Source organism: Borostomias antarcticus, assembly GCF_949987555.1.
Source record: "Borostomias antarcticus genome assembly, chromosome: 23".
NCBI classification, from domain to species: Eukaryota; Metazoa; Chordata; class Actinopteri; order Stomiiformes; family Stomiidae; genus Borostomias; species Borostomias antarcticus.
The window spans coordinates 12,132,039-12,189,538 of NC_140256.1; the positions used below are offsets into that span (position 1 = coordinate 12,132,039).

The 57,500-nt window shown below is 45.0% G+C and overlaps 1 protein-coding gene across 1 annotated transcript; it reads right to left on the reverse strand.

Annotated features, from left to right (window-relative positions):
* Positions 1-22,627: 22,627 nt before the first annotated feature.
* On the reverse strand, positions 22,628-30,379 carry nr2f1a (nuclear receptor subfamily 2, group F, member 1a). The gene is made up of 3 exons (XM_084457226.1): positions 29,287-30,379; positions 27,414-27,941; positions 22,628-23,802 (listed from the first exon to the last, which is right to left on the reverse strand). Exons 1-3 carry the CDS (start codon positions 29,717-29,719, stop codon positions 23,528-23,530), a joined length of 1,236 nt encoding a protein of 411 aa, XP_084313352.1. The 5' UTR covers positions 29,720-30,379; the 3' UTR covers positions 22,628-23,527.
* Between the last annotated feature and the right edge of the window lie 27,121 nt (positions 30,380-57,500).

Below are 57,500 nucleotides of genomic sequence, written 5' to 3' on the forward strand. Positions count from 1 at the left end.
AAGCTTCAACTCCATCTTCAAGTTCTTCAGCGAGGCTCTGGAGGCGGAGGTGTATGAGGAGGAGGGGCCGGCCAACACGGTCACCACGCGCAGCTCGCACAGAATCAAACACGACGACCTGTAGACTCACGCCGAGGCGCACGGGGAACAGAGGTCCAGAGATGGACGGTGCCAGATCCTCTCTACCCTTCCTTACTCCATCTAACCTTCCTTCCTTCCTTCCTTCCTTCCTTCCTTCCTTCCTTCCTTCCTTCCTTCCTTCCTTCCTTCCTTCCTTCCTTCCTTCCTTCCTTCCTTCCTTCCTTCCTTCCTTCCTTCCTTCCTTCCTCCTTCTCCACGCCATTTCCCCTTACCGGCTGGACCCTGTCTCTCCTGTATTGTTTTTGCACAGGTGAAGCGTTGTGTTGTACAGTGCGCATCACAACAGCGTTTTGCATTATTTCTAGATGAGCGCAACTGTCAAAGCAATAGGGGCTGAGTGTAATGGCGTCCCCTGGGCTGCGTACGGGGCTGGGCTGGGCTGGGCTGGGCTGGGCTGGGCTGGGCTGGGCTGGGCTGGGCTGGGCTGGGCTGGGCTGGGCTGCGTACGGGGCTGGGCTGGGCTGGGCTGGGCTGGGCTGGGCTGGGCTGGGCTGGGCTGGGCTGGGCTGGGCTGCGTACGGGGCTGCGGCTGCAGAGATTAGAGCTGACAGGCACCGTGCACAGAGAAGCCCGGGCGCACCTCTAATTGTCCTGACATCGCCCTGAACTGAGCTAATGCCCCGGCAGGGCCGCCCGCCACTCCTCTACCCCTGGGTCCTAAAGCCCGCCCTGTGGCTTATCCAGATCCTCCACACATACTCGTATCAAACTTGTTTTTAACAAGAGTGAACACACCTAATTGACAACATTTTAAGGTAAAGCAAGTGTTATTTTTATGGATACCTTTCTACTCTTACAATCCGTCCCCACTTCAAAAAGCAGCTCTCCTGTTCATTTTGCTGTAAGATGTGGTCTTATGAATCTGACCATCCAGCTCTGGGTTTGTACTTCTTTTTATGACAGCTGAGATATAGTTGGCCATTTGTCTTGTTTTCTCAATCTTTCTCTCTCTCAATCTACACTTTTTCTCTAATATCATAGATTTGATTTCAATGTAGGTCTCAGTGCTAAAGATGTTGACGGTAGGTAGCCTGAGATTTTTAATTTGTAACTGTGTGGAGGGATTCCATCACAGTGTTTTTTATTTTTATTTGATATCCCTGAAATTGATGTCCCCAGATGATTGAATATGATGAAACAAATAAAACACCCACATTCTGTGCTATAGATATGAAGAATTCAGAACACAAATATTTTAAATCACATAAAGCCACAGATCAGAATGAGTTTTAGGCAGTTCAACATTCATAAAACTTCAATATATCGCCTTACACATGTCAGGAAATGCAGGGTTTCAATATTATCCTAAGCCTAGATGATATGTCCTGAGTGTCCCTGCTTTTTTCCAAAGCCTCTCCTCGGCAGGCCTGCTCTGCCTCAGCCTCACACAGTCATCTCACTCAATGACACAAACAAGATTTAAGAAAATAATATTTCCACTGTGTGATGGTAAGTTATAAACCACTAGAGGCTTAATGTGTCATGGTCTCGAACAACACACTCAATCCTGATACACTTCAGACACCTACTAAACTGTTGCATTTTACCCATGTTTACCTTTTGACAGTTTGATATATGAAGGTACTTTAAAGAGTCAGTCCAACAGTTTTCATCTTAAACATTTTAAAGTCGTTGTGATTAACAGGCATTGCTAATGGTTTTCAAGCTTTTGTTGGTTATCTTTTGTTTTTAACGAGAGACTAATTATTGTTGTTGTTGTTATTGTTGTTGTTTTTGTCATAAATGTATTTTATGTCTCTCTGGGTGTCATCCATGAAGTTCATTTAATTTGATCTGTCTGTTTTCCAAGACAGCCTACTGTTTCTAACTCATCTGTTATTCAAACTGCTCTGAGGCTGTCCAGCAAACAAAAAGAAAAAAGTTTACTATTTCACTTCATCGTTTGTGTATTGTTGCCTTAGGAATAAATAAGACAATATTTACAGCTTTTTTAAAATATCAAGTCCAACAAGCCATATGTGAATGGATCTAAAGTTGTGAGAGCAGCCTTAAACCAAATCTAAAGCACACTCAACATGTAAATTGTGAGTAAATTTAACAACTGCTCTTGGAGATATTATTTTTGCAGATGGTTGATTAAATAGTCACATTCAGTATCAGAATGCATTCGTGCATAGTGTCTCCATGAAATCGCAGACTAAATCTGTTCTAACTCTGTTTGGACTGCTGTTAGGCTACCTCTTTTCTTGATTCATGTTCAGATTTTTTTAAATTCAGTTATTCAACTTGTATCATTTTTCCAACTACTCCATCCATGGTTGATTGAAACTTTTTCTAATTCTATAAGTGGTTAAAACTGAATAAAGAAAATGAAGTTTTTCAGTGTGCATTGTGATGTTTTGCCTATAACTTTTTTGAGGCCGTAACTTAGTTGCACATTTCGATGTAATATTTAACATTATGTTCATATTGTCGATATCGTACTATAAATCAAGGTATAGGCCCTAGTAAAGTAGGCTAGCGTCGTAAATATTATTGTTTCAACAATGTACTGCATCACTGAACCTGAGGCCCATGGACTTCCGAAGAAATGGACAGAGCAAATATTAATATACATGACAATAATCGGGGATATATAGGCACACAAACGTAAGGAGGAGGGAGAAGGATGAGAGGGAAAGAAAGTGAAATGTTCGGAGAGTATGAGGAGAAGGACTTTGAGACCGTGCTCGAGCCTGCTGTGTGCAGGGAAGCTGAGCTCCGAGAAAAGGGATCCGAGTCATCATCTTGCATAAGAGCTATAAAACCACCGAGCAAGACGATCTGTCGCGATGCATGGGGCCCAGTCTCCAACAAATGAACCACCACAGCAAATACCCTTTAAAATACTGTAACGACGTTTAACTATCAAAGTTTGGTTTTCTTTATCATGTGCCGCTGCATGGTGTTCAAAGAGCGTCTGTACCACGGTTATAACATGCTTTGATGAAGTTAAGTTGAGCTTTGTTAGTGTCAAGTTTTTTGCTTTTTTTTTTTTTTTTTACACCGAAATAGGATGATACTTTTAAACTACACATATCCAATTACCACAGGTTGTACGTGTCAAGGGGAGGGTGGCAGTAAACATCAATTAAAACTCTCAGAAATGGCGATTCATTTTCCCTAAGAGAGTCCCATCCCAGCGAGGTTTACTGCATCATTTGTTTTCACACGGTGAAAACCGATAAGGTCATTAAACGCCCCCTCAATAAATCTTTAGAAATCATTCCATTAACCTCCGAACAACAAGTGTGAGCGAGTGGAACCGAGCGAGATCTCTCATCCCGTGTCAGGGCGCTGGTCTCTCATCCCGTGTCAGGGCGCTGGTCTCTCATTCCGTGTCAGGGCGCTGGTCTCTCATCCCGTGTCAGGGCGCTGGTCTCTCATTCCGTGTCAGGGCGCTGGTCTCTCATTCCGTGTCAGGGCGCTGGTCTCTCATTCCGTGTCAGGGCGCTGGTCTCTCATTTCGTGTCAGGACGCTGGTCTCTCATCCCGTGTCAGGGCGCTGGTCTCTCATTTCGTGTCAGGACGCTGGTCTCTCATCCCGTGTCAGGGCGCTGGTCTCTCATCCCGTGTCAGGGCGCTGGTCTCTCATACCGTGTCAGGGCGCTGGTCTCTCATACCGTGTCAGGGCGCTGGTAAAAGCAACCATCCAGGCACACGTCAGCACAGAGTTGGTCTCACCGCTATAGGCTACTGATAGGTAAACAGCCTTTGCATTGGAATGTGGTAAAGTGTCAAACTGTTTATAACAACATTCCAGATATCAAGATTGTCCCATGTCACACGGAGAGGACAGAATTATAGCCCATAACTTGGAAGTTATGTTCCAAAATAACATCATTAGCTGGAATAAGAAATGTGGGCCTGTATATTTCAATTGTCACAGATGATAACTAATTAGAAATCAAATTTCCACTTTGTTGATTAGCCTAGGCTATATAAAGTCATGTAGACCAATGCATCGCCACATGATCATTCCCACACTTGCAGTGTAGTTTCTTAAAATGTAGCCTAAATCTGGTGTGGTCTCTAAGTCAATTGGATTCTAAAAGGATATTTAATTTTTCCTGAAGACTCGCGTTGTCCCGCATGCTCTCATCCACTCTTAGCACACCGATAGTGCTAAATATGAACTCATTCCAAAGGAGGAGGCATTAAGCAAAGTTGGAATGTCACCCATGCGAGCCCCCATGTTCTCCTACACTCCACCAGATCACTGTCAGATCTTTATTTGCATAATTATATGCTGAGTTCTGAAGAGAAAACTAACCCTCAAATTTTACGGGTCAACAAACTGCAACAATCGATGTTTTATCGCGTATACTGAAAAAAAACTACCTTACACAATCATTCAAGAGGAACTCTCTCTCTCCCTCCCTCTCGCTCGTCTAAGTAGGAGAGCAAATACTTTTTCATCCATTGACTGAGTAAGAATGTAGGCTATAGCTTAATCTTGAGGTGTATTCATGTGTTCCCTTCCCACCCCCTCTTTGCGCGCGCTCTCTCTCTCCCCAATAAATACTGTGTATTTTTTATGCTGAATAGGTCTCGTATATAGGCCTACAAGACTGCACTGCCCAGTAGCGAGTAACGGCTTCATTACATATTCATTGACCGGCAAAAGCATTAATGCAACCTTACTTCAATCACTCTGTCCACATCAAGTTCTATGAAACCAAACCAGCCGACCTATAACGGTTATGGAGGAGGGACTTGAGAGCCCAGGATGCAATATTGATGTAAGGAACTGCATGACAGGTCCCTTGCCTTCAAAGACGATGCAAATCTTCAGCTAAGGTAGGCTATAGGCCTACAGCAACAACAGAACACGAACACAGAAAACAGCAGGCAGACAGACAGACAGACAGACAGACAGACAGACAGACAGACAGACAGACAGACAGACAGACAGACAGACAGACAGACAGACAGACAGACAGACACGTACACGCACCTGCCTCGCCTCTCATCTCTTTTACTTTGGGCCTCACCTGTCTGATAATGTGACTCGGCCGCTCTCGGCAGGGTCGTGTGTGGTGTTTGGTTGATGATCTTGGCATAAAACCCACCGATTGTGGACAGCTGTTGGCAAAGCCGTTTTACAGCGTTCACTCCATTTGGCATTAATAGTAGCTTTCAGGCGGCCGCTACTCTATACCCTCAACGCCCCCTCAATTACACCCTGCCTGATACTCTCAGGTCGTAAAGACAGCAGTAGTAAAAGCCGGGCTCTGAAATGGAATACATTTGAAGAATAGGCTCCGACTTTTAAGATTGTGGGCTACTTTCTAACAATTTAAGTGAAGGTAGCCTATATTACTCAGGCAGCGATCACGTGAAGAAAAGAGAGATGGTAAAATAGCTCACTGGCCTACTTAACAGGCCACCGACGGTTTATTGGAGCAAATTGGTCATTTTACTTTGATGAATGGCAGTCAAGAGTTGGGGTAGGCTACATGATTGGGGATACCCTATTAGGCTGTAAATTATGAGTTCATAGTCTTTGAAATTATACTGAATCCGTGTATCTCTTGGGGACTTTTCTGCATAATGTAGCCTACATGTTCAATGTAAATATATGGGTTGTGCGCTAGCAAACAGTTCTTAACACAGTTCAAAGTTTATTACGTTTATTCAGAATTAAGCCAATCGAAGAGAACAGCGGAAATGTTTGGAGCCAGCAACAAATTGAGAGAATCAGTCTCATATAAGTGGTTCAGAAATGAGCCCTTGCAGCAAGCTGCCCAAGCCAAATCCGGGAGTGCTGGGTTATTAGGCTATCATTTCTGATTAAATTATTTTGGCAAATGTAGGGAACCTATGGATTTAGTAATATTCTAGTATCTATCTATAAGTATCTGTAGACGACTCTTCGGTAAGGCATCTAAAACATTATGGAATAAAAATGGATCATTGTGTTAAACAAAATCGATAGGCTATATGAAAAGAAAACTAGGCCTACCACTTAACAATGTAGTTTTCAATAAGACAAATACATATCAAGGCCAAAACAGACTGAAAATAAATTAATAAACAAATGTGTCACCTGTGAAAATAGTTTGTATCCCGTAAAAGTAACCCACAAATTCAACTTACTAGACTACAGGAGATGAAGAATGTACATAATTTTGCCCTAAAACAAATTATATTAATAAGAGCAATACAACATATTATTAGCATTAATGTTACTATAAGTATTATCAGTCTGCTATTATTTAGCCTACTTTATGCCTACTGTCATCATTATTATTATCATTATCATTATTCGTAATATTATCAACAGTAGCCTATGATTATTGTCATAATTGTTGCCAAATGTAAAGATATTTAGGGTTTTAATTGTTAACATGTAAAACAAATAGGCTTTACAGAAAATAGGCTATAAGTTAATTGGCCATCAAATTATTACAAAACATACAGTATAGGTCTATAAATACTGCTAGCCTGTTATTATTAAGTATGGCCCTATTTTGAGTAGCCTATAGTGATCATTGATCAAGTTTTAAAAAATATATATTTTTAAGGTAATTTGGCAAAGAAAGATCACTCACTACGACTAAGCACCTTATAGCAAAGGTGGAGTTATCGTTTATCAGAATTGTGCTATGCATTGTATCAATAGACCCCGTTGTCATTGCCTTTCGTGTAACTCCTAATATTAGGTCTAATCAGATGAATCAGACCACTAGGCCCAGAAAAACTATCCAATGCAGCAGGTATAGTTTCCAAACCTCTCACCCAATTAGCTATGGTTTTTAGGGGACGACGTGGTGATGTGCCCTAATAGGCAACACAATGATATAACCCTCCAAACGAAACTTAATCTCAGGTAGTTCTGCAAGTTTGTGTGCGGATCAGATGGTAGATCGATACGTGTGAGAAAGCGATCTACACACAACCCACCAGCCCGTGTTCATCTTTTGGGATTGGCGAGTGCAATGTGATATTAAATCACACATTATAAACGAGTTTCATCAGTTGGACGCGCCCCTCCGAGGCTAAACACACCGGAGCGTGGGGTGGCCCCGTCCCCCCTAGAATACAACCGCTTTATTCCTGCTGCAGCAGCCATCGTCGGCTCCAGCTCACATCCTCATTACCAATGCCCCAAAAGATGAAGCTCTAAATTAAGTTATTGCCATCCAATGAACTCAAATTAGCTATAGGCCACAGAGGTGCCAGTCTGACGGGCCTCGGTTAAAAACACCCTGACAGGCAATAAGGTACAGGGAGAGTATTGGAGAAATGAGTGGAGAGATTGGCAGGTGTGTTTTATGTACATTTCATGGTTTCGGGCCCCTTAAGTATGGTCCAGTTTGAATATGTTCTGTATATTTACACGCGTAGCCTAGGCTACCATTTCAGGATCTGCAGGCACCTTCTCTCGTTGGCTTTGATGCTGCTCCTTTTTCGATAGCTACTTTGTTCCCTTCCCATGTCATTATCAGCCATTCAAATGAAACAGGACGTCTCTCTCTCTCTCTCCCTCTCTCTTCTTTTCTCTGACAAGCGTCTCTCTTCCACTGTCCATAATCTCTCCATCCAGTTGTCTTTTTCTTCCTGTCGGCCGTCAAGTCCTTATTGTGTTCGCTACCTGAGTCAGCAGCGAGGATGAAAGCGGGGTTTGACGGAATATGGAAGCATGGCGGATGGGTTGACAAGGAGAGAGCAGCGATGACGGGCGGGGATGTGTGGGCTTCTGAGTTGTGAATGTAGCCTACCTGTTCGCCAGTGGTGGGCTGTGTTCGGATATTCTGTGTGAAGTCAACAACAGAGCTACTAACTGCACTTTATTGCTGTTTACCCCTAAAGCAAACCTGTCACACAGTGACAGATCGTCAGTATCCTTAAGCAAACCCACCCCCATAGACCCACACCTTCTCCTTACCTGAAATCCCTAGGCTACTCAATTCAACACCATTGATCCGTTGCAAATGTATTCAAATGAATGTCTTAGAAACGAAGGCTAGTTATTTATCGAACCTATCATTATTATTTTTTATTCCAAAGTAGGCCTAGTATAACCTAATTCAACTTTAAATAACAAACTTTCAACAAATGAAGTAAAACATAAATTGTTAGTTTAACATTGCTTATTTATTGAGTCCCCTCTAATGGATAACATCTGATATCCAATATTCTACTTAACTTAACTATGCTAATAGAGACAATAAAAACACAGGAAAATGATGAGTGAGTTCCAAATGTAGGCCTATGTTTTTCATGTTATTATTACAGCAATTTCATGTCGATTATTCAGTCTTTTAAAGAGATAAGTTACAAGGAGTTACACACTAAATTACATGCAAATAAATAATAAAACTAGTAGGCCTTTTTTTTCTTTTTTACAAAACAGTCTCAAGTGATATAAAACATAGGCTATTAAACTACAAGTCACACGTATAAATCCAATGGATATGTATTTAGACATCGAATTAACTAGTTGAAATTACTTCAAAGAATCTTTGCATCATATTGCAACTGAATATCAGGCCTAATTTATATAATACAAGAAGAAGAAGAATATAAAAAAAGTAGCCTATTTGATCTTATCATCGTGAAAGGTTTTGTGTTTGTAGGCTATCTCCATTAGGCCTGCTAAAAGCTGTTGGGCAAGATTGTTTCGATCTTTTGGTAAATAAACGATAATATTTTATCCTGAAGGTTTATAAACACGTGTTTATTTTTTTTTGTTTCCTCGAGCATGGTTTAATATGCCTGTGTTTTGTCCTTTTTGTCAGTCTCGTGTTTAGCATCTGTAAAAACATATCAATATTTCAAAATGATCACCGATACTAATTGGATAAATAAAAGGTGTGAGAAAATGAACACATCAGCACCAAAGTACCATACAACCCAATAAAATACCGTTCGACCTATATTTCGCTCACAGTGGGATTGGCTTATCTAGCAGACCCGGTGGTGACCCAGAGGCCACATCAGAGGTGTGTATTTGTACTGAGACGTTGACCTGTCAAGGGGGACTTGTTACGAGTTTAACTCGAACTGTTGGCGGTCTCCAGACGTCCACGGTGGCATCGATTTGAAACTTGTCCTGTCTAATTTGATGATAACATCCAGCTACCCTCGCGTAGCACCATGGACAGCGCTCTTTCTTGACCTTGCCTTGCTATCAAATTACCCCCGTCTGGGCGACGGTGGGAGACCGACACCAAGTTTGCTACAACGAGCACAGAGAGGGGGAAGAGAGAGAGAGAGAGAGGGGGGGGGGGGGGTTCTCACTTCCCACTGTTCCTCTCTCATCATGATCTGCTTGACTGTCAGCCTTATATAGCTCTGTGTCCTGAAAGGTGTTCTGTGACAGCGAGTTAGTGAAGAACCTAAAATCACTAAAGTGGCCTATCATATGAATTCGTGTCAAATAGGGAACGTAATCATATCAGTATATAAGTCATCGACTGTCAAATGCAATGCAGCGAATACAGACATAGACTACATGCAGACATACAGGGCTTAGACTACTACAACATTTACTCCACGCAAAGAAACTGCAACATTTAAACACGTAGCCTATGTCAGCACAGGCATGCAAGTGAGGGAAAGTTCAGGTGAGAGCCGGAGTGGCTCGTGTCTGAAGTTTGAGAGAAAGCTGAAGGCGCCGACGACAAGGGGATTTGCTGGTGGGAAGAGATGCTGTTTGATGGAGCTCTACAGCTTTGAGACAGCTTGTTAATTAAAACCCCCAGAGATGAGCCTCTAGAGCCACCGTCCATATCAGAACACTGCTAACTGTATACTGACAGCAAGTTACTTAACAAGCCGGCGCGCGGGCAGCTTTGTACTCTTGCCTCAATCATATAGGCTACCTTTTTATCACACGCTAGCAGTGAGATAATTTAATTCGTTAAACCCCAACTGTGGCGGTGAAATGTCGTTTTTTTCTACTTAAGAAACTATGACAAATCAACGTAGCCTATTCACTATCTCATTTCATTAAAATCGTCCAAATGACTGCCTTTGCGCTCTAAAATCCACACATATCAGGTTTAAAATGTGTTTAATTTGATTAGGGGAACAATTGAAAAAAAAAATATATATAGGCTATATATATATATATATATAGCCTATATATATATATATATATATATATATATATATAGGCTATATAATTAGCCTATAAGCCTACAGGTCGGGATAAGATATTATTCTCATTAAAAGGTCTTCCCAAATTCACAGCATCTTCATGGCTATTTGGGAGTAAACATTGTAAAAGAAAGAGTTATAAAGTAAAAACAAATCGTATGTAATATTTGTATCTCAATCTGTGTGGGTAGAAATGGGTATCCTCTGATCATTTTCACTTGATGACATTAGATGACATTAGACGCTTTGCTCTATGCATTATTCCACCTTAATTGAACTCGCAACCGCGCTTTGCCTGCGGGATCTCGGAGCTATTTCATTTTATATGCATATGTGAGATGATGGCTTGTTAAGTCGAGAAAAACAAATACCAAGAGAGCCTTATTTAAACACTCTAATACATAGCGGATCCATGGCCATTGTGAAAAAAAAAAGTATATTGAAATGCGTTTTCTTGCTTAATGTGTTGGCCAAGTGCAGGTCTACTAATGTAAATACTAAGGGTAGCCTACCACAGAAGACATGGTCTTGGCGGACACGCGCACTTGATTCCTAGGAATGAAATCAAGCCGGAATGGTCGTGGTCTTTGAAGCTGCTCGTTTGGTCCGTGCAGGTGGAGGGGCCCGGGTACACGCGCACCTGCGGTGAGATACCACCCAAGATCCAATAGAGGGTGACGTGAACTTGCGGACAATACAGCTCTATTCCTGCTGAAAGATTCTTTCACTATAAAGGACTGTCATCCTTTGTATGGGCTTCACAGTATGGCTTCATGGATTGTACGTGTTGCATTATGCGCCATGCCTCGACAGTGGGTAAAAACAAAAGAGTCTTTTCCAAACTGAACTCAGATGAGTATCTCCAGTCCCACGATAATAGTGAACTTGTGGGCTAATCTACATAATGAAATAATAACATTTATATTTCACCCGAAGCACTATTTAGGAGTAGACAGACACATCAAAAACACTGTAGGCCTGATCAGAAAATGCACCTTATGTCGAATGATATGAAATTACATCTATTAAACCACACTCCGCTTTAGCATATGCTGTAGGAACAGCTTTGACCTACTATCACCTCACTGGTACAGCTGTATTTCATGTGAACAGTCTTAAGCACACAAGGGAGCATATTGCTGTTTTCTAGGTTTCTCTATGTGTATGGACGTGTTTCTTTGTCATCTACTGCGGTAGGCCCCTGCACCTGATCGTCTGTGGCTTGTCTGGGGGGTAGAGCGCTTTAGACAGCTGTAAAAGGTTCTCCACGTCTCCAGCGCATTCATCAACGTCAGACATGGACAAGCCGCTATTTAGTGAAAGTGTAACTGCAGCAGTATATCTTCAAAGAGAGTGGGCCACTCAGCAAAACAAAACACTTTTTCAGACGTTGTACTCAAAACTGCCGATGCCTTAGACGTTTCTCGAATTTACATATTCGAAATTCTCCAAAATATTAATCATAGCCTAAATAAACGGGCATTTATTTATGAGTATGTTACGAATATGGTTACGAACATGTTATGAGCTGGCACACAAAAGGCCAGTTTTAGTGTTCGAAAGAATATTGTTCAAAATATTATTATTTTAGGCTATTATTGTAACAAAATCATGTTTGTTTATGTTTAATGTTAATGTTTTATGTTTTTATGTTTATAAATTACTGTTGGCGTGTCATCAATTGTCATCTAGCCTCTACAGAGCTGTTAAATCCACATCCCATTTGAAATAATGCTTAGGCTATTATTTGATTAAGATGATTCAAATTTGTATTAAAGTATCAAATTATGTTGATACTATTCCCTACACTTGACAAATATAATACCTACTGCATATAGCCTACAAACAGCCACAATAATGAATACTACAATTATATTATCAGTTTACTTGAAAACATGTATTGGTAATCTTATTTTATTGCTTTGCGTTTAATTATTGTAATCAGATTTGATAACGTAAAATCCCCTCCAAGTCATATGACAATTAAAAACTATACCCTCTCATAGTACACAACCATGACATTGAATTAAAATAGTTGAACAGATGTTAAACTATTGTAAAAGCGCCTGAGAAAAGCCCAGTGCGGTGGACTGTAGTCGAGCATGATGAGAGGGGTAGTGTTTGTTCCTCTGTCTCAGGGACCCAGTACGCAGAGCGCCATCTAGCAAACAAAAGTAGCAACAAACAGCGCGAGGCAGCCTCCATGCACTGCACGAGCACGAGAGCGAGAGAGCACGAGAGCGAGAGCACGAGAGCACCACAACCAAGCCGCTGCAGAGCGCGCCCGAACAGGACCAACTTTCTACACCCCTGTCTTTCTGAGAGACTAAGAGTTCTGTTTTTGCCATCAGTGATAGACACAAATTAGGTGCGGCTATACAGGTGTGTTTTCATGCATTAATGATTTATAAATTAACTAATCGATTAAATAGAATGGGATATGACGTTTCTTTTTCAGTAGCCTAGATCGAATTCTAATGAACCTGAAAGGGTCAAGATGCCGACCGATCCAGTCACCAGCTATCCCACAAAATGTATAGGAACTTTTAATGTCAAACTGGGTGCGGGGGGAAGGTGACCATCTACTTGACAAAATCGATACTATCATCCTCAAGCCCCTAACAGCGTTTTATTCCACCATGTGTGTACCACAAGCAAACAATAGCCTACATCTTATGTCGAGTGTAGTTTCAAACCAACAGTGTGTCTCGTATGCCTACTCGCTTAGTGTTATGGATAGGCATTATGGCTGGTGTTGTCATGCGCTCTTCCAAAGCTTCGGGAGGCGAGGGATCAAAGCACTAGCAGCCTGGCCCAGAGTGTAAATGACCAAGCTTGTAAGTCAATAATATGGCCTCTCAGACGTCATCCCTCCTCATCCTGACTATTTCATCCTCGCCTTGTCTCATAGTCACCCTCACCAACACACCCATTACCTGAAACAACAACGATAACCAATAGGACGTCTGTACAAGGTCGTCCTCCATTATATAACAGTAATAATGATAGTTGGTGTAATAGCACTGCATTAACTATTGTGATAGGCGTGTAAACGTGTAATGAAGATCATCCTAATAATAATTACAAGGTAATGGCTTGGTGTGGTGTGGAGAGTAGGACTATAGCGCCTTAGTTCATCAAACAGTTAATAGATGCAGATAATCAACTTATCATACCTCAAGCCAAACACTTCCACCATTAAGCCCGGACTATAAACGAAACACTGATTCGGGACGCATAGAATAGCCCATACTCAAACATTAATATAATAATCTCTTAATATCTCCATTTGCGAAACTGTATTATGCAAAGTTGGGCGTTTTAATTGAATTAATTCTGATGAGTGATTATTTGTTAGCGTATACACACTAAGATTAGGTTATGACTTTATGACTGTGCGGTTCTCTCATGGACAACCCACAATTAATCAAATCTTTGAAAGTCAGTACTTTTTTCAGGACGGGATAAGGTTGGGACATGGTTTGAAGTAGGTCTAGAGTAGCTTGTCCAGTTAGTACGAAACACTCATTTGTGTTATAACTGGGACATAACCTACATTGTCCTAGAAATAATCCTAATGCTAATTTAAATAAATAGAATATTATTTTTTCAAGAAGTAGGCTAGCACACCTAAATTAATGACAACATTCTCAATATTAAAGTGTGTGTGTGTGTGGCCTCTATGTGTAATTGATGAGAGTATGCCTAGTAAAACAGGTCAGTGCTTAATTAATTCATTTTTTTTATTTGTCTAAGAATGACATATTCCACATAGTAGGCTATGTCCCCCCATCTATCAATAGTGTTGTAACTATCGTGATGATCTTTCTGAATTATTGATTTTTAAAAATGTTGAAACGGTTTATTTTTTCATTCTCATACCTCATACAGTCATCAAATTCTCCCTAAACACACAACTTGGGTGAACCTGTTGTTAGACAGGCGCGCGCGTGCACGTGGTTGGAGCCTGTCTCTCCAGTGACATAAAGGAGATGACTTGTGGTTGTGGCAAAAAAAAGAAAAAAACGGGGGGGGGGGGGGACTATTATTTATTTCAGGATAAATCCAATGTCCTGTCCAAGCCCCACTACTCCCTGCTTTCGGCCACATCTTTATTTTCTGTCGAATAGCCTACTATGTGGTTAGAGAGATACCCCCTCCCTTTTTTTGCTGCTTATGCCTAGAGTGGAAAGAGTGAAGATGTGACGGGGCGTATTTGAAGTATGACGAGCTTTGTGGTCCGCTCCTTTTCATTCCCCTGCCTCAAATACGACCGCTTTCAAATAAGCCTCTCTGGCAATCCCAGCCCCACCGCCCCCCCGCCTCCACGACATGAATGGGCGGCTGACCTTTCGGGCCGTGTCCACTCTCCGTCCAGTATATCCAAATAAGCCTCCTTCCCCCACCCTGCCTCATCTAGGATGCCAGCTATTCTTTGCTGATATCATCAACAAATGCAAATGAATTTGGACGTAGTGGGGCGGACTAGGGGGAGGAGGGGGTAGTCCTGGACAAATACCACACTAGCTGAGAATGCTCATGTGGAGATTGAATATTGAATAACCACCAGTATGGCCACGGTTTGAACCGCCCCGAATTCAATATTGCCGAGAAAATACACATTCCTCCTTTCTGAATTCCTGACACTGAAACACCACAAAATTCAGATTAAATGCGTTTATTTCTGTTTGGCCTTTGAAGAGAGAGGGGTCATGTCAGTCAGGGAGGAAAGGCCACTCCGTTAACCCCCTCGTCCCCCTTCTCTCTCTCTCTCTCCCTCACTCCCTTCTCGATCCCTTCAATCAACCCCCACCTTTTTCCGCATATACAGACACGTGAGCGCGCGCGCACACACACACAATTTGACTATAGCACGCGGGCTTTAGGGCTCCACAGAGGGTAGATGAGAGCCTTGCTTCTTTAACAAGGAGAGGAGGCACTTCCAGAATCAGAGCGGCGGTATGTAGGCCACTAAGTGTTAGCAACCACAGAGCGAGGTGCTCTATGTAGCGGTCCAAGCGCTTCAGGAAAGCATGGAATAAGTTCTACAAATGTTTATAGCATCAAAGCGCAGATCGTGAATCGATTTATGCAATTTTCAAACGATTATTTATGAACGTAGCCTACAATATAGGCCTGACTTACCATACTGACTTTCGATAATAATGTCCAGTGTGTATTATGCATGTTTAACTCGTCTGAGATGAATACAGTATCGCATTACATCCTTCCTAGACGTTTTACAGTACAGACCAGCCTATTGCATGGCTATTGGCAGATGCTCTTCGCTTAGATGAATGCTGGAATATGGTCACACATTTGATGGATGATGCTGAGCAAGATCGAAAAAATACATGTATTTATCAACATCCAGCCTTTCCTCCAGTTCTTACAGGGTGACAGGTGTGGGGAGAGGGGGAGAGGGAGAGAGAGAGAGAGAGAGAGAGAGAGGGAGAGAGAGAGAGAGAGAGAGAGAGAGAGAGAGAGATGTGGCACACCAACCCAGCAGATTGTTGGAAACTATACCACTGTCAGACCGGTTCCCTATGGTAGGTTCCCTATGGTAGGCTACAAATGAAAAATGCCTTTCAATGCAGGGTTTAAGTCAATCATACTAGACCTACAGCAGTTTTTCTGAAAAATACAGGAAGCCTAAATATATTACAACACCATAAACATAAACACAGACAGTAAACAGCCTGTCACCCACAAATATCACAATTAGATAGATAGATAGATAGATAGATAGATAGATAGATAGATAGATAGATAGATAGATAGATAGATAGATAGATAGATAGATAGATAGATAGATGGAGACATGTCATGTTCAAATGTCTGCATACCAGTCCAGTAATAACAATGTTATAGCAACCCTGGTTCATAAAAAAATATTTAGGCACGCTTCATTTCGGGAAAACACGTTCTTTTTCACATTTCATTTTATGGTGGTATAAGCATCCAGAAATGAAGCCTACTTTGGACATATCTTTTCGTGAACAAACACAGGTGAAATTAAACAAATGAATTCCTATGCTGAGCCACAATAGCGTACTCGTACCAAAGGGGGCTGAAGGCCCATGGTTGGTCTAAAAAGCCTTTTGGACATTCTAGCCCAGACCCATAGATGGTTAGCTTAATTTTACAAGCATTATTCTGCTTGAGTGATTAGTAAAAAAAAAAAAAAATACAGTGGTCTATCAACAGAGATTGGTCAAGCTTGAACGCGGCCTCTGTATTCAGTCTTTCGGCTCTAAGATATTAATCTGCAATTGGTTTATCCAATGAGCGCGAGTCTAGGCTACTTACTGGGCCTATAGATTTGAAGTGTAATGTTTTCTTGTGGAAAATAAACTTCAGAAAAGCAATGGGGAAACCTTGAATTTGAAATGAATTTTATACAGCGGTGGCCAAAAACGGTGTTACATACAATTTAGCAAAAATAGGTCACCAATAAATTTGGTCTCAGCGTGAAGTGTAATTGCAACAAAATGCTGCTGAGTAAAATTGAGGAGCTCACTAGCTGCGGTGGCACAGTCACAAACCATCTGGTGTGTATTAGAAAGAGAAGCCGTAAATATTGCTGAAAAGCCCAGGCGTTATCAGGTATGTAAGCCCAGTCTTATTGCCCCCCATATGTTGACATAATCAGACTGTTGGGATGTCTATTAAAACATATCTGAATTAAAAATTAACATAGGCCTAGTAATTAAATTAATTTTGTTTGTGTAGATATCCCAATGTCTTGACGTCAGGCTGTTTATGTTTTTGAAGGGATTAGGCTAGGGAATGAATTGGTTGGCGCATGCACGGGCTAATGTTATGATTGGACCACTGCTGAATTTCTAGGGCAGAACTTCAAGTTCTACGTGTCCGCAACAGGTTAACGTCAAAGACACATTTAGGCTACTTAACAACAAAACGATCATATCCGTCATAACTCAAATTGTCATTTGCCATAATGACAGCACTTTCCCTGACAGACCCACGCACAAGCCTACTTACAGACTTCCCAAAGGGAATAAAACTACTCCAGAACTCTGCTCTAAACCTCAGCCCCCTCTCGTCGCTGCCTCCACTCGGTTACCTCGTTTCACGCTATCCCTTTCAAATGAAACTTTCCTTTCCGTTCTCCTGGGTGTTTTCCGGCACTGTGATTTATTTCAGCAGCCCGTACACACACTGAAAAATAGCACTCTCGAGTTTTAATGCCACGTGTTGATTAATTTGTTGTTAATGACAGTCGGAGTCATAGGCTACACACGCACACAGGAACATCCTCTCTCCGTTTCTCACTTATCCCTCCCCTTCTCTCGCTCCCACTCACTCCCCCTTGCTTATCCGTTTCACTCAAACGCGCGCACACACTGTGCATGAGAGACAAAAAACTCTAAACAAATGTCTTACTTTTTTCCGTGGACCTCCGTCGCAGTGGTTGACGTTGCAGCTTCACTGATCCGTGTCTCTTCACAGTCGTGAAGTTGCCTATATGCAATATGTGAGTTCGACACAACATCTCGTTTTAATTAATATGATTCTGGGCTCTGTCCCATAGACTATGCCCAAAAGCTTAGAGTGCAGAGCAGTGCAGATTGAGACATATTGAGCCCGCTTTAAAAGGATCATTTCATGTGGGAGGTTGGACACAAAGTTTGGACTCGTGACTGGCATTCCGGAGAGACATGCATATTTTAAAACAACAAAGCGAGATAGAGACGGGGCTCAGGGTGGGAGGGGAAAAAACTTGGAAAGAAGTTACTATCTGATGAACAGCTGTCATTGTTGGGCAAGACTTGAGCGCGTATTAAGATATACAATCCCAAAGAATCCCTGTCCAATAATGACACTAGCCTAATTGTCACTCAATTATTCTGTTTTTTTTTCTTCATCTCATAAATAATTTGCGATGAAACGTAAATATCACTCATTGAATTGGCTTTCTTTCCAAATATTGATGCATTATGATGATAACATTCAGTTTATATCATGCGTGGATACTTAGCCCAGCAATTGTAGTGGCGATTGTAACGTTCTAACAGCACCACAAAGTGCTTTAATGCGCATGAAGCTAATATAATCCTAAATATTCTAATAGCCTACATTTATTAAGCATCAGATGCACATAGGCTTATGACTAATCCAACATTGTCCTGGCAATTCATATAGTGATGAAATATAAAATATAGCCTATACCCCCCCCCCCCCCCCCCCACACACACACACACACAAATAGCCTAATAATGACACCAAATAGCCTAATCTATGTGAGATATTAACATAGGCCTATCTATGCTGTGAGGTCAAATTGTGGCCGATCCAAGTTACATGCTTACTGCTGTCACTATAGCCAAGTAACCAATGCAATTCTCACACGATGAGTTTTAACTTATAGACACCAATGTGCCATGAGGATAATAACGGCATTTATTTTCTGAGTCGGTACAGGGATATCTCGTGTGTGTGGAGTCTATTCGTGCAAGTGTTAAGGCATAAAACGTGTTCACGGTGGCGAAATCTGTTCGTTGAAATGAAGGGTATGCGAGACAAAGGAGAACGTGCATGGTGTAGAGCTGGATATCTCTGTTAGTTGTCAGCGTTGGTCCATGGGTATGGAATGCTAATGAGTGAGGGGTTTCTCTCTCTCCCTCTCTGAAACCCCTCCCGTCCCCCGCCCCCCTCCCCCTCTCTCTCTCCCTCTCTCTCTCTCTCTCTCTCTCTCTCTCTCTCTCTCTCTCTCTCTCTCTCGGGGAGAGAAGCGGATCGATAGCTGACCCGATGGTTTGGCCAATGCTTTATTTATCTGGCCAGGCAATGATATTATCAGCCTTGAACGTTATATACAGCAAATGTCTTCCTAAATCAACACAAAGGGATCGCTTACACAGCGATCTGTGCTTTCTCGCAACCACCTCCCTCCCCATGTCTCTCTCTCGCTCACACACACGCGCGCGCAAAACACAAGCTCGCGCGCGTGCACCTAGGGACAAGAAGACACACGCGCGCGCATGCACACACACACACACACACACACACACACACACACACACACACACGGAGACGTCCCCTTATGTTACATTCACAACTGGGGATATTTTATACCCTGTAGTGTTGGATTTGATCCATGGCTTAAAGCTTGCGTGTGAGGTCTGCGGACGGTAGAATTATACTGCGATCATTGAGATTGTTAGCAGCAATTTCACGTCATTCTAGTTCGACTGCATCACTGTAGCCATCGTCGTGAGTAGGCTAACGCAGTGAGAAACCCAGGCTGGTTTAGGATTTAGAAGCGTGGGACATCTCTTGGGGATTCATTTGATAGAATACAATTTTTCACTCCTCTGTTTTCAATCGCTTTTCAAAGGTTTTGATCCTGTGATCCTGTCAAGTGATGCTGAAGCACTCGTCGTGTGTTCACGTAACCTAGTCATGAATTCATTGTATGCATAGAACAGTACTTAAAATAAAAATGCTATCCATGCATGTGTAGTTTCTAGACTAAAAAGTATAAATCAAACTATTGCAACCAAATCAAACAACAGAAGATTGCCATGGATGCGTGTGGCTGCTCAAAACTTGGAACCATTGGTTGCATGAGGTTTTGGAAATAGGTTCGCTGACAACTTAGGATAATAAATGTTTCGCATTCAGACAGATATCTCAAACGTGAAATCGCACCCAGCTGCTTGTGTAAGCAAACAAATAGCCCCATGTTAGGAGACCTTCACTTGTGGTTTGATGAATGAAACCAGACAAAGGTAAATGGTTATTTAACTCATTTAGGAATAACACTTTGGTAACCAGAGTTTCCGAAATTACCGAGACACAATTGGGGCCCAGTGTGCAGTAGATCCATCTCCCTCGCCCAGCCCAGTCAGGAGGCTGAGGAGGTAGTCTGGTCTACATGGTAGAGCATCCACAATGCCATCCACACTTTTATGCAGAAACAATAACAATCAAAGCCTACAACCAGAGACCATTTTATAGACTGGTGAGTAGGCCAAATTTAGCACCAGTCAACAATGTAGGTCTATTAATAGCTACAACTTGCAAGGCAACATTCAAGGAGAGATTTGTCATTCAAATACTCAACAAATGTTCCTCTTACTCATTGTTAGAGACACATTACCAAAGAACAACCTCATGAGTCAGTCAAAATTGAAAGGAAAACTAACACTAACACTAGAAAGGCTATCACCGTCAGTGGAAGTGGTCACAAACGGCCACGTGGGCGTATCATAATTGTCTACAGTTTAATTGTCAGTCAAATAGCCTACATCGTTAATTAAGAACACATGGTATAAATGTATTATTTTGAACTATTGCTTTATATAGGCTTAGGCCTAGCCTGTAGTGTATCCATTTTATAACAGAAGGCGTTCAGAAAATAATGAAAGTGAAAGTCCGGGAGGAATTAGAATACATTATATGGAGGCAACCAGTTGAAAGCTGTATTTAGGGCTAGTCAACACTTAAGTAGCTTTACAAAGCTAGAAAACTGATCCAGACACGTCGGTGAGCCTGTCTGGAATTCTGACATTTCGACAAAAATAGTCTACATTGCGCACAATCATGACTTAATCAGATGTCATATTACAATTCAATATACCGTTATAGCCTAATGTTAATTATTCTTGTTTCATTTAAAATGAGAGAAGACTAGCATGTCTTTGCTTATACCGAAACACATGCTCATTAAACTGATGGCTGGACTGTTAACCCTATATTTGGCCTACTTTTATTTCATATAAGTAAATATGTTCAATATGTCCTAGGCTAAGTGTGACAGTACGGTCTTTGAATCCAAAGCTAAAAGTCTGGGTTCCTTCTGCGTCTTTGACCTGCATGTATATCTTAGACTACTGTTCCTACAAGCATAGCACGGGGGGGACCATATCGACCCCCAGTGAATAAATAGGTGTCCACAGGCGTATTAAGCTATTCGAAGAAATAACTATGATATTGGTTAAATGTTGAGGACAGTAGACCATGACAATGAGTAACAGCACCAAAACATATACGCAACAGTAGGCTACGTTGATCGTGTAAACCTATGAATGGATCAGGGAACGCACAAACAAATAAAGCGTCGTCACTGGTACAACACCAACCACCCCTCCCCCAAACCTAACATGGATATAAATACAACTCTCCCATTGCAGCAGGGCACTCAGTACAGTCTCCATCCTCATACTAGCTCTCGTGATTTGACAATGGTCTGCAAGGGAATACGTGGTTTCATCAATATAGAGCCGAGGAGATATACACCGAAGGTTCTAATTGGCAGAGGGCTACAAAACACATGTTCATCCCTCTCAACACACTGCAGTGTTACGTCCTTCTAGTCTGTACACTGTGTGTATGACAGCAGTATCGTGTATAGCCTAGCCTGCAATCAGAGGTCCTCACGACCCATACTAGTCCATTTGTGGAAGGGTAGGAGACAAAAACCTCAAATTCACAGACAGCCATATGTGCAGCCTATCTAGCATGTTGAGGACTTCACCGATGCACTCGTTATATTCTAAATGTATCAGGCAACCCAAGGCCGCATTCACAAACACGGGCGCATCCACAAGCACGTTTCCTCTCTACGCTAGCCGTATACGTCTCCCTCTCTCTCTCTATCCCCTCCCCTCTCTTCCCACACAATGCATCACATTCGGTGTTCCTATCGACTGGCTTACACGCTGTAAAATACATTTTCCAGATTGATCACGCATATCACAGCAGCTTTGCAGCGGGCGTAACCCTTGCCAAAGGACGCCTACATCAATATTGAAGCACACTATACTATCAAGGTAGATTTTAAAGGGGCAAGTGCATTTTGGTTTCTGTGGTGAGAGAGAGAGAGAGAGAGAGAGAGAGAGAGAGAGAGAGAGAATCACCTTGATTGAGCCACGGGTGGTAAGCTCAGTGTGCGCATGCTTTCATTGCTGTCTGGGAAAAATATTAAACATTAATGCGCTCACGAGCAGCGAACAGCGTCACTGCCGCCTGGTTCTGCACATAGCCTGTGCTTCTTTGTGCTTTCATACCCAGTTGTATCAGAGTGTGTGAAATGGTGTAGTCTATGTGCCCAAAACCTATTCATCAACCCATCCACACCATGCAGACCGTTAACAATGTAACACCTTACTCCAAAATGGAGGCAAAGGCCATGTGTGTTCATTTAGTATAATGATATGCAGACACTGAAAAAGACATAGGATAAGCATACTGGCGCATATAACATATCCTACTGTAGGGAGAAATGGGTGCAAAGACGAGGACCCCCTTGGTTGGTTTGTCGCAATATAAGCCCGAGCCGCATCTATCTTTACATGAGGAAAATGCTTGAGAGTGAGACATGGTTGCCTATTTCTTTTTTAATAGTACAGTCACCATCACACAACTTCATCAACCGACCCTTCTGCAAAAGTTGCATCATGGAGTAAGCAAATTGAAGGCAACAACCAATAAAATTCAAGAAACAATGAAAATTTCAAGACGAAACAAACAAAATGTATTTGAAATGATATATTAAAAGTGCTTTTGATTTTCATGTCTCTCCTCTTTGACTGATGATCGACTCCACACACACTCATGACCAGGGAAAAGGCGCCACTGACGTCCTCTCCTTAAAATGTCCACGAGGTCAGTTTGCTGCAGTTGCAGGTCCATAGTATCAATTGGAAAAAGTTCAACCATCAGTGGTGATATTGTCATAGCGATTAGACGGTTTCTTATTTGTCTAAATTTCTTTATTTTTCTGTTTTAAATTCTCACTTCAATTTTAATTCTTGGAGAACATAGCTTCGACAACATATATCGCACTCATTATAAGAAGCAAAAGGTTATATCAAAAATCATTAGTATAGAATCACAGAAAAACTGGTTTAGAACCAGAAAAAATACAAAACAGAGAGGTACATAGACACAGGACATTTCTTATAATTGCTTGGAAACATTATTTTCCCGCTAAGTCTTGATTCTTTTTTTTTCTTACTGCGATATGATGTTTATCGTTTTATTTGTATTTTTCTTACAAAAAGGAAAATAAAGACTAGTATTTTACAAAATGAAGAGTATTGTTCTTGAAGATGAGAGTGGATTTACACAGGTGTAAAGTCCAGTTCCATATTTTCTGTACATAACGTATTCCATCTCAGTCCCAGAAGACAAAGAAAAAAACAAACATGTCATGTCTTCCAAGTTTCTCAAAAAGGGTCCTATATATAGTCTTCTTGTAGGGGATGCTGAATTTTGGTCCTTTTCCTCTCTTTTCAACCTCTCATTCGGATCATTGGATGGACATGTAAGGCCAGTTGAAGCTGCTCCCGGATAATAGCATATCCCTGATGAGGGTTTCAATAGGAGTTTTACCTACCAAGCGGACGAAGAACAGCTGCTCGATTACCGACGAAGAGACCGTACGGAGAGAGGGCAGCCGCAGTAAGAGCTTGCCAAAGCGGCTGGGCTGGTTGGGGTACTGGCTCCTGACGTATTCCTCCAGGGCGCACTGAGACTTCTCCTGCAGGCTTTCGATGTGAGCCGCATCTGACAGGCCGCAAGCGTCTGTTCAGCCAAAAGAGAAAACAAAAGCGCCCTGGTTATCATTCAGCATCAGCGTTACATGTTATTGACAAAGTGAAATGAACAAACACACTGCCCAAACATGCTACATCACATTGAGTGAGAGGGACTGTCATATAGAATAAACAACGGCGATCTGTTGAAGTGGAGAACGTACCCCACAGTGGCAGATACCTCTCTGCGTGTGCATAAACCAATCAAAACAAAGAATAGTAGCTTGAGGGCATGAAAATGGTTTGTAGCATAACCGATACGCCTGCGTTTCACAATATAAGCCCCATGCCTGATAGAGGTACACTATACCGTGGAAGACCCGAGTGCGCATCTGCGGAATACTAGCCTACATAGCGATTGAGGACACACGCTCTTTCGATAGTAGTGTAGCGAACCTAGCCTACATATTCGCCATTCTTAGAAATATAGGCTAGTGGACTGAGCAGTAACCCAGGTTCGAGTCGAAAACTGTTGCTGATTGAGAGAGTAGTGGGGCATATAGGGAAGATAGGCCTTGGCCCTGTAGTTTCTTGCTCAGGGGATTAAAGTCTATAGAAACATAGGCTAAACGACACTGATGAATATATGAAATTACAAAGGCTGTAATGTGACCTAATTACTCTCCATAAGCTTTTACGTCATTTCACCCCTCTCGATAGGCTATGGCCTGTTTTTAAATGTAGCCATGGAAAGGGCGCTGGAAGCAATCAAATTTATTAGCAGAGGTGAAGTCAATAGTCACGCAAAAAGAACATAAAATGTAGGGCTAGGAAAAGGAGCCAGCACAACAACACATGCGAAATGTGTCCGTTCACAGTCGGGGGTTATGTATTACAGTAGCCTATATGCCTGCGTAGTCTGCGACCCCCAAAACATACCGTAGGCCTACATTTTATACGATACATACACGCATAATAACAGCTACGCTGTTTATCATAGGCTGCATAGGCTATACCACGGTATAGGTCCTACTGACAAAATGTATCGTAAACCTTCGTGTAGGAGGCCAAGATGCATACTGGCATATGGGCCGTTATGTAGGCCTAGAGATTTGTACTAAGCCATTTCTCTGTAGCAAGTGCACACAAGAGAAAGACTCTATACTCTGAATCTAATATATTAAACACTGGACAATGGTATTTGAGAGGCTTTTAAGCCTCATCTTGATTTCTCAGGGCTATAATTCACTATGGCCAGACACAATAACCTTATGAACTCGCGGACTGCGCGGGGGCAACGCTCGGATCCCGGTTTGATTTACTATTGACCTTAGACGAGTCGGGCACGGCCCCATGTATGCAAATCCATTTGGATTAACTTTAAGTGTCTCTTTTCAATAAATAAAACAATTAATCGGAGAGAAATGAATGAGTTTTTTTTTTTTTTACTATTGTCAATAAAAAATAAATAAATAAATAAATTACTAGGCTACTTGTGCAGCGCAACACAATGGTTAAGTTCAACGCAGTGCAGAGACGAGACTGAGCTGCTATAAATGCATGACTCAAAAGAAAACTCGTGAAAAGCACCCCATAGTTCACCATACACATGCATACTCCTCCGCCACCTTACTATTAGAAAAGCATAACAGGCACATATTTTCACAAAGGGGGAAAGTATATGATCAAAGATAGAAACATTTAAGTAATAGGCCTACCGTAAACACATGATAATGATCGAGACGAATGAGCTCGAAGTGTGACTGATATGTGACATTAAACTTCCAAATGTGTAAATTGTGTGTTGGGAGAAATCCAGCTTGATTGAATTGCAGTCTGAACAAACACGAACCTACTCAACCTAATACTTTCAGTTTTGTACTCTTGCAGGCAGGTCTACAATGCAAGCAAGAATTGGGGAATATTGCGTAGGAATTAGCGTGGGAATTATCAAACTATCATTATTTATGTAAAACAACTTTAAGTAGATGCACTGTTGGGTGAATAGTGCTGGGATCATTTGTATGAAAGTCCCCACCTTTGTCATCGTGTGGACTATTAAAACAACGTGACCTGAGCTAAAATGAACTAGGAAACGTGTGCCTAGCCTGTGCATGTAGGCTATACCACCGTTAAGATGCACCAAGGTGTATGCTCGCTTGAAGCTTCAAAACATGCCTTGATCTCTAATATGGATAGATTAAATATATATGAATTTAGGGTTGTAACTACAAATTGTGTCCAACATTCCCTCTACAGACGGAAACAGGCAGCGTCAAACTCCTCAATGTCACTGCGGAAGCAGACTGGGGAGCCAAAATAGAGGACTAGGGGAGGTTTAATGGCACTGAATAAAACACTTCCTCTGAATCCCCCTTTGGCCACTAATCAAAACAAGTTCAGTGAGTACTCAACCTTAGTGTATACAGACCATCTACAGAGCTTCAGAGAACACATAGAATATATGTATGCAATATACTAGCCTACAACGTAGTTTTCCAGGACTTCTAGAGAGTCCAAATATTTTCTAAACGTAAATTGACCAAATACACATGTCGTATAGGTATTGTGCGCAATTGTTAAATGTAGAAATAGATACACTGGAATTTATGAAAACTTTATTCAACTTGAAGGGCTGGAGTTTTTGGCCTATGGGTAGATTTAGGCTTTTCCCCTGCTAGGCCCCCTATCCACCATTCCTAACTCCTTGAGAATTGAACACTATAGGAGCAAGTCTACGAGCAAAATATATGTGGCATTACGCGTGACATGACCTTGCCTCTTTCAGATATCAATTGTATTTTCAACTGAGAGCTTTAGTAAATCAATGATTCACGTTTAATAACACATTAATTGTGTAGGAAAATAGTAGTATCAAAAATAAATAGGCCATAATTAAAGTAGGCCTACAATCAATCTCAGCCATAGTGCATCTCCGATGAAAATGTTCTGCAGCAGTGATACAGTGACGTAGTACATCCGTGTTTCTTTGATCAGCCTGGTAAAGATGATTTCCTGTCCTTCCCATGACATGTGCTTGTGTTCGCAAAGCAAGCCTAAAAACATGCCCCACAACTCATCCATGAACTCATCCATGAACTGTCGTGTCTCGCCAAAATCCTAGTTTTACTTTACGCGTGAAAATATTGAAATCATGCTACGGTACCATATTGTATAGTCAAAGTGAAACCCATTGGGACTATCGACGGTGTATCTAATAGTCTACACTTTGTTTAAAGTAAACTATGATCAGAATCAGAATAAGATTTTATTTCGCCAAGTAATAACGTTACAAGTTAACGTTACACCTACGACTGAATTTGCCTTGGTCTGTTGATGCAATAACGAACTATATGCATATACATTTCTGAATCTAGACTGTAGGTATAAAACTAGCCTTGCACTGAAAACTTTTGGCGCTTGCTCCCTCTTAGTTGTCTCATACGCAGTGGCTATAAGTGACATTGATGTGTACGAATGTGGATACACAGCAAATTGTTCTTATAACAGCGCTACGGAAAATTAGAAGCCTGTACAAGACATATTGTCACGCTGAATATTCTTTATACCATAGTGTTTTTCTCTGCCTGTCTCGCATGCTTGCTTCATATGCCCTGTATGTGTGTAGGCCTCACTTAACGGTGCACGGTGAACACCCACCTGATGTGAAGAGTACGATTGCCTTGATGCAGCTGTACTCTGCCGAGTCTACATGGAGGGCCTTCAGCTTCTCAACTTGCTCCTGGAAGATGCGAATGTGATCCATGAAAGCCACGACGCGGTCCGCAGACATTGGAGAAGCGTGGAGGCCTGCCGCGGCGAGCAGGGGGGCCACATGCAATGGCATGGAGCACTGAGCCGCATTTAGCACAAACAATTCGCTCCACGTCAGCCTGAGAAGGGACACCTGGTCGGTGATCTGCAGATCGGGAAAGAAAGGGATGTTCCTCGCCCATTCCACGGCGCTGAAGAGCAAGCGAGCAGCCAGCTCGCAGATGTTCTCTATGCCCATGATGTTATTGGGCTGCATACACTGGCTCCCGTACCGGGATGTCGGGTAAGGCTCGGCCCGGAGCAATAGCGAGATGTATCCGGAGAGATAGCAATGGCCGTTCAGGGGGTCCCCGTTCGTCAGCGCGTACTGGCCTGGGTTCGGTTGTGTTGGAGGCATTCGTCCTCGCTGAACCGCTGACAAAAAGAAAGAGAAGGAGAGGAAATGTGCATCCAGAACTGGTAAACATTGTTTTTGTACAGCCAGTATTTGAGTCTGGCTCGTGTGTTGTACTCTCAGGATTATCATTTTTTAGTTTAAAATCCAGTTCCCTGTCCTGTCTGCTAAGTGGACGCCTTTTTATTGAACCAATCTATTTTCAACTTCTGTATTGTCTTATAAATTGGTTAAGAGGTGGCCATAACCTCGATCAATGTTCACATTTGTATTTGTGGATATGCATGCACATGAAATAAAACACGTAGGCTATGCCTAATGCAGACACACACACACACACACACACACACACACACACAAACAAACACACACACACCCTCACCACCAATTTGCTAGATTACAGGCATTCGAAGGCCACATCTAATCGTCTAGATTATGTGTCCGTTTACAACTACATTTACCAATATTTTGAATTAGGAATAAGGAATACTCCTTTCTTTATAATAATGACTGTAATATATCAGTCAGAACGCTAGAATGTACACAAGTTTAGCCTACAACAGCTATTTCGAGGTGGTATGTTACAGATATCAACAAAGGGCTATATTCAAATAACATTATAACATAAAATTATAAAATGAAACAATTTGTCCTTTATTTTTTTGTCTATAACATGCAGGAGGTGAAACTGGTAAGTGGCGATTTTAAAGGGGAGTTTTTGTATTATTTGTGTGTATGACTTGTGGAAATAGAAAGTTACGGCCTCTAATACACGGTGCAAAACAATGAGCTATGCACAACTTCCCTTTATTCAAGCAGCCTAAGATGTTTAGTCAGCGTATGGAGCACGGGGGCGATGTGGAGATGCTGTCGGTTCGTTTTAATGTTAAAACTATAGGCCAGTACATGCACACGGTCTCTGTATCTCTTTCATTCCCCCCCCCCCCCCCCACACACACACTCTCTCTCTCTCTCTCTCTCTCTCACAGACACACGCGAGCGCGCATACACACACACCATATTGCTCAAATCTAAATCTTATCAAAATGCCTCAAATAGCCTATATTAGCCCACGAAGGTCTTTGAAATATTGTGGACGGCAACAAAACCTCAGCAGAATAAGTAGGCTAGCCGCTTTGTTTAGACGATAAGCCTGCCCTCGGTGGGTGCACTGGCTTTTACCCTCGCTCAGATACACACAGGCTATGCTACAGTAAGCAACACACTCCCCTTAATGCATAGATGTAGCCTACTCTAGTCTGCAATATGTTCAGCTGTGTGTGTGTGATCCTATTGAATAACGACGGCGATATTCGCTTGTGTAACTAGGGTGCGTAATGTGTCATTAAAAAAAAATATATTCACCTTCCCGACGCATTCCCACTTTTAAACATTTCTTCAGCCGACAGTATTGGCACTGATTTCGGTGGTGTTGGTCAATTGGACAGTTCCTATTGGCACGACATGTATACGTTAAGTTCCTTCGGACACTCCTCTTGAAGAAACTTTTGCATCCCTCGCAGGTGAATTGACCGTAGTGCTTGCCGCTCGATTTGTCTCCGCAAACAACACATTCTATATGCTGTTGAGTCTGTCCAGAACTCTGAGTCCCCTTGTCGCCAGCAGTCCCTGGTGTTGACGGGGGTCCTGGCTGACTGGGGGTCTGCGGAGTGTGCGGCGCTGCCGACGCCGTCTGCTGTTGCTCCCTCGCCGGCTGAGCTGCTGGATTGGGGCCGCTCGGAGGTCCTCCGGCCACGTCTTCCTGCGGATCTCGCCAGACGCTAACTACCATTGCCATATCTCGGGCCCGGAAAGTGCTATAAAGCGAAATGATCGCTGGTGTTTGTAATGCGGTGGATGAAAAAGAGATCGCAAACAAGGCAGTGCAAAGTCAAATCGTGATACACAATCTCATAGGCTGAAAAGGGAGTAGAACACGATCAATACATTCAAAATAGCGGAGGTGATAGAATAGGCACCCGATCAGGATATGCAAGTATCGGGAGGCCAGTTCCAAGGTAAATTGCAGCCAGCCATTCAGGAACCCCAATCTTGAAGAAAAACCGAACCAGACGTAATAAATTGTTGTTTGGTATAAAATAGCCACAAATGTCACCGGAGCGATTCACATGGACGTAGAAATGAACAGAATCTTTCAAAAAGACACGCGATCCAAAGTGCAGCGAGAAATAAATTCCTCTCTCTCTTCGTCCTTGCTCCTGACTCCCGTCTTCGCTGTAGGAGGGGAGGAAAAAACTGAAGAGCAGGATTTTACATCTATATTCTTAAATAAACCTCATCGCGCCCAGCAAAGAACCGCGTCGCCGAAGTGCCCATGTAGTTTCACCTCTCCAGCAGGAATGGAGCGAACCAGTAGAGATAAAAAGAAAAAAACAACAACTAATAGAATATGCAAGAGGAGAGACCCAAAAATGAATGCGTTTAAACGAGAGGACCAGCGGAGCAATGTTTCCGAAACGGGGATCTGCGCGAATGTCTGTATATAGTGAACTTTGACACTACTATTGAAACTGACACGTTTCTATGGAGATCGCTGCGCCTTATATGGTGCTCATGTCAAGGAGCCAAGAGAGGGGCTGCTGGCAACTGATAATCAAAGGCGACTGACTGGCCAGAGCCCCTGCATTGAGGGGGGAGAGAGAAAATGGGAGGCTAAGGTTAGCCAAGCCTCTTTCTCTCCATTGGTTAGAGTCCTCGTTCCTTGCTACCTACGACTGGGGGCTCTGACAAGCACAATTTACATTGAGCTCGCCCCGCGCTGCTATTTACTTTGAAACCTGATTAGTATGGGCCGTCTATTGTCACAAAAAGAGGAAGAAGCCCCGGATAGAATAGCCGAAAAGAGGGTAAAACTGGGGACAAAGCTTTGCGCACGTGAAATAAACAAACGTGCGCAGCAAAAGGGACTGATAGCATTCCCAAAAGTTTGAGATGGTTAGTGTTGGGCTGCTATCTTAATTATGAATGCGGGGGATATCATTATTGTATCTGGTCTTTTATAACATAGGCTATGCATAGTATGCTGGCATGCCTAGGATATTACTGTACTGCAAGCTTTGTGTGCGTACATGTTCCATTTACGTTGATAAAAGACGATTTTATTCCAAGTAACAGTGATAAATGAGGAAACATTGCGATGGAAAAATGATGCATAAGACTGGTCGTGTTGGAATAGGCAGACGGTAGGCTATGCGATGCCGTTGGCAGCTAAATCTCAGAATTACATCGACAAATAAGAAATACTTCATGATGGCTTAGGTCTCACAGTCTCCCAAATCACTAAATGGATGTCATATTATGTCTTAATAATGACAATAATTCTGAATCATGTGAAGTTGATTGAAAATTGAACGGGGATCCCGTTTTTCTGTATGTGAATACTGAAGCCTGTGTTTCTCAAACTCAAAAATGTCTGGATCGCGCTGCCATCTAGCGTACAGTACACAATTACAGCCACATATTAACGCATAGTCACAGAGATGATCATACATGCCTTTTTCAAACCTTTTAAAGTGTGTCGATAAGAAATAAACCACGAGGCTTTTTTTCTACAGACCCCTCCGATGAAAGCGTCAACAGCAACAACTTTTGCTTCTTCTAAAGAGAGAAACATCCTGGAAGGTAAATTACTTTACTATGGGTGGCATTCAACTTAAGGATAGCACTGACGCCCAACCTGAAAACAACATTGTAAATTGAAATGGGATAGATGTAAACAGTTTACGTAGCCTACCACATCTAGAAAAAAGAAATCTTATTCAAACGTTTAACACGTCACGTAGGCTATAGCCTACTATTATACTCTAGTAATAGTCCGCTAGTATCCTATGATCTAAACTTTATTGTTGATAGTTGAGAATTATTTGTTGCTAGTCTATGTTAATCTATTATCAGTTATAATGAAGCGTAAATATGCAAGTGCCCCCTTTGGAAACTGCTTAGAAGGGATGGGTGTTTTTAAGTATTCAACAACAGAGCTCTCCCCCGTCCCTGTCTCGGACGCTGCACTGGAACTCCCGGTTATGTCTCCAGCTCTTTGACAAGGTGAAACGAATAAGATTAAATCGGACAAAGGCATTTCTGTAAGTGTATCATTAAGATTTAACTCCACAGATTGCAAAGGGAGCACGGAGAAGAGAGAGAGTGTGTGTGTGGACGGACAGCGAATGAGAGCAGGGGGAGAAGGCAACAGTACGAAAACAGCGAGAGAAAGGAGAAAGTGGACAGCAGGACATTGAAGGAAGAAGCACCAGCGACGGCTATTACCAGTGAACGGATAGCTCTCTGAATATGACTAGCACCAGTCAGGCAAGTACATATTATTATTTTCTCCTAACTTATGCACAAATAGCACACAGTGCTTAGTAGTGATGTCTCGGCTTGGCACATGACCATGCAAACCCAACCATATAGCCAACCGTTATCTGTCTAAATGTCAAACAGCCACTGTTATATTCCTTGGCGAAACTTTTGAACTAGGGGACGTTGTATCTTATCCCTCTCACTGTAACTGATTTAGTAACCCATGCTTCAATTTCGAAGCTGTAGGCTATAGGCTACTCTCGCATACACACTGGCATCAGTGAGGTTGTTACGGCAGTATGGAAGCCTTTTCCACGTCAAGCATATCACCTGTGCAAGGCTATTTGTTGTTGGAACACATAATGAAAAGATCGATAGCAGCCTGTTTGTCTCAGCGATAGTGTCAACTGATTAAAAGGACAGTTATAGGGCCAAGCTGGTCAAGGGAGAGCTCTGAAAAGATTTTAGTTCCTCTGATCAGATTAAATAGGCTATGAGATTAATTTTAGGCTATGCATGCATCAATATACAGACACGGTAGCCTGTATCATGAAAGAAAATACATACTCAAAATAATTGTAAGTAAATTATAATATTTAGGCTACTCCTAGGCTATATCAAACATGATTTTAAGGTGCAGTTAATTTTTAGGCAGATACGTAATAATTGATTAATTTGGTCTCGTTACTTGAAAATATCTTAATTTATATACATGGATGACATTTTGGCCAAGGTTAGTAATAGTTATCAGTAATATTGTTTAATTAACTTAAATTATCCTCTATTTAGGTTTAAAGACTAGGCTTTATAAAAATGTAGGCTAATTAAATCTATTTGGGTTAGGTTATGAATGTTAGTCAACAGTCAAACTGTACTGTGTTTATTGTTGGCCCCATGGTGTTTATGAGCACTGACCTTACATGGAAATAAGAATTCTGAAGTTAGAAAGTTTGATAGCATCCATCACAATTCCATCATTGAGCTAAATCAGATCATGGGTTCCCTACACAGACAACACAGTCTGCAGTCAGGTTAGGGTGAATGGACACAAACTAGTTTATGGACATCGTTTACGATTTGCCTTCTTTTGTATTGGCCTATTTTAATAGTGTTGTTTTTTCCTACCACGTTTATAAATCATCTTCACGCAAACGTTTAGTTAAAGTCTGTGAGTGGAAGCTGAAATCAATAATGGGTGATGATAGACCACCAGCTACCTGAACACGCGGGTAAATAAAGACATTATTTAAGATAGCCTAAAACAGATATGTTTGGGATTAATAGGACTACAATTATCATTAGTCGGCGTAGCCTGTTACTTCGGCGCTGCAGAGCTATGGCGTTTTATCTTGGTGGTGGGTTGCTCTTCACGATACCAGAGGCCCCTGTCGGAATACCTCCTGTAAAAACATGTATTATGTTTCTCCTCGACGAGAGAGGGGGTCACACACATCCGATCTGAAGTGCTGATCCCCAGCCCCCGCGATTCTGTCGCTACATCTGCTTATAAGCAGCATATTCTATAAGACAATAATAAATGCATGTGGATTTTGCGTACTGATCCTATAATGTAAAATATAGCCCAATTTAAGTACAGAAACAATGAATTGTTTAGGTTTAGTTGTTTACTAAACTAGGTTTAGCAAACTAAACCTATAGGCTACTGCACTTAACGTAACATATGCAAATATATTACAGTTGTTGGATTACCTAGGCTACTTTATATGAATGATAAATGAGCAAACAGCAAATGACGTGAAAATAAATTCCAACTCAAACTGAATTGTCCAGTAGGCTTGTCTACTGAGCAGAAACATTCCATCATCCCCAACTTCTGTGCACTGCCTCACTCCAATGAGAGTAATTGAAAATCGTATTATAATGAACATGGCCTATGTGTAAGACCTGCACCCATTACAAACAACGATAGATTCTGAGCATGCCGTAAGAGAGCGGTAGTCATTGATGTGGGTGACCCCGGTTCGAATCCCACATCACCAACACTACATTGGGTGTGAACGTGAAGCCATACAATGTGTGTGTGTCCGCGAGGAGCTTTAGGGAGTCACGGCAGTGAAGCGACCCTGGCTTGTGTCGTGGACCCGGATATAGCCTACATGGATACTACCAGCTTAAGTGGCCAATGTCGTCAAAACAGGCTTGCAATGAATAAGAGTTTGTACACAGGTGTTTAATTTCAGTGCAATACTGTTCACTTCTAGGCGTTGTTTGCATTTAAAACCAATCCATTATGTCAACTAGAAACAGCAAAAACAGGCTGCATGTTTAACCCCAACTGCGCGTTATAGGCCTTACTCATATGAGTTAGAGATTTTGTAGCGAGCCCCTCCGCTTTGAGTCGTCCCAGTTGAAAGGGAAGAGGAGGGGGCTTTTGTCCAATTTGATCCCTAACTATTCGGGGCCTCAGATTGGTGTGAAAGGGACTAGAAGGTCACTCGAAATCGCCTTTTATCCGCTGCCATTTTCTCTATGGATCAGCAACTTTCAATAGACATAATCTAATCGCTCTTAATGGAAAGGCTATTCGTGAGAAATAGGGAAAATATCTCAGAGCTTCGCCAAGTAAATTCACTATCAAGCAGCATGGGTCCACAAAATGAGGTGCTGTAACTGAGAGTTTCACACTGTAAACTTCAACAAAACGAGAAATGAGCCAATCTGTGATAGGTTAAACAATATACTTTTAGATTTACTTTTGACTTTACAATCTATACTTTTTGTAGGCAGACCTAAACCCAGGTCATCATACCTTGTAGACTAGACTAATGAATGAACCACACGTTTCAGATTAGTTTGCTACAGGTCTGTCTGTTTTAATGGTCATGCTATGTGCTTTCAGGTTCATACAGGCTACAGCAGCGCGAATGAACGCCGTCTTTGACTTCCAAGTTCTAAAGCTGTAATTGGGGACAATAAGACTGAATGACTTTAGTTATCTTGTGGCTGAGTTAAGTTATAGCGACTGTCACTTCATGCCATGGGTACTAATGGCTTTATTGCTCTCAAACCCCTCATCTCTTTAGAACATATGTGCTAATTACTTTGGATGGTCTCAGAGACCGAGATCATCAATCCATTAGCACTCAAAACCTCATGGTTGCAGCCTACAGTGTGTAAACACTATAATTTTGTACTTTACCAAAAACCAAACTGCAAGCTACATCAAAGCACACATTTTCTGGGTAGTACACATGGGAAGACAAGCAAACTGACATGACCTACGTTTTCTCCACGATTCAACTATAATTGCAAGTGTGTAGCAGGTTTCAACAACAGCATAGTAGCACTACAAATGTGACACATTTTGCTATTTTGTTATTGTAAAAAAAAGAGAAGAAAATAAGGTAATTCCAAGTAAAAGAGTTTGGAGATAGGCCTGTCTCTAATGGTTCTATACATGACCACCACAAACTGGCACAAACGTACACTGCATTCGGTCTAGCATAGCCTAATAGAAAATCCTTATTTGAGAAAATCAGATTAAGGAGAGCTAACGCATAGGCTGTACATGTACACTAGCCAAAGAAAAACCTTTTATTCATATCTCACAGTCCTCATAAACTTTCTGTGAATTAACGGATTATATGTAGGAGAGTAACTGAAACACGTTGTTTAACTCCCTCAGTTCAAATCATATTGGTTCTGCTTACATGAAGACCAGGTCGAACGCAAGTTGTAAGTGGGGTGCAAAAAGGCATTTCACCCTCAAAGTAATTTATTTCGGGGAAACCGGAGGGCAAAGGTGGAATTCTTGAGAAATTCAACAAGGACAGAGGAGCTTTTAGAATTCTGCACGCGGATTACCTTTCGTCCTACCGTCCAATTATCCAAACCAGAAAACACACTGTAGATGGTCAATCGACAAAACGGAGAACAACTACATCTTCTCAACATAGGCTCCTTAAGAACAGCATAACTGTTTTAATGAGTATTAAAGCAAACCCGAAGTGGAAAGTAGAGAGGCAATCCGCAGCTGGAGTGAGAGTCTCCCCATGTGTTCCTCTGTAAACGGAGGGGGTGTAAAATGAGCCGAGAATCATTTCTAGTATAAACTTGCCCCGTCATCGCGCATCTTTTGTAGTTAAATGAGTGGCATCACCTCAAGTATCCATAATGGTTTTCTTAAACCAACACACAGCGGGCGCTTAATTAGAATTCTGTCTGGTTGAACCGCCACCATGCTGTAACGGGGATTGACTGGGCACGTTCAGACAGGGTAACAATGTGTACATTACCGGGGCGAAAATCAAACACACTACCACACTACAAACTCTTCAATCTCCGTCACTTGTTGTGGTCAAGAACATTTGCATGTTTTTTTCACAAGCCACGCTGTCGTTACTTTAACTAATAAGAGTAGAAAGTTCTGTTTGAACAACATGCCATCCAGGCTAACATTGCATTATTTATAATATCACATAATGTATAATATTAGAATATTAGAATAGGACATACCACATTATTCCAATTAATGCAGACATTTGTGTCACTTATGATTATTTGTGACTACCTTACTACAGTTATCCATGTAAGGACATTAAATAATTAAAGGAATAATTATAATACTATTATTATTATTATTAGGCTATTATTATTAATAATAATAATAATATTAATAATAACGATACAAGTAATAATACAATGAATAACATTGTAATAACAGTTCTAATAATGATAATATAACAATGGTAACTATAATACAGTTGTATACTGATAATAATAACAATAGCATGGATGTAACTTAGAGTTAGAAATTAACCACCATTGTGTGTGTGTGTGTGTGTGTGTGTGTATGTGTGTGCGCGTGGGTGCGTGTGTGTGTGTATGTGTGTGCGCGTGGGTGCGTGTGAAAAGTAACACACAAGAAAGTAGCAAAGATGCCCTGCTCAGACTCCAGACCTGCCAGATTGTGACCTTATCAGTCAGTAACTAAGATAAATTATTCATACTTTTGTTTGATGTCCTTGGCCAAAGGACTAAGGTGTCAAAAAATAAGATGTCATGTCAAATTCATGAAAATTAGATACAGTTCATTGCAATAACTATCACCTGTTTCGTTGTGTGTGTGTGTGTGTGTGTGTGTGTGTGTGTGAGAGAGAGAGAAAAAGAGAGAGAGAGAGAGAGAGAGAGAGAGAGGGAGGGAGGGATTCTCATGAAATAATGACCCAATTGTATTTCCTGAAAGGGATTGTGGAGCACTGCTGCTTGAGGACGACCATGTCTGGAAAGGCTCAATGCTGCTATTCATATGTGCATCAATACCTGCACTTTATCAAGCAGACTGTATACCTGGACTAGACTGTGGAATGACATAATGACACCAGATAATGTAACATAAGCCTCATACTCTCAGTAAGGTGCCGTCTCATTTGTTTCCCTTCTGATTCAAGCAACCAATCAGAGAGTAGTTTGAATGGGGGGAGGAGTGACAATAACGAGGCATGCTTAAGTGGCCCACCCACATTCTTATTGTATCTGCTTCGCCATCTTTTCCAATGCATAACTTCATCTGTGTGATTGGTTGAGCGAGGCCCCCTTCATCTGACGCCCGTCCCCCTGTGTCGTTTGCCCCCAGGAAGCCTGGTGGAGGAGCGTGCCCGGTCTCCCCGGACGCGGAACACGGATTAGCGGATCCAGAGCGGATCGCCACGCCGCGGCGACAGGATCCACAGAGGGCTGTGTGATGTCACCCGCCAGATTATTACCGAAAGCTGAAGCTGAGTCATGCCGACAAGCATCGTGATATCATGTCCGTTTGTGCTGGATGTCTCTGCTGGTTGAGATGGAGCTTTTTTGAGATAAACATTGTTCCACTTAGGTAGCGTACTGCCTGACAATATGTGTGTGTGTGTGTGTTTGTGTGTGTGTGTGTGTGTGTGACGGTCAAAAGTAGGGGTAGCTTGTAGGAGGAGTTATACCTGTGTCAGAGGCCAGTACCTGTGGATCTGATGTTTCCTGTACGCTGACCTCAGTTCCATGGCTACTGCCTTGCTATGTCTTCAGTCTCCTCTACACAGCAGCAGCCCATGTCCCTAGGGCCAGGCAAACAAAACATACATGATAAAGATTAATGTGCTGTGGATTTTATAAAAGTGAGTGTGTGTGTGTGTGAGAGAGAGAGAGAGAGAGAGAGTAAGAAAAGAATAGTGCATAATTCTTGCTCTCTCTGTGTTAAGGAGAGTGCACGTGCAAATGTGCGTGAGTGTGTTTGTGTGTGCGTGCGTGCACGCGTTTGATAGCGTCGTCAGTTTACCTCAGATGGTCCCGTCGACCCCGGGGCCTCGGAGCTGAGGTCAAGCCCTGACAAATGAGATGGCTGAGTTGTGGGGCAGAACAGCAAACATTCTCTCTACTTCCTCTCTGATCCCTGTCCTCATCCCCACACTCCTCTCAATATCTCTCTCTTCAGATGTCTTAAGAATGTACTCATCAAACAGAAACATGTTTTTTTTTGGGGGGGGTGGGGGGGGGGGGGGCTGCAGGAATCCAAAATACTATGATCTCCAGACAGGGGGGGAGATAGAGTCAGCCATCACTATCAATTCGATGTGATGTTTTACAAAGCATAGCCTTGTTTACAGAATGCAAAGCAAAACAAGGGGGGTCTCTGTCAAGAACAGAGAATAACAACAACAACAACACTTGTGTAGAACAAAGCACATGTGTATGTTTGAGCGTTTGTGTGTGTGTGTGTGTGTGTGTGTGTTTGGTGGCTGCAGAGCCTGACAGTGATGTCATAGATGAGAAATGTTCAGAGTGCTGTGTTTTACCACAGAGTGTGGGCTGTAGCATTTCCGGAAACATTTCTCACCGTGCCTCCTTTCTCCTATCCAATCTGCTGCAATACACCCCCCCCCCCCCCCATCCAATTTTTCCATCCATCCCTCCCTCCCTCCCTCCCTCCCTCCCTCCCTCTCTCTCTTTCTCCCATGCTGCTCTCCAGAACGCTACCACCTGTATCAGAAGGAAGGAAGGGCTCACATTGGTATTCCTCTTCAGGAGGCTGGTTAAGGTAAGTGGCGCCACCCCTCCATTACAGGTCCCACATTGGGCATTTATTCTAGCCCATTCCCACCGAACGACCCCGCCTCTCCCACTGACCCCCGCCAGAGTAGCTCACCGCCCAATCTCCACTACATTTTAAACAACGCATGCGGCCGCCATAGGTGAGTATGGGCGAAACGGCAGCTGTACCAGAAAGGCAGACTTTACAGAGGATGTGCCTATAGGTGGTGAGCTACCATGATCCTGAATACCTGTTATCACAATGTAATATCCTCACAGTGAATGCAATAAACAGTGAATACAATATAATAAAGGTCTGAATAAAACAATCTATAAATATTCTGTGTGTGTGTTTTCTCAATTCTTTTTTTTTTTTTTAACCAAATGCATTGTGCTTCTGTTTGTGTTCGTGTTATGTGGCGTATGCAGGACAGAGCTGTGTACGTGTCTCTATGTGGAGCCGGGTGATGATTACTTCCTAGTGCTGATCACGTGACTCGATCACGTGCATAGATCTCAGGTCCCTAATTGGCTGTGAGGAAGCGAATCAATATGGCTGGTGTAGCTTTACTGTGTGTGTGTGTGTGTAGCTTTAACCTTTGTACAGTGGTGGTTGTAGTTCACACTAACAAGCCGGTGGGCGGCCGGGGTGGGGGCGGGGTCTGCCGTGCTGCGCATGGTGACACCTGGCCAGACACGGCCGAGCCCCGGGAGGCTGCACTAAGCAACCGAATGCGTCATCGCTGGAACGATACGACAGGACGGGATTGGAACAATGTGACACCACATGGTGAGGTCGTGCTGGATGGAACGGTGGGGGGGGGGGGGGGGGGGGACTGTGTTTTTGACACTCGCCCCCACTGCGCCACTACCCTCTCCATATCTTTCTCCCTCCCCCCTCCTCGCAGCCCCCCCTGCTCTGTCCAAGTGCTCCTTACAAAAGTGTAGCCTGCCCGTCCTCTGGACACAAATGATCCAGTTCACCTATTAGTCCTGCTGTCAGGTACTGCAGAGGCAGAACAGTCAGGTGAGATGGACATAGTGTGTGTGTGTGTGTCTTTATTGTTGTGTTTATGGCGTTGCCCCGCTTTGCTGCGTACGTGTGTGTGCGTTTGCTTCCTCTTCTCTCCGTAGACAGTCGGCAAGGACATTAACGGGGAGGGGAGGGGGGGGGGGGGGACTCTGAGCCACATGACTCCCTGTCGTTGCCCCAGTGCCGCCATTGCGTTGTCTGCCCCGTCCCCTGGGGGCCGTAGCCCCACCCCTCCACATCGCCCCCCCCCCCACACCCCCCGCTCCCTGATTCGGAGTGTAAAAGCGCCCCCTGAATGATGGATTACTGTGTCACCGCAGCCTGCGAAGGATTAATTTGTTTCATTGATTTCTCTTTAGGCAGAATGCCAGCGTCTGCCTCTTCCCACCTTTTCCCCCAGACTTCCAGCCGTAATAGACGGTAATGGCCTAAGACAAATCAACCCGTTTCTTGTAAAAATAGCACCAAATAACCCCTGCACTCCACTCAGGAGCGCGCTGGGGGAGAGCAGAGGAGTCCGCTCGATTCCTTCATCCACCACCTCTCTCTCTCTCTCTCTCTCTCTCCCTCTCTCTCTCTCCTTCTCGGCAGCATTAACCTGGGGGAGAACATCCAGCCGCATTCTAACAAAGCCATAAGTCTCCAATACTTACAGCTCCCTCTCAGGCCTCACAATGGATGGGCAATGACGGGCCGACTCTGTCTAGAGGGGCTGTGGGAGTGGGGCTATTCACCCACTAATGGAAGCCTTTACTGCCATTCCCCACACACCTGCAGGACCGGCGAGCTGTTAACCAGCGTGATCTATGGCGAGCCTCGGCTGCACCGGTTTCCCAGTCAGCTGAGGAGAGCGGCTCCGTACCAGGGTCTGCATGGAGCCGGGCCTCCGTATTACCATGCATGGACACACCTGCTAGGGGATAGGGAAAGGTGCTGTCTGTGTTGTGTGCGTGCAACGCAAGCTGTTATCCGTTACTCATTGTCCTGGTCTCCCGCTAGGCGATCCCCAAGGGTCTCCCATTAGACCAAGAGGACGTCGCGGGCCTCGGTCCGCGGGTGGCATCAGGGCTCACAAGGCTCGGCCAGGGCTCACCTTATCACCACGACGTGTTTCCAAACCACCTCTGCTACACTAAAGCAACTGGATCAGACTCAACCAATACTAAAGTATCTGACCAAGGGGTTCGTATCCCATATCTCCACACGAAAAAAAACTGCTTCTGCCGGTGAAGAGGGCGAGCTAGGCGCTCCCCGCGTTTTTAATGACCCACCACTGCAGGGAAACCTCATCAGCTCCCTGCAATCAATTTAACACTGTTTACAAAGCCAGCGGCCATGGTGCAGCTTGGACACCGACTGGCCGGCTCATCTTCAAGCCCCCCCCCCCCCCCCCCGCTCTGAGCAGCTCTCTCCTGGGTAAACCTCCTCAAAGCCCCCCTCACGTCTGACACGAACAAGCCCTTCAACTAGGATCCTCTCAGAGGATTAGGTAATCTGACCATGATACGATACCATCTCACTCTCTCTCCCTCTCCTTCCTTCCCTCTCTATTATGTCCTCTCATCTCCTCCCATCCATCCATCCCACTCTTCCTCATCTGGCTATTCGTCCTTGTGCCGCTCCCTCTCTCAAGTCGCTCTTTCTTTCTCCCTCTCTCTCTCTTTATCCCCCCCTCTCTCTGGCTGTCCTGTTGAAGTGCCTGTTCCACTCAGGGCACATCTATCCTCAGGGGTCCTTATGGTCTTAAGTGCCTCCAGAAAAGGTTAGTTGGCAGGTAATTGTCCAGCTGTGGTCGGGCTTATCTTAATTGCGGGTGCTTCAGTGTAAGCTACACTTCCTGTGATGAAGAGGCTTACGTGGGGAGAAGGGAGAAGACTGGAGAGGTGAATGGCGTGGTAGCTTATCTGTTGTTCTGAATGTTTGGGATGTGTCGCTGTGGCTATTGACATTATTATTCATGTGCCACCTTGAGAGTTCATTATGATGTGTGTGTGTAGGGGGTGGTATAATAGAATAATATAATGAGATGTTTATTTTCTGTTCTGTATGACCATAGTAAAAACACCTAAAACCTATTTAAAACAGTTAGGATATTTCCCATTGATTCAACATTGGTCGAAAAATCGTTGTTGGTCAGCAATGCTGGTCCTTTAACAGTGATCAAATCTAATCAATCCAATCTAAATCCCAGCCTCTATTAGCCATCTGATCATACGCCCGGTCGATAGGGCCCTGCAGGGGGGCTGTGTTTGGCTTGCCCCAGTCAAAGGTCATGACTGGCCAATAAAATATTTCCAGAGCCCCATCAATAACTGTGACATGCAGACTAATACTGTATAGAACAGCTGGGGGGCAGGGGGGCGTGGTCGCGCCGAGCACAATGGATGACCGAAAGGCCAAAAGGTTACTGGACAGACTTCGTCCCCCTGCCCCGCCACCCTCTCATATGTGCGTTTGATAGCGCCAGCGGCAATTACAAAGGTATACTTCAGACAGGTCAAATGGGAGAGGGCAAAGAGCAGAACCTTTAAAGCTCCCGTCAGAGTCAAAGGTTAGTGCGGCCATAAGAGGCCGTAGAGTGCTGCTGGGCTGCGGTAATGGAGTCAGATGGGCGCTGGTGGCTGGTGACAAACAAACTGGTGCGAACGGACTCTAAGGTCCCCTGGAATCTGACATCAGTCTGTGTGTGCCTCTATTGCTGCACATTTACAATGTGACCACCGTCTCATGATGACAATCTTTATCATGGCATTACATGACATTTGCAATACAATGTACTGTATCTGTGTGCGAGTGTGTGTGTGTGTGTCACATGCGTGTTGTCTGAAGAACCCATCAGCCCTCGCGGCTATTAAATATGAATGTCCAAGGTCAGGGGAGGTCAGGCCATGCATTTAGCTGGAGTGACCAATGCCAAATGTAAAGGTCAAAGTGGAATTGGCTGAGCCGGAGCCATACGACGGTGCTCCGGTGCATTTATGCATCCCATTGGCAGTGATTTATGACCAGAGATAAGCCTAGGGATGGGAAGAAAACACTCTCTCTCTCCTATCCGTCAGCCTCTGTAAATACACTACTCACTCATATCAATCACCGTGTCACAGTGAATCGCCGCTGCGCGCTTCCTGTAGCGATTAGAAAACTCCTTTTGTCTCTCAGTCTTCTCTCCCTCTCTCAAGAGCGCCAGACACTGCCTGTATTGTTGCCGTTTTCTGGCTTGGCATTAGTATTCTCACAAGCGGGAATTGTGATACGAATGCTGCTTTCTGCCAGCGGTATTAGTATCTATGACTATGGCAGCGTGTACTCCAAAAATATGTCTAAAATCTAAAATATGCATGAAGCCGCGGTGGTTTTGATTACCATCCAAACATCATTTTCATAAAATGGCTACGTATTAGTTAAACCACTGGATTGATGTGGGGCTTCACTAGGCTGAGAGGCTTTCCTCCCCACTGCTCCTCCAAACCTCCACTCTTAACAGACACTCTGCCAAAGAAAGGAATCAATGGTTTCAGTTGGCAAGTCATTCTGGAGGAAACCGAACAGAGCCCGTGTTGCTTTCATCAAAATACCTGGACACTTACAAGCATATTAGGATATGGTGTATATTAGGATATAGTGTACGGTAAGCTTGTAAAACAATTCACCACTGATAAAAATCAAGTTTTTCCTTCTTCCAACCTCCTGCAGAAGGGGTCTTTGTACTGTGACCAATCGTGATTCGGCCTCTACTGTGGCAGCTGCTCTGGGGGTAGCAAAGGCCAGGCCATGCATAACTCTACACCCAGGCTTTGGGGGTTTTGTAGGCCTCTAGGACTTGAACATGCTCTCCACGTCCCCTTGGTTCTTAAATGTGAAAACCAGGCCGCCAACACGGCCTTTTGGAACAGCCCCCAAGCGACTCAGAGCCCAGCCAGAGAAAGAGGAAAAAAGAAAACATGCTTTTGAACTGTGCACCAAAGCGGAAACACGGTCTAGCGAACCACATTTAACCTGGGCTATAAAAGGCTATTTTCCTTTCCTCCAATAGTAATAAATTTAGTCTTTCCCTTTAATGCCCATGTTATGTTTTTCCATGACAAGATGAAAGAGTGATAATGCGCGACACCATAGTCGCCAGTGTATATTACCTAGCACTTCCCCTCCTCTTTGGTTTGGATGAGGACTACAGCTCCGATATTGTCAAGGTAAGCACATCATCTCCACTGCAAAATAAGCCACCATAAAAAACTGGAATCTAATGAATATTGCTCTGTTTCAAACTAATGGACCGTGGCTGATGAAATGGCGGAATATTTACAATGGACAGTACGGCTTCTTCACGGGATGCTGATCATTATGACATGACACACTGGCTCTATGCAGTTAGAACAACCTGAAAACATGTTGGAATCAATGTCCCTCCCTCCTCCTTCTGCACACACCAGTTCCACAGACATCTTCTGTATGCCTACAACCATTCTCCTGACACTCCGTCACATTCATCTCTATTCCCAATCACCATGGGGCATTCCAGCCACATCCGCCTCTATTACCCCTATGCAGATCCCACCTCAGCAGACAATACAAATCATGATGACTTGAAGCTGTGGCTCCATAAACATCCTCATATAGACGTCCCGTTAACGTGAAGCGCCTGGGAAGGAGATCCCACTTGTCATCCCTGTGATTGGTCTGTACGGACGGCTGGAGATTCGGATAGCTGGCATTATATCATTATCTGTCTTTAAACTGAATGTAGTACTATACTACCTGAGTAGACGTGTGTGTGTGTGTGCGTGTGTGTGTGTGTGCATGGCCACTTAGTCATTTTTTGGGCTTAGTTCACAGGAATTTTCCATCGGGAATCAATAAAATCTATCTATATGTCTATGAATACACTGAACTGGTTTGAATACACAATCTTGTATTATCTTTAGAGCGTGTCAGTGAGGTTCCACCACGTTAGTATTGCATGTCAATTTCCCATAGGCTTTTTAAAAAATCCTTATATTTCGACCATTCAGACATGAACCCAGCTAATAATTTATCAGACCAATCGTGACCAGAAGTCCTTATGGTACAAGCCAAAAGTCCATATATCAACCTTGTTTTAAGAAAATCACGTTTTATTCGCGGTAGCATTGAGAAATACTACACTACCCACAATCCTCAAACGGTGTTGTTACCATGTAAATGTGTACACTGTCGACGGTTGGGCTCAGGCTCCTGAGAGACTGACGTTTTTCATACATTCTTGATCTAAGAACGTTAACAAGGATTCTATCTAATGTTAGCTGCTTATCCTATGCAGCTCTGGCAACTCACATAATAGCTTAAAATTAGGTATGTGAATGTACCTGCATCACAAATTCATATTATTAAAATGAGTAATGCCTTATCAATGTGACCCACCGCTTCCTCGCCGACGCCTTCGCGGGGAATGGGTAGAACCGGTGGATGTATTAATAGAACCGGTGGATGTATTAATAGAACCGGTGGATGTATTAATAGAACCGGTGGATGTATTAATAGAACCGGTGGATGTATTAATAGAACCGGTGGATGTATTAATAGAACCGGTGGATGTATTAATAGAACCGGTGGATGTATTAATAGAACCGGTGCATGTATTAATAGAACCGGTGGATGTATTAATAGAACCGGTGGATGTATTAATAGAACCGGTGGATGTATTAATAGAACCGGTGGATGTATTAATAGAACCTGTGGATGTATTAATAGAACCGGTGGATGTATTAATAGAACCGGTGCATGTATTAATAGAACCGGTGGATGTATTAATAGAACCGGTGGCAACGACGGTCATCCGAGCGGTGAACGCAGTCCGGAACGAAGCATGGCACCACGTTTCTGACGGCTAATGCATTAGCTAGCAAGCGTTACACGCAATATAAACACAATATACACACACAACACAAACTAAAACATGAATATTAATAATATTAACACTTATTGACTTAACAATGACAATGAATTCTGAAGCAGTTTGAAACAGTTCCGCAATGGTTTTTGGGATGCGTAGTTTTATTCCCTCTTACAATAGGCCAATTATGTATAGTCTTGTACCACAACCTTCGCCCCCCCAAAAAAATAAATTGCTCCAATATACATGTTTAAAGGTCACGATTCGTCTGATGAATAATTAGCTCGGTTCATGACTTAATTCTTGAAATATAAGGATAAAAAAAGTCTATGGGAATTAACAATGCCATGGGTGCCAATGGGGGTCATATATGTTGAAGTGTTTGTGTCTTCATTTCTAATGTTATCCTACACTTTAATCTGACTATTTCCATGACCTGTTCTCTCTCTCTCTCTCTCCGCTCCTGTCTGCAGTCACCACATCCACATCATTCTACACTGGAGAGCAATGAACACTCATGAATGTTTGGCAAAAATGTTCAGCCCCAATTATCTGTGATGTTATTGGAGTTAGTTAAATAGCTTCTCAATCCACTTCCTATCTAAACCTAGCTAGCTAGATGAACAGTCGTCCATCTCAATTCACAACATGGCTACATGAGCTTGCGCACCACCAGACCGTGTAACATTACACCTGGCTGTCTAGCTTTGACATCAATCCAGCAAGCTACCTGTTTGTCCTTCAGCTTGTTTCGCCTTTTTGCCAAGCAGTTTTTGAAAATTAAGTCTTTCTATCATATCGGTCATAACTAGGCTCATCATCAGTGACCCGTTAGGACAACAGGCTGATCGATGCGCGCGCCTGTTACTCGCAAGACAACGCGACTAACAGGCGCGCGCATCGATAACTCTTTTCTAGTTGTCTGTCTATTATAGCCTATTAAAAAAGGATATACAAATGTCATTTTAAATCCATAGACTACATATTAAACTGACAGATTTAACTATTTTTCAAAGCTAACTAAAATGTTTAAATCGTATGATCAAAAAGTGGGGGTGCACCTGCTCTGTGTGTGCGCGTGCGCGCGTGTATCTACCTCCCTTCAGAGGTTCAAGATCTTCATCACTCAGCAGGGAGAACAATGCAGTCCAGTCTGCCTGTGGTGGGATTCACGTTGTAATGCGTAGAATCAACAGAGCTTTACAGTAAAATATGATTATATCAATATGCATGATCAATAGTGCAAGCTGGATGTTGTGTAATTATGACAAGAGGACCGTATCAATAAACCTGTCACACCCCACCTCCAAGCACAGCCTGCTGGGCTGACACACACAGATCTGTATATTCCTCATGCGCTGTTTGATGTCCTGTACATAGGGTCACATCATGCTATTTTATATCATAATCTTTGAACGACTGACATGAGACATTAAAGGTTTCTGTCAAGAAAATTACCTAAGCAAGCCATCTCTATTGCTAAAAAAAAGTGCAACACATTGATATTTTTGATCATACAACAAAGTAGGCTGCACTGATATTATTAGGGATGGTAACAGTAAATGAGAGTTTTGCTCAGTTATTTGGCCTGAGTCAGATAGCCTACGGTGTGTTCTGATGTCATCTGTTTGGCAGAGCTGGAGGGATCTGAAGTGGGTCTTCCTCATGGATGTATTGGGTCTTCCTGCACCTCTGTGTGGAGGTTATAAATGGCAGGGAGGAGCACGTGTTGTTCTTCACTGAAGTGTGGATCATTCGTCACCAGGAGTGGCAATCCAGGAATGCAAAGACATTGTCCACAGAGCTTTGTAGGCCTATTATACTTGCAGTGGTATAAAATATATATTTCTACGCACATGCACGCACACACACACATACACACAGGGAAGAGCCAATGAGGCAGTTTATATCGGGATTTAGTTTCCCAGCCGCGGCCTCCTGGGAGGGAGAGGTCTGCCAATAACACTTAAGAGACAGAGTAGGAAAAATAAGCGCTTTTTATTACAGCTCATCACTCATGTAATTTCTGGCAGCATTTGTGATTACAGATCAAGTGATTGACTAACTAGACATTCTGCCTGTGAGTTATGAAGAGGGCCCTACCATCCCAGCGCCCGGCAGATTCTACACACCGCCCATAACTCATCCTCTGTCCGGGCGCTAAATCACAGAGCAACGCCACAGCCGGAAGAGTTAAATAATAACTTCACCTTTATTGTAAATCTGTCAAAAATTAAACCTGCATGGACGCCGCAGTGTGGTGGTGGTGGGGGTGGGGATCGATAGCGGTCCTGGTGGTGGGTATTGATGGACTGCTGGTGAGGTGTGTGTGTGTGTGTGTGGGTGGGGGGCTAAACGGGGGGCGGTTAGGGTTGGAGGGTGGGTCCAATCGCGGGTCGGGAGAGGGAGCGCTGTGTCGGTTGTTTCATTGACAGGCCTCACCTTGGATCGATCGCCAGGGTACTCAGGAGGACATGAGGTGCCAGGCACACTGACACGCACACAACAAAACAAACATTGAGCGCAGGGGGGTGGGGGGAGGGGGCTCAATATATTCCAGGTGATGCAGGTGAGAGGAGATCTTATTTCTATATTATATATGTTTATTTGGGATTTGTATTATGCCTTGCTACTTTAATTCAAGTACAGAATCTATTTGGTATTTAAGTATGACTTCCTTTGCCATAGAAAGAGAGAGGCAAGGCTTTTCCTCTGCACTATTTTTCTGTACGGTCCTTGTTTTCTCTGGGAAGTCAGGTCGTATTGTATTATCTCTGCATCAAATCAATTTCTCACACTCAGACGAGCAGAGTAGCATACACATGGGACTGATCGAGACAGCGAGCTCTGCAAACACTTCACCGTGAAATGTCTTACAAAAGGTCTGGATCTGCGAGGGCAGCCACACTTGTCTTTAAAAACACAGGCACTGGGAAAGACTTCGGCTCCTTGTTAAGGTAGAGCAACAACAACAACAGCATGTCAAGCGTCTCCGTGGTCCTGGTACTACAATGGACCATTGAAGGGTCAGCAGAGGATTCAAACCCTCGGACGGCTCCACATATGGCCGCCGTCTCCATCCCAGAGTCTAGAATCTCCTGGAGGGGTCACAGGTCAGCGGTTTGCGGTTGAGTCGTGGTCCGTCAGGGGACAGGAGCGGGTCGGCCGACAGGGACACTTCCTTCCAGGCGGTACCGGAGGAGTAGACGGCCCGCCTGCGGAGCCTCTGGTGCTGGTGGGGTCTGGAGAGAGTAGGGGCGTAGGGGGGGGTCTGAGGCCACGCTGGGGGCCGCGGCTTAGCCTGGGGAGGAGGAGGGGGAGGACAGAGGGCTCCCGTCTGGTGGATATGAAGCTGCCGCAGTGCCCCTGGATGTGGGCTGAGGCTGGAGCAGGGAGACCTCCCAGACTGGCTCTCGGAGCTGGGGTGGCTCTTGGGGCTCTGCGCTTTGGAGCTCCACTTGGTGGGGGGCAGGAGGGATAGGATACATACATGAAGGTTAAAGAAGCCATGTAGAACAGAACACACACAAACACACAGCAGTTGCAGATGAACAGTTGTGCATAAGCAATCCTATTCTGATGGTGCGCGCTGTTTGTGCGATTGACCGGGCCATGCTCACCCGTTCATATCCAGTCCCAGTGTCCCTATGGGCTGTCACATGTCCTGAGTGTAGGCGGGGCAGGGCCCCGGGGCTGGGTCTGCCTGATGACGGGGCGGTCCTGGGCAGGGCACGCAGACAGACGAAGACCGGACCTCCCCTCCTCCCGCGCCCCCCAAGCCCCACGGCCCTGCCGTGCTCGCTCGCCCCCCCCTCTCCCAGTTTGATTGATGAGCGGCCATTTCCTGTGCCGTCCGACTCAGCCGGAGTCCTCGGCGAGGCAACCGCTGGATCATGTAACGGCCCGTCTCCCTCCGCTCCCCTCTCTCTCTCTCCGTGTCTCCCCCGCTCCCCCGGGGCCTCCGCCTCCCCCAGGCCTGCCGGAGAGAGGTCGCAGGCCCCCAAGTTCAGAGGAGCAGCCGGAGAACAGGTCTGGAGAGGAACCCCAGCCAGGCTCACGGAGGCCTGTGGTTGGCTGGCAGCGCAGACCTGGGGGGCACAGGGAACATGGTGTGTGTGTTACATTCATTAACGTTCCCCTCATCCCCCTAGTGGTTTCCTATGCAGGCAGGTTGCACATCGCACTCATATACAAATAGTATTGGGTTATCCATGGTATATGGCAGACATTTTATCCTGGAAAAAAAGCAGAGACAGCCATGTACAATTCACTGTATACTTTTTAATACATGTTTCTACTATATTCCTCTGCTGTCCTTCTCTCTGGCTGAAGTGTGTCTGTGTGTGTGTGTGTGTGTGTGCGCGCGTGCGTGCGTGCGTTTGTGGAGGTGGGGGACATGCTTTGACATGATAAGGTTACCTTCATGAGCACTTATGGTATAATTCTAATTGGCTTTATTAAGGGGCTTAAATCTAATACCCTCTCTGTGCGACGCCTCGGGCCGCGTGTGAATGTGGTCGTGACTCAACAAATCTCCCCCTGTGTAACGATGTGAGGAACCTGACCCGCCGGCCAGACAGACACACGGCTCCTCTGCCAGCGCTGCCGGACTGTGGGATTTCTAGCCTCTTATTTGGTGGAGGAGTCGAGTCTGGATCAATAGACGAGCGCGCCCCCCCCCTCCATCCCCGCCTCTCTCTCACCCCCCCCCCCCCGCCCCTCCCCTCTCCTCCTCAGCGGTGGGAGTGAAGCTGTGTGACGCTGCGCCGCAACATTTGACCCCGTTTAAAAACTTGATACCAATTAAATGGGATTTTGAGTGTAAATAATTCAGGAGAACTCTCCCGCTGTATCTCGCGCACACATACACACACACACACGCATACACACACACACACACGCACACATGTCCTCTCATTCAACAGACTAGTTAATGAAGCCTTGAATCCAGAAAGTAGAGCAGAAATACAGTCTGGCCCATTTCTTCTCTCCAGCAGGTTTCTATTCACCCGAGGAGCACGTTCCTGGTATTAGATTATTCATCTCTCTGTGCTCTCCTCTCTGTCTCAATGAGTAGAATCACTCTCTTTAATGAATGGCTACACATCCGTGTTCAGTATGCACATATAATGACATCAATATGTGTGAACAGCCTGTGAGACTGTGATCTTTCGATGAAAAAACTGACTACATGGTCCTGTGTGGGAGAGAAAAAAAAAGTATAAAAGAGAGATACAGAGAGTGCATGTGTCAGTGTGTGTGTGTGTGTGTGTGTGTGTAAGGGGGGGGGGTGAGAGAGAGGGAGTGAGAGAGAGAGAGAAAGAGAGGGATAGAGTAAATCCAGTGACATGTCAGAGAGGGGAGCACTCAGGTGTGGTGAGAGGATTATACAAAGAGGCTGAGCCTAAATGACAGTAAACACCTGAATGACAGAGAGATGGGCAGGCACAGGAGGGAGGGGTGTGTGTGTGTGTGTGTGTGTGTGTGTGTGTGTGTGTGTGTGTGTGTGTGTGTGTGTGTGTGTGTGTGTGTGTGTGCATGATGCATGCATGGGGGTGAGAGCCCCTTACTGACACTATGGATTTGGGGCTCTTGTGATCTTCTGCACCTTTCTCTCTGAGCATGTGGGGGGGTGTTGGGAGGATAAGAGATGAACAACAGACAGTCAAAGGGTTAACTATCTGTGGAAAAGAGAAAGATCTGACGTGTGGGTGAGAGATCGAGGTGGGTGTGAGGCGTGAATTAAGCAGTGAGTGAGTGAATGAATGAGTGAGCGAGTGAATGAGTGAGTGAGCAAGCGAATGAGTGAGTGAGTGAGTGAATGAGTGAGTGAGTGAGAGAGTGAGTGAGAGAGTGAATGATCGGTGATTGGAAGGCGGAGGCGTAGTCTTACCTCCTCGCCGCAGTCCTGCGCTTTGTGCTCCGTCAGCGAGGGAGAGCCGCGGCGGCCTTCGGAGCGCGCTCCAGTTCCCCCGGCCCCCTCTCCGCTTCCTGGGACACCACAGCACAGAGATACCCTCAACACCTCCACTACCAGCACAGAGATACCCTCAACACCTCCACTACCAGCACAGAGACGCCCTCAACACCTCCACTACCAGCACAGAGACCCTCAACACCTCCACAGCACAGAGATACCCTCAACACCTCCACAGCACAGAGATACCCTCAACACCTCAACTACCAGCCCAGAGATACCCTCAACACCTCCACTACCAGCACAGAGACACCCTCAACACCTCCACTACCAGAACAGAGATACCCTCAACACCTCCACTACCAGCACAGAGATACCCTCAACACCTCAACTACCAGCACAGACACCCTCAACACCTCCACTACCAGAACAGAGATACCCTCAACACCTCCACTACCAGCACAGAGACACCCTCAACACCTCCACAGCACAGAGACGCCCTCAACGCCTCCACTACCAGAACAGAGATACCCTCAACACCTCCACTACCAGAACAGGGACACCCTCAACACCTCCACTACCAGCACAGAGACACCCTCAACACCTCCACAGCACAGAGACGCCCTCAACACCTGCACTACCAGCACAGAGATACCCTCAACACCTCCACTACCAGCACAGAGATACCCTCAACACCTCCACTACCAGCACAGAGACCCTCAACACCTCCACTACCAGCACAGAGACGCCCTCAACACCTCCACTACCAGCAGACGCCCTCAACACCTCCACTACCAGCACAGAGATGCCCTCAACACCTCCACTACCAGCACAGAGACGCTCTCAACACCTCCACTACCAGCACAGAGACACCCTCAACACCTCCACTACCAGCAGAGAGACACCCTCAACACCTCCACTACCAGCATAGAGACACCCTCAACACCTCCACTACCAGCACAGAGACACCCTCAACACCTCCACAGCACAGAGACCCTCAACACCTCCACTACCAGAACAGAGACACCCTCAACACCTCCACTACCAGCACAGAGACACCCTCAACACCTCCACTACCAGCACAGAGATACCCTCAACACCTCCACTACCAGCACAGAGATACCCTCAACACCTCCACTACCAGCACAGAGATACCCTCAACACCTCCACTACCAGCAGACGCCCTCAACACCTCCACTACCAGCACAGAGACACACTCAACACCTCCACAGCACAGAGACACCCTCAACACGTCCACTACCAGCACAGAGACACCCTCAACACCTCCACTACCAGAACAGAGATACCCTCAACACCTCCACTACCAGCACAGAGACCCTCAACACCTCCACTACCAGCACAGAGACACCCTCAACACCTCCACTACCAGCACAGAGACCCTCAACACCTCCACTACCAGCACAGAGACCCTCAACACCTCTGTGAGTTCTCCACGAACAGACTCTCCCTCCCAACTCCTCCTACACCCACCTCTTCCCTCCCCCCCTGCGTACCGCCGAGGTTTAAACGGGCCCGTGATTCATTTCAAACAACGCGATCGTGACGTTTGTCTCCAGTCAAATTCGGGGTGACAGTTAAAACACCGCCATGCGGCAAGCAGACGAAGCAGACTGCAGTTCACCTCCCGGCCATCTGTGGCAGCGGCGTTCCCAATGTGAAGGGACGGCAGCAGCGCGGCCGACTGGTCGGTCGTGGGTTCGGGGACTCGCAGGAAGCTGATCCGAGATCTGGGTGGGAGGTGATCCCTCACCTCCCGACTCTGAAGATCGTAACGATGGGTCTGTGACCCCGTTTCCCCCTCTGGGAAGATGGGTAGTGCAGGGGGAGACATGCCAAGGCAGCAGACACTTTTAAGCAAAGATTAAAGGTTTTTCTTTTTAATCAGTCATTTGGCAGAGCTGCTAGCGCTGCTAGGGATCAATTTTTAATGCCCCTGCGTGGAGAGACGGCGTCTGATTGGCAAGAGGGAATGTATTTACAAAGGATCTATTTACAAATATTCTGTCAAAATATGCACAAGGCACAATTGACATCTCTTAAGGAATTGTAAATTAGCTCTCTCTCTCTGTGTGTCATGAGGCACGACCTCTATGGGCTCTGGATCTCTGTAGTGTGTGCATGTGTGTGTGTGTGTGTGTGTGTGTCTGTGTGCGCGTGTATGATGATAAGTAGCGAATCAACATCTCCATGTGTCGCATTGTGTTGAATAGCTCCGTGTTCGTCTGCCAACGCCTGTGTAACTGGGTCAAGTCAACACTTGCGCTAACATGCCACACGCACGCAACACGCGAGTCACACGCATACTGATAACGTTCCCATATCAAACATTAAATCCTGTATTTTACGACAGTAAACCTGTCCTCTCCTCTGAACGCAGCACATATAAAACCCTCTTAGCTGGATCTCACTCCCCTCTCTTCAAGTTCAGTTGGGGCTGTGTGAGACTCCCTTCTTCAACATGGGAGGTGGTTGAGTTCAGCTCTCCCCCCCCCCCAGCATTTCAGAGGAGGTCAGGGGTGGAACACCTGGCCCCTCCTCACCCTAACCCCCCCCCTCGTCAGACCAATCCACCTGACACCCCCTGCTCCTTCCCTCCACCCACCCACCCACACACACACCATTGATCCCATGATTGACCCTGCGCTGGGAGAATCGATACACTCCTTAAATGGCGTCATTGTGAGCGATCAGGCACAATGGCCAGGGCTTGTGTGTGCACAGTTCATTGCCACGGGAGCGAGGCCGAGCTCTAACCCACGCCCGCTCCCTGTACCCCCCCCCCCCCCCCCCCCCCGTGGATAAGATCAGAGGAGGGAGGGACGGAGGACGTATTGAATGGCGGGGTCTCCTGTGCACATGACAAAGGGGCGGCAGGCCACGCGAAACTACATATAATCGCTGGAGACCATCACGCGCTTTGTGTAAAGAAAGGCGAGGGCGGAGGGGCGCAGGCAGGGAGCGCACGCACACGCTCAGCTACACCTGCAGATAGAAACAGGGGGAAGGTGTAGTCCGCCTCTTTGCCGTCGTCCGTCATACGCTCCGGTCTGGCGTGACGCAGTGCGGTGCGAGGGTAGGTGCCGGCCTGTCTGCCTGTCCTAGATCGGTCTGCCTGTCCTGGACCGGTCTGCCTTTCCTGGACCGGTCTGCCTGTCCTGGATCAGTCTGCCTGTCCTGGATCGGTCTGCCTGTCCTGGATCTGTCTGCCTGTCTTGGATCGGTCTGCCTGTCCTGGATCGGTCTGCCTGTCCTGGATCGGTCTGCCTGTCCTGGATCGGTCTGCCTGTCCTGGATCGGTCTGCCTGTCCTGGATCGGTCTGCCTGTCCTGGATCAGTCTGCCTGTCCTGGATCGGTCTGCCTGTCCTGGATCAGTCTGCCTGTCCTGGATCGGTCTGCCTGTCCTGGATCAGTCTGCCTGTCCTGGATCGGTCTGCCTGTCCTGGATCGGTCTGCCTGTCCTGGATCGGTCTGCCTGTCCTGGATCAGTCTGCCTGTCTTGGATCAGTCTGCCTGTCCTGGATCAGTCTGCCTGTCCTGGATCAGTCTGCCTGTCTTGGATCAGTCTGCCTGTCCTGGATCGGTCTGCCTGTCCTGGATCGGTCTGCCTGTCCTGGATCGGTCTGCCTGTCCTGGATCGGTGTGCTGCTGGGGTCTCCTGCGTGGGTCTGCCTGCAGCAGTCTACAGGGTCTGCGGTGTGTATGGTAATCCTGCTGGTTGAAGGGTAAGGGGCTGGGAGCTGGGACAGCTCTGAGGGGTCTGTGGCCGAGACCCTCGTTAGCCGAGGTGCAGGCAGGGTGGGAATGACTGCGTGTGTATGTGTGTGTGTGTGTGGGGGGGGGGTATAGGGCAGGTTTTTCCCCTCCACAACCTCACCTGACATCACTAATAAAAATGAACAACAACACCAGGATGGGTGGAGGTTGAGGGGGAGGGGGTGTGTGTGTGTGTGTATGTGTGTGTGTGTGTGTGTGTGTGTGTGTGTGCATGCGCGGCTGTTGGTCCTGTCACCAATTTGCCAGGTGCCCTGGACGGCTATGGGGAGCAAGGTGACGGAGCTGCTGCTTGATAAACAGAGAAGCCCTGCTTCGATTTCCCATCCACTTCCATTTGGAAACGCATGGCTCTTCCTGGGGGCCGTGAGGGGGGAGAGGAGGGGAGGGGAGGGCAGGCTGAGAGGGCGGCAGGGTGGGGGAGGGGAGGGAAGGGGAGGTGGGGGGGGGGGCGGAAGGCCTACCAGGACCACATGCTCCGACTTCCAGCCCCGACCAAGAAGTGTTGTCCCTCAGCTAGACTGGAGAAACTGACGGACAGGACGGAGGGAGGGAGAGGGGGAGGAGGACGACTAGAGGAGGCAGGCGTCTAGGAGAAGGGCGGGCGCGCCACTTTTCCCGCTGGCGGCGGCGAAGAGCGCGGGAAGTCGAAAGCGTCTAAGTCTCCTCCGCGCTCTCGCCCGCCATCATCATCTCTCATCCTCCTCCTCTCCGTCCGACCTCTCTCCTCAGCTTAGAACAACGTGGGGCGTTCCGCCGCCCCGCCCCGCCCCCCCCCACCAGCAGACAGACGGGGCCAGGGTGCCAGAGACGGGGGGGGGGGGGCGCTGGAGATGGGGTGCTGAACTCTCCTCTGCTCCCCTAGAGAGTTAAGGAGCTCAGGTTTAAACCCCCCTCTCTCTCCCCTGCCTTCCTTAACACCGCCATAACAGGAGACGACTGCGGGCGCTAAGTGGCGGTGATCAAACGCTGCACGGCTGCTCGTCTCGGGACGGCCGGGGCTAATGGGATTGGAAGCCCCCAGGTGAGCGAGGGGACACCTCCAATCAGGGTGATTAGCCAGCAGCAGACCGGAACATACGTCTACACCTCTGGCTGGGAGACTCACAGGGCTGAGAGAAACACGGCTACCAGACTCAGCACTGAGAAAGTCAAAGTGTTCACGCTCACCAAGCCGTACTGTACGCAGTGAGTGGGTCTCGAGAGAGAGAGAGAGAGAGAGAGAGAGAGAGAGAGAGAGAGAGAGAGAGAGAGAGAGGGAGAGAGAGGGAGAGAGAGAAAGAGAGAGAGAGAGAGAGAGAGACATGAGAGATGAGAAGGAGAGGGCTTTTATAAACTCATCACTTAGAAAGAAAACAATTACCACAGACCAAGCTCATCACTGACTAAGCAGAAGTCATCCAGCGTGGAAAACACACAGTATAATTACCCCACATCTAACTGCCTGGTCCTACTGTGCATTAATGATGCCAGACTCTGGAGAGAATAACTAATGCACTGAGAGGAGGAGACAGGGATGGGGAGAGAGAGAGGGAGAGAGAGAGAAAGAGAGAGAGAGAGAGGGATGGCGAGAGAGGGAGGGAGAGAGAGAGAGAAAGAGAGAGAGAGAGAGGGATGG

Excerpts from the sequence above, each read along its gene's own strand:
- nr2f1a (XM_084457226.1), bottom strand. The coding sequence starts at position 29,719 with ATGGCAATGGTAGTTAGCGTCTGGCGAGATCCGCAGGAAGACGTGGCC. Across the intron at positions 27,942-29,286 it reads AGTGGGAATGCGTCGGGAAG|CGGTTCAGCGAGGACGAATG; the intron begins GTGAATATATTT and ends TCTTTTTGTCAG. Across the intron at positions 23,803-27,413 it reads AATCGTACTCTTCACATCAG|ACGCTTGCGGCCTGTCAGAT; the intron begins GTGGGTGTTCAC and ends TTGGCTGAACAG.